Genomic DNA, 69,535 nt, shown 5'->3' on the forward strand with positions numbered 1-69,535 from the left:
TAGCAACAGGACTGAGGAGCAAGAGTGGAAACAGTTTGTACTCTCCATTCCCATCTTCTGAGAGGAGAGGTGCATCGCCCATTCCCAGAGCATCCAGAGGCTCAGCCTGGCTTGCCGGAGCTGCTAGGGGCAAGACAGCTGCACTCCCTGATGGAGGATGCAGAGCAGGTTTCTCCTCCAAGGAGGGCAGCAGAAGGTCTTGTGGATCCTCTGTCTTCCCTGCAGCTTCACTCAAAGGTGGTTCTTCAAATAATGAAAGCAGAGGATTGGCCCTGTACTGTATCAGCTGCATATCTGAGGGAAAACAAACAGTTTAAACTCCAGGCCCCTGTGTCCCATGAGCAAAGGTTCTTATTAAAGACAAGGAACACTGGGGAGGCTGCTTCAAACTCAGTTTGCTAGAGAGAGCCATCCATCTGTGCTCAGATGCTGATCCCACAGCTCTGGAGGGAGCAAGGGCTCCCCTCTCTGTTGGCATCAGCATCCAAACCCACTGCCAGCCCCTCAGGTACACGGCATGCAAGGGCAGTATGGAAGCAGTGAAAGGAGTAGCACTGTGTTTGCAGGGTGCAGCCCCCCCTAGGAGATACTTCCAGAAGGGCATCTGCAGTCTGGCTCCTACCATGACAACCCAGCACGAGAAGGAAACAGTTAACACCAGCACAGGACACAGGGTGGGAAGACTGAGGCACAGCTTCATGGGATGAGTGAAACAACCCAGTCTTCACAGAAGTTTTAAGCCCAGACCAAAGGAGGAGATAAGCCACGATACAGGCTACACAAATTCCACCTCAGTACGGAGTTTTGGAAGAGTTTGGAGCTGCCACAGCTCCCAGTGCTCCTTCCTGCCCACCTTTGCTTCCTGCTGTTTCTCTCTCACTCACTCCCAGATCTTCAGTGCTCGGTGCCAAGTTTGCAATCTGAAGCGAAACAGAGAGTAAGACAGGGACAACATCTAGGACTCCAGGACTGCTCAGCGAGGTTAAAGGCCAGAGGAGGAGGGAGGAGGAATGACTCAGTGGACTGACCAGAGCTCTGCTGCACATGAGGGAGCTCTGGGGAGCAGCCACGGTGAAATGCAGACAAGCTTCTGGCTAGAAAATGTTTATTTTACTGTCCAAACCAGAAGGTTCCTTATAGCCTGTCATGTTGGAGTAACACTGTTACACATGATGCCATCAACATAATGACATTTTGCAAGCACTGCCTGAGGACAGCTGCATTTTCCCTCAGTTGGGATCTGAGCTGGGAAGTCCCAGCTTAAATATTATTTCAGAACTACAGAATCGATGACACTTGCAAGGGATTTTTAACATGAGTGACTTTTAGGAACTGGACCAAGAGAAGTAAGTTTGCACTGAACTTCTGTCTGTCCTCTCAGGAAATTCCAAACAGCCACGTCCAGAATAAAGACAGTATATTGCATTATATTCTCATTTAGCACCTTTCCTTCCATCTTCAGACTGAAGGCACAATCCCATCTGGTAACCCCACACCTGGTTACTTCTTGGCTAAAAGGCATCAGGGGAATCCCCAAGGCTAGGAGAAACCAGCCAGAAACTGTTCCCACACAAAAGACATTCCAGGCTTCCCATTCCAAACAGAAGGCACACCAGTAACAGGCAGGAATACAAAGATGCCTCTATCCAGACAGCTGATTCAACAGGCACCAGTTTGTCTCCCTCTTCTCAGGTGCATTCAGAAAGCAAGGCACATGCTGTTCAAAGCACAAGGGCAGCTGAGATCAGCCCACCGAGTGCCTTACCACAGGCATGAACACCAGCCAGATCACCTTGAGAACCCTCTTAAATTCACACATGGCACCAGTGATAACCAAAGACATGAGGTCAGCAGCACTGGGCAAAATGGCACTTTCTATGCCATGCCAGGAATCCAGTCCCCACCCTGATCTGCATCAGTCAGAACTCAGCCCTGCCCATCGTGCCAACCCTCCCATCCCAGAAGCAAATCTCTCTCTTACATTTTCCACACCAGGCGGAGTTTCCATCAAACTCATATCCAGGGCTGGCAGCTCAGGATTCAGTGTCTGAAAATACAAACAGGCCATGTGTCATGTAACAAGGTTCCTGAAACTTCAGTGAGCTCCTGAGAGGACAGAGGGGTCCAGCACACCGCCCCATACATTGGAGCACAGGGAAGGTGCAATACCCTTCCAACCCGCAAACTGAGGTCACAGAAGGACATTGCATTCCCCAGTGATTATATGGCCAGGTTCCATTCCATATCATAATGCATCATAGCAGGCTGAAGTTGTGTCAGGGGAAGTTTAGGTTGGATATGAGGAAGAATTTCTGTACTGAAAGGGTTGTCAGGTACTGGCACAGGCTGCCCAGGGAGGTGGCTGAGTCCCTATCCCTGGATGTTGCACTTGGTGACACGGTCTAGAGTTGGACCTAGCAGGGCTGGATAGATGGTTGGACACGATGATCTTGAAGGTCTTTTCAACAGGAACCATCCTATGATTCCATGATTCCATAGTGCAACCCAACCAGTATTTTTCAGATAGGAGAAGTGAGGAGACACTCACATCACTGAAGGCCTCGGAGCCGAAGCTGTACGGCTTCCCCGCGAGCATTGCCTGCAGCTCCTCCAGGCTGGCGTCGATGCAGTTGAGGAAATCCTGGATTTCTTCTCTAGAAAGAGAGAGCAGTACAGCACGTAAGGAACAGCCAGCAGCCAGGGCTGCCCTGGCACTGCGAGGTGGGCTGCTCACAAGCCACATGAATCAAACCCCACTCTGCATCACCCTCCACAGCCCCACTCTTTGAAGGACTAGGAACACCATCCCAACAGCAAGTGTGCAGGTATCCAAAAGCAGTTCCTCCTCCTGCACCTACTTCCCCCTTCATTTTAGTATCTCTTAAGTGTTCTCACATCCCAGCCTATATCCCAGTATATCTTCAAAGTAAGGTCTGATGCTTTCACCATGGGACAATAAACAAAGGGGTGGAAGAAAGCTGGACCTGAAGGAACGCTACACACCAGGTCATTGCCACACTGTACACGTTTCCAAGAACAGTGGGAGGGACACAAGGGACAGTGAATGAAGCAGAAAGGGAGCTGCATGCACAGTACCAGTATGGGGCTTCCCAGCATGCTGCAAGCTCCCCCCACACTGGAATACTTCGCTACCTGCAAGAGACACCCCACACTGCTAATGCTTCCCTCACCCAAGGCCTGCTAACAAAGGGGCAGAAAATGCCACTCATCAATGCCACCTGAACAGCTCCTCACCCCGTTCCACACCGCCTCTAAAGCTCTGACAAGACTCCACAAGGTGACAGCAGTGCGACAGTTCCCCAAACCCAGTGAATACCTGTCCAGTAAAGGATCGCTTTGGCTTCCAGAGCTGTTCTCGTTCAAAATGGAGTCTATCACCGAGGCAGGGTCTTCTGGAGCACTAGGCTGTGCTGTATGGAGTTCCACAGCCGCATTTCCTATTTCACTGGGTTTGCTGGCATCGTTCAGAACTGGTGGGGTAGGTTCTGCATATTGTAACTCATTTGGCTGCAACACTTGACAAAGAGGTAACCCAGGATCCAGAGCCGCCTGTGCCTCTCTAAAACATGTCCCAAAGAGAAACACACACAGGAGAATTTATCAACTGCACCACCACCCATTGCAAGTTCAGTATCTCAAACCCTGATACCTACTAAGGTCGTGCCAACCAAGGGTTCAAATAACCACCTGGCCTTTAGAAAGAGAAGGGAAGTGCCTTCCTAAAGGCAGATGAAAAGTCTCTCCTTCCAGCTGACACAGAGAGCTTCTATCAGAGCAGGACACCCTGTTTCACCAGGCCAAAGGTGACGTAACAGCATGAGGACATTAGGCAGGAGGGAAACGGTGTCGCAGGAAGTAAGAGATTCCCAACCAGTCCCTAATCTACACCACCTGTTACCCCATCAATGGGTTTGTGCAAGAGTGTGAGGCTGCAGAAGAGGCGGCCTTCCCTTCAGTCGTGCTCAGCGCAGTACCAGGGAGAACGGCCCTGGACCCAAGATAAAACTACACACCCTGGCTTCACTAGTAAGCTGTGTGTGATACATGTCCCTGCTCAGTCTAGTGCATACACAACTTTGTGTTTGCTAATCAGACAGAAAAGCCTCCACAAATGAAAGCTGCCAGCCAGCTTGGGAGGCCTCCAGGCGCTGCCGAAGGGACACGAGCTCCTGAAAGACTGACCATGAAGTGACCACTGCTACGTGCTGTAGAGAGTCAGACAGGCCTGTCACACTGAAACAGGGTAGGAGCTCAGAACCCAGAGGCACAGCAGCTGCCTGGTTAACAACCGAAGCAGAAACACCTGCGCATCATCTGACTGTACCTGGCTCTGCCGCTTGTGTGTGCCACAGCCAGCAGACCGTCGGTGGCGTTCTCCAGGGTATCAGTGATGTCTCGGATGATGAGACCTGTCCCGTTTCCATCCTCATCCTCTGCATTGTGTTCAGAAAAAGCCACCTGCGGGATACAGCACAGTGAAAGAGTAAACCAGAGGGTCTGGCTTTGTTTGATGCTGAAGCTCTGTTCTTCTTGCAGTTTCTACTTCCTGTTCAGATTTGATCTACGACTGGATGTGCATGGATGTGAGTCACCTTCCCTGGATGTATTCCAAAAAAGGTAGATGAGGTACTTAAGGATATGGTTTAGCTTAGGATGGGAATAGTTGGACTTGATGATCTTCAAAGGTCTTTTCCAACCTTGTGATTCTGTGACTTCATACAGCAGTGCTTTAAAGCTGCCCATTTCAAAATGGAATGCATATGTTTACAAGACTAGGGCATTACAAGACTAGGGCATTAACAGTCCTAAGGAAGCCTTCGAGATCACTGTGTATCAGCCTGTCCACCCCACGGTCTCTCTCCCCAGAAGGACTTACTGCTTGGCCACTCTCCACGGGTATGCGAACATACTGGCGACTGTACTTGGAGGGTGAGGCACCTGCAGCATCGGTGAGAGACCTGAGACAAGAACACAGTGTCAAAGTACAGTTCCACAGTGAAACGCTGTGCGATGCCCAGCACACAGCAAGGGGTAAGAACCACCGTTCTTCAGCTTCAGGGAGAACGGGCTTTGGAAGTGCTTTGTGAAGTGTCCTGCAGACATGCTGCCTTCTGAACATGCCTTCTGTCTGCAAGCAGTCAGTCACCTTGTGTGTCTGAAGGAGTTAAGTCTGATAACCATGCCCTTGGAAACTCAAAGGGCGTGTTTACTCTTACCGTCCAGTTTTTTAGCAGCAGAGAAGCAGAAATCTTTGTTTCATGCTTTATTCAACTTCTATCAGCCTTCTCAAGTTTGATTAAAAAACACAAGTGATAAAATACACTCTTTATGCACTTCAAGAAACTTATCTTGCTTCTTGAAGCTGATTTATCCCTGCAATTCCCATCGGACACCAATGTGTGATCTATCCAGTAATTACCGTTTCCTTTTGACCCCAACAATATAATTTCCTCTCATCAAGCTCAGGATAAACTGAAGAATCTATGAAGGAAAAAACAAAAAGCCAAACCCAAGTGGTTAGCATATCATCTCCAACATAAAATTATTCATTCAGACTTTACTACAACACTATGCAGTTATGTGACTGAAAATAATAGGTAAATTCATATCCATTTGTGTTCACATCTTGAAAAACAAAATTATAGTTACAAATGGCACTGTGAAATTATCCTGCTTGGACAGATTTAGGTTTTTTTGGTTGGTTTTGTTACACCACAAGTTGTTAGAGGATTCCAGACCAGGAACAGCCAAGAGAGAAACCAGAGAAAACGTATTCCAGTGCAGAAACTCCTATAGTTTGCGGGTTCGAAGTTGACTTCTTGAGTAGTCTAAGTCTGTCTCGGTCCAAGATCCTTCCCAGACTCCATTCCATATGCCTGCAAACTCTTGGTTTAGGCTCCTCTTACCATGCACTGCCTCCAGCCCCACAAATACCCAGGTCAGCTTGATTTACTGACTTCTCTCCAAACCAGATTCACTGAGACTTCAAGCACACTGAAATCCTTTTTGCTAAGACTTTTCCTTATCATTTTCCTCACGGTTCTTTGCTGTGCTACTTCTGGGACGCTCAGGGACTGTATTTTCTTTCTGCTGTATTAATACAGCCTGTTCAGCTCTGTGTCATTTGTCATTCTACATAAGCAAAGAATGCCGTCAGGTATCACAGAGGCAGGAATAAGGATGGTAGCACTGAAGATGCTGCAATGGTACCTTAGACAGCAGCTTCTGTTGTTGACTGTGCTTCTGCCTTAGAACTGCCACTTCTTTCCACAGGGCCTTATTTTCTCTGCAATGCAGAATAAATCAGAAGACAGAGGATGAACAGAGTTTAATTTATACGCTTTAGTTTTACAGCTTTCAAACTTTCACAGCACCTTGCAGGACCAATGGCAACATTCCTTCTGTGGATAACTAACAATTGGTTAATCTAATCCACTAGTATAAACCCTGGGCTATATTAACTCCATTTTCCACCAGGCAGGACCAAACCAATAAGGACATTCTCACACTCCCTTGCTCCACCAATACTCTTGATCCGAGGTATTCCTTCAAAGCCCCAAAGCCTTAGAACAAAGGCTTGATGTTTGGAAACAGGCTGAGCACAACACAGACCCCTCAGAGCAACACAGACCCCCTCAGTGAGGGCTCACAGTTTGTGCCTGAGGTGCCTTGCTTTGCTTGGGGGGTTTTAAAGGAACACAGGGAGCGGAGCAAAGGCATCTCCTGAACTTGGGTTCATACCTGCTTGCACACCACTGACCCGAATGAACTGCCAGCACCTACACAAAAGGATCTGAGGGAACAGAGTTGGGGACCTGCAAAGTCCACTTCCAGTCACAGAGGAAACCAAACACTAACTCTGTCTCCCTGCATCTAACCCTGCTTTGTGTTTAGAAAAGGAAACGCTTTGATCGCCCTAAAAAACTGCTACAGGTGATGGCAACCAAAGTTACATCTCAAGACAGTCAACAATCTTCCAGCCTTAATCTCTGGTCTGCTACTGAATGATGAAAACAAGCAAGGTTTAGGATGTTATGAGGGGCAGAATAGGGATTTGGGGGGATGGGGTACATGGGACCAAGCCAAGTACAGCATCACCTGTTTGCAGGTCAAAGGAAACCCCATTTAGAGCCAAGCTCCATTAGACACAAGCAACACTCAGAGCCCAAGTGCCTTTGGAACAGAGGGAGTCTACCTCTTCATGTTAGCCAGCCTGACGTCCATGTTGTTCTGCTGCTCTCTCATTTCCTGGACTTCGGAGAGGACTTTGTGCAGATCCTCTGCACAGACCTTGAGATCCTCTGTTCTTACTGCAGACACCTGAAACAGGACCAGGTTACACATGCTTTACTACAAAGAGTGCGTTGCATACCCCTTTCTACAGGCACAGCGTAGCTGGTCTGTGGAAGGACAGGTAAAATCAGGTAATACTTCAATTGCTCTTACGGATCACAAAACACTGGGGCTGCTGTAGAGGGCAGCCCTCAGGACAGTCTCACTGCACAAAAACCCACTTGATGCCAAGGGGAACAGGAGATTAGGCCCTGTGCATGTCTGCAGTAGCTTCACCACTGTAACTTGGGCCAGGAACCTGGGCTGGTTGGAAATGGCCTTCCCAGGGGTTCTCTGGCAGGGCTGGCAGCAGCTTGCCCTCTAGTGTCAGCCAGTCACAAACGCGACTCGACTGAGCCGAGTAAGAACAGACATGACATTCCTGGAGGGGTGGGTAAACCTGCCAGCACAGCAGAAACACACATTGCAAGGCTGGTACTGGGGGAGGAGGAGTCTCATTAGCGCATCCCACTCGGTTTGAAAATCTGTCCCACACCACCCAAACGGCAGATTCACAACGTGGAGTTTCCTCTGTTACTTCTCTGCTCAGTGACATCCCACAATGAGACATGTCTCCAGAAAGCCCAGACTGCTTTGCTGCCCACAGAGGAGTCCACAAATGCCACTTGTTGGAACAGTGGTGGGAGTCTCATCAGCAAGCAAGAAGCTCTTCCTCCTCCCCACACACAATTTCCCAGTCCCTTCACCACCCCTCTCTGTGGTGGCGGCACTGATGGACAATATACAATTCAGGGGGTTGAGAATGACAGGTCTGGTGTGCCACAGGTCCGAATGACACGTCCAGGTTTTGTGGGTGCAATTGGAGCAGTCACTTAGCCAATACTGATCATAACTGGACCAGGTGGAGTTGCACTGGACAGGTACCAGATGTCCCTTCCAACCCACCGCACGATATGGTTTCTCTCAGCACTCTACTAGATTCCAAGAGAAGGGAGGTGAACGTGTCTGCAATGTGCTAGATAACTTCCACACAGGTTGGCTCACAGATCCCCTTTTCCCCAAAAGAGACTGGGATGGTCAGAAATGGACCCACAGTGTTACAGAATGACATCCCATCACTTCACGATGAAGCACAACACGAGAGTCAGGTAATGGCTCCACAGAAACACCTAACCACTCTCCAACATAACCCAGGTTACAGAGGATGAACAGATCTTTGCATGCTTCGCTGTTCTTTGTGGGCAGTGCCTTAGGCCAAGGGACACGAGCTGCATCCCAAATTAAATCCACAGCAGTCTGATTTCTCGCCAGCATACCCCATGTCTGTGGGGAGGACACCCGAAACATGCAGACAGCAGATGGGAATTTCCCAGGCAGCCAGCCCACCTCTAGAAAAAGGGACAAACTGAAACGTTCTGCCTGAGCACAAACAATTGCTCTTTGGCTTCTCCAACTGGGTAACAGGGTGTTGAGACTGACACACACCAGCAGACCCAGCAGTAGAGGGGAGTGACTAAAGGAAGTCCTGTCTTCAAACCCACATTCCTTGGAGGCTGGAAATGCAGCTCCTGAAGCACGACTCCATCCCAGGCAGCAGAGGAACTACATTTCCTGCACAACACAGAATGTGCCTCACCAACTATTCAACAGCTTCTGACGAGCGTCCTTGGCACCCACTGGAGCTTTTGTCTTCTAGAACACTCCACCCAGCGCCACAGGCCTGTGATGCAGGGTGCCACACATCACGTCACCGGCTGACCGCCCCAGCATCCCAGCAACCAAGGTGTGCAAGCCAAGACAGGAGAGGGATTACAGCAGCCGGGAGGAGCCCTGGCCCGAGGCAGAGCAGCACCAGCACAGCCACATTTAATCAGCTGTGGCCCTGAGCTGGGGCGGCAAAGAATCGATCCAAACACGATTGTGAGTCCCCAGCCCACCCTGTGCTTTCATTAACTCAGGCAATGCAGCCACCACATTATAACATCCTAAGGAAAGATTCCACAGTTCAGATGTCAGCCTGATCTATCACAACACTCTAGCTCTCTGGCAGCCAGGATATTATGGGCTGTAATGTGCCAATAGAGGATAAATATCAGTGCAGAAACAGGTCAGACAAGGCCTGAATGAACAACAGAAAAATGGAAAGTGCCAATAAAAATGTAGCTCAGTGGGGACACAGTTTTGGAGGAACAATGCAATCTCTGCAAAGCCGATCAGCGATTGCTGATCTCCAGTCAGCACCGAATGGGAACACACTCTCTCCTCTAACTTCTCCTGCTCTGTGTCTCTCTTCTTCTCTGTTGCACTGGTGGAGCTGAGGACCACAGCAATCTGTAATTGTGTTTGTGAACTCTGTGGGAAAAGGGCTCACATTGATGGCTACCAAGGCTGTGATCCTCCTGCAGCGCATCGCTAAACAACAGCTTGGTGTGTTTTGCCCAGGAGCCAGCAAGAGGAGACCATGCCAAACGCCAGCCTGGCATTCGGGAGGGAGTCACAAAGGCCTTGCTGATGCACAGCCTTGGTTCACATGGAACGTGCAGTGTTTGAAGCCCACAGACGTGCTCCCTAACAAAGCAAGCAAAGTAAATACATGCTTAGACTGTACCTTGCGCTTGATGTTTTCCAGCAAGTGTGCCTTCCCCTGCTTGAAGAAGGTGTGCTGGAACTCAATGACTGAGCTCTTCTCTGCTGTAATCATACCATTCTCCAGAGCAATCACCTTCCTGAAACCATCTGCAGAGAGGGATCAACAAAGTCATTTCTTTCAGTGCGAAGCTGACTGCCACTACACACAGCTAAAGAAAACCCCAGGGCTGCTGAATTACCTATAGCACTACAGTTATTGTGTGCAAAAACTATGCAAAACAGCAAAGCAGCTTCTCTTTGGTGCTCAATGATTTGACTGTTCTGATCTTCACAGCCAGAGAACGGGCCCACAACACCAAACAGCCTCACAGGCTCTACCAAACAGCACACATGGCACAGGCCAGCTACTGCCCGGAGGCAAGACAGTCATGTCCAAATGACCACACAAGTGAGTGAGACATGGGATTCATCAGGACATCTCAAATAAAGTCCTGTCCCAGTGGAAGCAGCAGCTCAACGCCCCTTCCCTTTCACACCTATAAACCCAGACAATGCCAGATCAAAGCAAACACTACCATGTACCAGTGGGGTCTGCAGAACAAAGGAAGATTCAGCCTAGGCAATCTGTCTCCAAACCAGATTGCCTGCATGAAATAGGACGTGGCCAACTCTGTTTCCATCGCTGCTTCAGGCACCACAGGGTAGATGCAAAATACATCTGACAGACCAATCTATATCTACCCTTGTTCAACTCCTTAACATAGTTCATGCATTCCAGTTTCACTGTGCCTCAGTGGTGCTGTCATCAGAAAACTTTTGGTACCAGCTCATGAAATTTTTCTAGTCCCTGAAACACAGGGCTCAGAGCTGAAACACTGAAAACAAAGTCTAAACCAAGCTCCACTGTTATTCTTTCCTCCTGCTAAGTAAACTCAAGACCAGGATTCAGGTGGGAGGTGTTCTACTGCTGAAAAAGTCACTGTTTTGCTTAAGGAAATTCAAACAGCAGTGAACTTGGCAGAAAGAATACATTAGGACAGCTGTTGCTTACACATGTTAAGCTGTCGTACGAAGCTGGAGATATTGTTGTGTTTGAAGTACTTGGGGAGGAGCTCCTTGGCAAACCTCTGCTCATCCAGAATGCAGAAGTTCTCGCCATTCTGGGAGAAAAGCAAAAGCAACAGTTAGAGAACAAGCACGATGTATCTAAGGTGCTGCTCAGAGACAGTTCCTACAACAGGGAAGGACAGAGCTCCTGGCACAGGGAACTGTCCTTGTGAGCACTTCGGGGCACTTGGGGCTGTGCTAGAAGGTTTGACACGGAAAGAGAGTCACACGAACGCTCCTCCTGAATGGGTTTGGTTTTTTTAAGCCCCGAGGTTTTGATCCGACTCCAAAGCGAGACGGTTCAACACCCCCCACCCTGCGCCGGCTGCTCGGGCGGTCCCGAGGATCCAGGCTGATGCCGCTAGATGGCTGCGACGGCTGCACAGCCCCGGGGAGGCTCCTCCGTGGCACGTCCCGTGTCACCACTAAAAATAACCACGTACCATGGCCGAGTGACACAAAGTTCCGACACCGGAACCCCGCAGCGGGGCACCAGCGGCCTCGCGTTCCCCCGGCGCCGGGCAGGCCTGCCGGCCACGCTGCACGGGGAGAGCGAACGCTTTAGGTGTGTTTCTGCTCGTCTCCGCAAGGCCAGGCCCCGGGGCAGGGGGGGGCAAAAGCCAAACCCGAGCGGGGCCGCGGCACGGGCCGGAGCGATGAGCCCGCAGTTCGCGCCGGGAGCCGGGCAGCGTGCGCGGCCCGCATGGCTCCTGCGGGGGGGGGGGGGGGGGGGGGGGCAACGAAAGCCCGCTGCGCCCTCGGACGGGCCGCTGGCGGCTGCCGGCATCGAGCGCGGCCGGACCGCTCCGCGCCGCCGCGGGGAGAGGGCACCGGGGTCGGCGGGCACGGCCGGGCAGCGCCGCCGCCCCCGCTCCCGGGCGTGCCTGGCCCGCCGGCCGCCCTCACAGCGGCGCCCGCTCCGCCGCTGAGGCCGGGCCGCGGCCCCCCCGCGAACCGCGCACCCGCCCCGGGCGCGGCCGCTGGCCGGGACGACGGGCCCGCCGGCTCCCGGGGAAGGGCACCCCCAGCCGCCGGGCTGCCGCCGCCGCTCCCTCTCCCCGGCCCGACCGAGGGGTCCCGCGGCCCCGGCCTCCCCCGGGACACCCGGCGCGCTCCCCGCGGGCGCCCCCGGCCCCCCCGCGGGCCGCACTCACCCCGCTCCAGCAGATGACGTCGTCGCTCTGCGGGTCCTCCACCAGCGCCCAGAGCTTGGCCAGGAAGCCGGGCACCGGGGCGGCGCCGGGGGCGCCGGGCAGCGCCGACCCTTCCCGCATCCTCGGACCGGGCCGCAGCTCCGTGCGGCGGGGAGGGGTGGAGGGGGGGGGCAGCGGAGGGGCCGTGACGCTGCGCGAGGCGGAGCCCCCGCGCGAGCGGCCCGCCCATTCGCGCGCGCGCGGCCCAGCCCCGCCTCTCGAGCGTGACTCTTGTTGTGCTCCCGAGGGAGCGCGGCGCGCGGTTTCGTGACGTCACTGGGCGCCCTGAAAGGTCCCGCCCGCCGCGTCCCCGGGGAGGGCGCGCTGCCAGCGCCGGGCCGCGTCCTGCCCTGCCCGGCCCCGCCCGGCAGGTAGGTGCCGGCGCCCACGTGCCGCAGCACGGTCCTGCCTCGCGTTCCCGGGGCTCGCCGCACCGGGCGTGAGCCAAGCCGGGGTGCTGGGTCCCGGGGCGGGCAGGTGCGCGCTGTCCTGGGACCCCGGGTTCGCGGCCGTGTGCGCGGCCGTAGCGTGGCGGGGCGCGGCCGGGCGCAGGTGCGGGGCGGCTTCGGGGCAGCGCCCCGTTTTACAGCCGGACTTCGTCCCCGCCGGCGCCCGCGCATCTTCCCCCGCGGGCTCCCGCCGCCGGAGATGTCTCCCTGCTGACGGCCGCCTCCGCCAGAGCCCGCGTCCCGCGCTGCTCCGCACGTAAGGCCGGGACGGCTCCCTGTGCGTGGTCCCCTTTCCCGGGCGGGAGTGTCGGTGCCGGGCGCGGGGACCGGCGGCCGCCCCGGCCGGTCGGCTGACGACCCGCTCCCGGCCCGGCTGCTCGCTCGCAGCGCTGCGGGCAGGGGGAGGTTGGGGAGCAGGGGCTTGGGGTGAGCACAGGGTAGCGCTGGGGTTCCTGTGCCTTAGGGCTTGTGTGTCAGGGGAAAGCTCTCTGCTCTGGAGGGAGTTTGCGGCTGTGGGTTTCCGTCACCGTGTGTGGTGGAGTCACCGGGGACCATCAGTCTCCGTGAGGGGTCCCCGAGAGCAGAACCAGTCCAGCCAGCCGCCTCGGTGACCGTGTTTTGCTGTCTGTGAAAATTGCCGTAGAGGGATGAGCGATGCCACGGCCGAGCTGCAGCCTGGGACCCGGCAGGACTTTGCATAGCCCTGGTAGGGCTGTCCCAAGGGCCTTGGCCACAGCTGTGTCAGTAGCAGCACACACTAACTTGCTGTGACTCTGATTGACTCTGATTTATTCTGCTGATTTGCTGATGCCGTAGCACAGAGCTCTGGTGAGGGAACAGGGACTGGCCCATAGCAGCAGTGGGCTGATGCAGCGGGGGCTTGTCTCCACAGGCAGCTCTCCCAAACAGCTTTGAGAGCTGCTGTTCGCCCTTGGTGTAAAGTTTCAGCTTTGCCCTTTCCTGGGATTCACAAAGACAACTGGCGCAAGATGCCATGGAAATCAGCCCACGCTGACTGCTTGGGATCAGCAGCTCCCGGCCCTCCAGGGCAGCCACCCCATCTCTGGGCAGGCCTTCCGGGAAAGCTGCTTCTATGCACTTTGACCCGCCTCGACAGAAAGGCCACTGCTCAGCTGAGTCAGGCGCATCCCCTTGCCCTTCCCTGCAGGGTGTGTGCCAGCAGGATGGGAGGATTTGGGCTCAGGGTGCTGCTGGCTTTCTCCTTCCCCGGTGCTGCCACCGCTGCCTTTGGGGAGATCCCACTGGAGACAGGAGGGAGGGAAGGTTTTTCCACGTAGAGAGCTGCTTTCTCAGTTTAATGACCACTTGGAAGCAGTCGTACCTGATTGTCGGTAGCTTCTGAGGACAGCACAGCATGACTGGAACTTGGAAGTGAAGGTCGGGAAGGTCTGGAGTCTGTTGTGTGCCGGGGTTGGATCCTGTTTGTTGGGTAAGAGATCGCACAGCTTCCCTGGGACAGCTGCTCAGGGTGACGCCACGCGAGCTGAACACGCACAGAACGTCCAGCTTGGCTGCAGATAAGCCCTGTGTGTTCCTGTTGCTGCGTACCAAAGATGGGGGAGTGAATAATGATGTCTTTATACAAAAGCCTTTCTGTCCTTGAAGTGGTGCTGTGCACCAGCCCCTGCTCTTTGAAGTTCAAAAAGACCAATGTGTTGAAGCTTTCTTGCTTGGCTGCGTTTTTCCAATTCTCTGGCTTTCTGTTTTGATCTGCTGACCTCTTCCTAAGCCGCTGTTCTGTGTCTTTTATTGATTTTCATTTAGTTTGCTGTCCAATTTAACCCTCAGCCATTTCCTTACCCTTCAGTGCAGTTCTGCTGGCCCCTGCCACATCAGCTCTTCTAACTCGTATTTGCAAAATTGTGTTCTGATGGTTTCAGAGACTCTCTGCAGGTCACATGGGAAAAGTGTTTGGTGGGAGCGGAGTAGCAAAAAGCTTTGTGCGGGCTGTGGGAGACGCACTCCCTGGGTTAGAGAATCACTCTTTAAGAGCAATCTTTAAAGAAGTTAAAGTTTAAAATTGCTTCACAGCAGCTGAATCGTACTTCCTCAGATGGCTCAGTAGAACAGAGAGATCTTGGCAAAGGCTTAAAATACAAAGACAGTGACCGGGGATTATTCCCCTGAGCTTAGTACGTGGTCCCGTAAGGTGATTTGGGATGTCGGGGGTGATGAAAAGCCAGTCACTTGTAATCCCAGGGCACACAGTGATCTCTGCTCAGGACCCTGCTGCCTGGGGGAGGCAGATACACAGCACATAGTATTTGCAGCTGCCTTTGCTGGGGTAGTGCTCGCTGTGATCTGCCTGTCTCCCACTGCCTGAAAGCACACTGAGTGAGCAGTGCTTTCTCAGCACAATGGGACAGAGCATTTGGAAAAGAAGCTACAGGCACAGAAGAGAAAAAGGTTGATCAAACTGCCAGCAGCAGGTTTGGTATCAGAGGTTGATTAGCAAGGCATAATCTCCATCTACCTCGTGCACTCCTTTTGTTATGGGAGTGATTTCCTCCTTTGATATTTGAATGATGACCCCAACAGGACCCCTACCCGACTTCTCCAGAGCCTCTCAAACCCGGTCCAGTACCTTCAGACTGTGTGGTTGTGTCCACCTCTGCTCACTACCTTTGTTTTCCTTTTCTCCCAAATAGGTGTCACCTCCAAAGGAGCCTTCACTCCAGGCTATGATGGGATTGTTTTGGTTGCTGCTGCTTTACGTCCATGTGCTGTCGCCCGTGTTTGCTGGAGGTGTCACCCGTGTGTACTACCTGGGGATCCGTGAGGTGGACTGGAACTATGCTCCATCAGGGAAGAACATACTTGCTAACCAAAACATCACAGATAACCTGTAAGTTTAGTGCTGTGAGAACTGAGCCCAGTACTGGCTTAAAATAGTCATTTTATGAAGAATGAAATGCAAGTATTTTGGGGCATCTAAGCAAGCAAGAAGCATGAGCTGATAGATGCCTGAGCTTTATGAGCTTAATGGTTAATGCCTTTATCTTAGGAACGTAGGAACTACCAGTGGGAGAGCGACCGGCCAGTTCAGTGAGCATCTGGTGCCTGTGCTGGGGGAAGGACAAACACGCTGTCACAGAGGTTGGGCAATGCTCAGCCCCGGGGTTTCATTTTCTTTTGTTCCAGCTGGTGATCAGCATGTGTATCCTGAGGCATGATGACTTTTCACCCTGGTGTAAATGACTTCTCAGGGCAGCCTGGTTTTGTTCAAATGCAGTTTTAAGCCTTAGATTTAATGGAACTTCCTGCATGAAATTTTAGGGGTTGATTGAAAATTGGTTTTGTTGCAAAAGTAAATCTTGAAGCTGCAATAATTACCTTGAGTCACTGCAAAGAGACTTTTGTTCTAGTTTTCAAAACACCAAACTTTTTTTTTTTTCATAGCTTTCCACACCTTTTTAAGTAACTTTTGGGTTTTGTTTTTCCTCACTCATTTTCTATGGCAAATAACCTGTGTTTCTTGACCTGCTCCTGTTTACCCCTCCATAATAAGTAACATTTGGATTTGTATGTAACTTTCAGAAGCAGCACAGCAGGAATAGGAGGGTTTGCAGAAGTCTTCGAGGTCTGTCAGTTTAGCATAGAAAAGTCCCTATTCTCTGTGGATGCTGAACAGACTTGAATTAGTTCACAGAAAAGGAAACCCCTGGAAATTCAGGCTTAATAGAGATGTTATCACTGAGTCATGCAGAGATAACAAGCACTGTGTGTTTGGTTTGCTTTCTCTCTCATAATACATGAAGAGAAGGAAATTGAATTTATTGTCATTAAACTTAAAGCAACTTAAAAGCTTAAACTGTTCTGTCCCTGCAAGCAATCTGCTAACAGGACCTACTGACACAGTGAGTGCACAAACCAAAGAGTTGAGCTCTAGGTTGTACAGCTAGACCCAGCCCTTTGCAGCTTGGAATGACAAGGGCAATGCTTAATGTTTCAGACTCAACTGTTCATCTTCTGGAGGTACATGTTAGCCTGCCTGTGTTTCAGGGCTGCTTCTGTTACTGCAGGGTAACTGATGCTGTGGGGTGGTGTAACCTCAGCTGGGCTGGTCCCAGTAATAACTGGACCATGATTCATTTCTTATCTTCGAAGAAATGGCCCTAAAGAGCGAACACACTCAGGAGCTGAACTTTAGTACCTGTGTGAGGCTTTAACTCTGGATGCTGGTTACATGCTGGGAACACGCCTGCCTGACTTGTCCACCTTGTTCTGATTTGTAATTCAGAATCAGCTGCTCAGTAGAAATTAATCTTTTAGACTGAAGTTTGGCCGGAGAGCTCAGGAGACTCCCCTGCCCTTGTGACTTAGCTGCTGTGAAGGCACTGAAGGGACTTTCTACAAGTCTGGTGAAGTTGAGGCAGGCATGAGAAGGGCTTCGGTCTTCCCTGTGTCGCCAGGCGTGGCTGCCAGAGAAGCACCACCCTTCCTGTTCCTTGTTTGCACAGCTTGGGTGCACCATGTCTGTCTGTGAGGAGATGGGGCCAAGGCTGTGGCCCTGTGTGGCCGGAGGTGGTGGGCTGTACCCAGGAGCCTGTGGCGGTAGGTGTTGGGCCGTGCTGGTGGCCCTGGTCCCAGGCATACCGAGCTGGCAGTGTGCTGATGTTCCCTGTTGTTTTGCAGGCTCAGAAAGCCAGCCAGTCTGCTGGCCAGTGCTGCCTGTTTCTCAGGCTGGCTGTGATCATGTCACCGCAGTCAGAGGTGTGGGAGGAGGAAGGCCACAGATGGTGTGGAGCATGCTAGGGTGGGGTGCGGGTGTCCTCTGACATGCCAAAGGTTTTGGGGTTTCCTAGGAAGGCTGCATGTTGCTGTCACCCTGCTGTGCTGTGGCCTAACTGTTTGATACCATGCATGACTCACAGTGTCCCTCCTTTTCCTGGGTTTGCAGCAAGGCCTCAACGTTTCTCCAGCCTGGCAAGGACAGGGTGGGAAGCACGTACAAGAAGTGTGTCTATAAGCAGTACACAGACTCCACGTACACCGTTGAGATCCCCAAGCCTGGCTGGCTGGGGTTCCTTGGGCCTGTCATCCGAGCAGAAGTGGGGGACACCATTAAAGTGCACCTAAAAAACTTTGCTAATCGACCATACACGATCCATCCTCACGGCGTTTTCTATGAGAAGAACTCTGAAGGTAAATGAGCCATAAAGGGCACAGGTTTTTCCCATGGGAACTCTGGGGAAGGCACTGAGGAGAGATGTCTGTAAAGCCACAGGCTGGGCTACCCAGCGCCACTTTGCCAGCACGCAGCTGCTCAGGGATCACCTCGTGCTGGGTTAGCAGGTTCCTGGGCCTGAGAGTGTTTTCCTGACATGGGTGTTACACTATGCAGCCTTCACTTCCCGATCTTAGCAGCAGCCTCTGAGCTTTGCTAGTGGGAGGGTGATACTGAAGAAGAGTTACAGTCTCTCTGTGAAGTGCTGTGAATGTGACAGCTTTGGGGAGCTCAGGAGAATGGGGAGGTACAGGACCAAAGGGCTGCACTTGGAAGCCACGCTAGAGGGTGTGGAGAGGCTGACTGTGGCGTGCTGCACAGCTGCGGGCAGAGTAGCTACAGGCAGAATGGGAATCACCCTTTGACTCTGTGCTGACCTGTTTACTGGGCGAGTTGTCTTACACTGGCCTCGTGCCTCAGTTTCTCTTTGAGAGAATGATAAGTAAGCACTGTTTTGGCTTTGGGATGGAGAGGCTCATGGCAAAATCTGCTACCCAAGTGTATATGTGCAAGTCCCTCCTGAGTGTGAGAGCAGCTCAGTGTAAGATTACATGTATGGACGTCTCTGCTGTTCTTGAACGGATGCTGTGATTGCTCAATTGTTCCAGGATCCCTGTATCCCGATATGTCCCCCCAGGATCAGAAGAAGGATGATGCTGTCTTACCAGGAGGGAATTACACCTATACTTGGACTGTCCCTGAAGATCACAGCCCAACTGATGATGACCCAAACTGTTTGACCTGGATCTACCACTCTCATGTTGATGCTCCAAAGGACATTGCGTCTGGATTAATTGGGCCATTACTTACATGCAAAAAAGGTAAAATCTCCAGGAGAAAGCAGCTGAGGGCTGCAGTTCCATACCATGAGGATTTTTTGCTGACTTGAACAAGGGTGGGATGAGAAGATGCTCCAGTGGGCAGCTCCCAGCTTCATGGAAAAAGCAGCATGACTGGAGAAGATGATGTCTGTGTTCTAGCAGGGATCTGTTCGTTAGGCTGTCTGTATCTCTTCATGGCTGGGCAGCTGAACTTGTAGGCTTCCTGACGTGAGAGCACTGTTTGAATACATGTTAAAAGCAGGAATCTTGTCCAGGACACTGAAGGTGGTGTGGTTCAGTTGTGCAGCGGCAGAGCTACAAGGGCCTGAGAAAGGTGTTAGCAGGGATGCCCTCACAGGGTGAGATTGCCAGGACTCTGTGATGAGCGGTGCTGGGGTGGTGGGGAAAGCACCTGCCATTTGTGTGATACAGAGTCACTCTTCTGTTGTTTTAATGCCTCGACTGATGTCTGCTCTCCTGCATGGGTGGGTGTTCATTCACCTTTCCTTCACCCTAGGAATACTGACTGGCAACTCTCAAAGACGCCAGGATGTGGATATTGACTACTTTGTGATGTTCAGTGTGGTGGATGAGAACCTAAGCTGGTACCTGGAGGAGAACATAGCGTTGTTCTGCACAGATCCAGGCTCCGTGGACAAAGACGATGAGGAATTTCAAGAGAGCAACAAAATGCATGGTCAGTGTCACCTTTGTGAAGCCACTGCCCTTGCCCAGACACTGGGGTGCCAGTGCTCTGGTATCTGGAAATGCACTTTCTGCTGTTGTATGGCAGGGTGTGGGCAGAGGGAGAAGGGAGACAGGAAGCTCTGAGCTCAGGTGCTGAGCACACAATGTCACAGGGACAGTGCAGCAACTCCAGAGAAGAATCACAGAATCACAACATTGGAAAAGACCTTTGAGATCATCAAGTCCAACCGTTCCTTTCCTGTGCTAAACCATATCCCTAAGTACCTCATCTACCCTTTTTTTAAACACATCAGGGAAGGTGACTCAACCACCTCAGAGAAGTGTTGTTTTGATTTGATATTTGGCTAGAGTGAGCTGTTGTTTGGATATGGGAATGACTTCTGGCTCTGTGCTTCCCAGAATGAGAGGAGGAGGATGAGTTCCAATTAGGTCCATCCTCCAGACACGTCTGCACTGTGGTCTGTGGGCAGATGCTCTCCAGACCCCTGTTCTGACCTCTGGTCTTTGACTTGTTTGGTTTTGCAGCTATTAACGGCTACGTGTTTGGGAACCTCCCTGAGCTGACGATGTGCGCTGGGGATTATGTTTCGTGGCACCTCTTTGGGATGGGCAACGAAATTGATGTTCACACAGCCTTCTTCCATGGAGAAACGCTCACTGTGCGGGGCCACAGGACAGATGTGGCCAGCCTCTTCCCAGCCACTTTCGTTACAGCAGACATGACCCCCAGTAACCCTGGGAAATGGCTGCTGAGCTGCCAGGTCAATGATCACGTACAAGGTAAGGCAGAGGCTGGAGTGCACCCTGTGCCTCCTGTTGTCTCCCAGCATGGTTCTGTGGTGTGTAGACAGTGCCTGCCTTGAGCTGCATTCCCTAAAGGAACATCCTGAGATGAGTGGGGCGATTCCTTGTCTTGTGTAAACTGGGGTGGGTTGGTTGGTAATGGGCAGGCCAGGCACACTGGGGTGGTTTGTGCCACCAGCTGATGGTCCATGTTGATCACAGTGAAGACAAGTTTGGCATAGCCGGGTGCTGAGATAAGGCAGAGCCTCCAGAGGTCCAGGCAATGCATGGTACAGCTGGGCATGGCAGGAGGCTCTACCAGCTCTTACTGTGCTTCCATAGCATCCAGTGGCTCAGGCAGGAAGCTCTGCTCACTAACACAAAACCCTTGCCACGGGAACCACCTCATCTGTCACCCTCTCCCAGCCATGAGCCGTGTGGGGCTGCAGAGGAGGAATGGTCGGTGGGTGCGGGGGGTGGGACTGTGCTCACTGGTGAGAGGGGCTGAGGGGCTGAGATTTGTGTCCTCTGCCATCTCTTGGACAGCTGGGATGGCAGCTGTCTATGAAGTCAGGCACTGCTCTCAGCAAGCTCCAGCGCCCACCCTGGAAGGGAGAGTTCGGAAGTACTACATAGCTGCAAAGGAGGTGCAGTGGGACTACGGACCCTCAGGGCTCGACCAGAGCAGCGGGAAGAAGCTGAGTGAGGCAGGCAGGTAAGCGAGGGGCTGGGGCAGTGTGGGGGGCACTGGTCTGTGCTGGGACGGCTGCAAAGGAAACTGTGGCACTCCTTTCTTACCAAAATACACCCCTGCAATTCACATGGAGGACATTTCCTGGGAAGGCAGATGACCCTGTCTGGAAATGCAGGCTGCTGCAGCGAGGCTGGACCCTGAGCAGCACTGGTACCTCGGGGATTTCCCCCAGACCCTGCCCTGTTCCGTAGCCTTGCCCATGGGTGTCAGGAGTCCCTGCTTATGTGGGGCATGAGCTGCCCCATCAGTCTCTGGGCTCATTGCTGCTGCTCTGCCTGATCCATGTACTTATCCAAGTGTGGAGTCAGCGTGTCTGGCAGCAGACACAGGGAGGCAGAGCTCTCCTGCAGATCTGCTGCAGTGTAGCTGTGCTGCAGGGAGTGATTTCTAGGAAATAGATAGAGTGACCTTGGTGACAGCCTTCTGTCCCATGTGTTGGGGGGCTGTGATGGCAGTTGGCGACTGGTTTCCCATTCAGACCTGGTGTATTTGAAGCAGAGACATCCTGCCCCCTCTGCTCCCATCCCTGGGAGGCTGATGGAGAGGATGTACGTCTCTGCTGGAGAAATAGGCATATGGAGTGGTTAATGATTCACCTGGAGCCACGCAGCAACCCTCCTGGAGACCTTGGGACCAAAAGCTCCTTAGACCTGTGAGCTGGCCTTGTAACCAAGCTGCCTGTCTTGCAAGGGGTGCTGCCTGTCCCTGTTTGAGAGGGTGGTGGTGAGGGGAATAAATCTCTACAACTGCTGTGTCAGTTTTCAGCTGGGATTGCAGCAGTCCCCTGCGCTGTCCCCTGGCTGCTGAAGGGCTCTGTTTTGGTACTACCTTTCCTCTTACTGCCCTGCAGCTTTGCTCACTGCTGCCTTCTGCATGGCTGGTGTAGAGATGCTGTTCAGAGCTGTGCCATGGAGCCTGGCTGTGGAGCTGGGAGAGGGCTGTGTGCCAGGGGTGCTGCCTGACTGCGGGTAGATGAGTCTGTCCCAGGGAGAAGCTGTTCCTGTGGTGTGTGGGAGGATCTGTGGGTGCTGCAGGCACTGCCAGAGCGTGTGGGGAGGGAGCAGCAGCGCAGGACTGGCTCTCTCAGAAATGCGACCTGACGTTGGCTTTTTGCATTCAGCCCCGCAGAGCAGTTTTTCAGGCGTAGCCCCAAGCAAATTGGGGGAGTCTACTGGAAGGCCAAGTACGTGGAGTACATGGACGAGAGCTTCCGTGAGGAGAAGAAGCTGTCGGAAGAAGAGAAACACCTCGGGATCCTGGGTAGGAACCACCGAGCAGCACAAATCCCCTTTCAGGGCCGGTGAGAAGGATGCTGATGTTGGGAGTGCCAGCTGGCTGTAACTGCCATCACTGCGTGGTGCAGCCAGTGGCACAGGGGAGGTGGTTCTGCAGTGGTTACATCTCAGAGCAGGGGCTGAGGGATGTGGTGCAGTGCTTGTAACGAGAGCTGAGCAGGTCACAGTCACAGCCTCTGGCGGCGTGACTTTGAGCATCTTCAAGGCATGCCACACTACCCCACTGTCCCAGTGGGTGTGGGCACTCTGCTCTCACTGGGTAGCAGCAAGGGTGGTGGAGGTGGGAGAAGAAAACAGGGTGTCTGCAGAGGCAGGCAGATGGTGCATGAAGGCTGAGGTGTGCGTGGTGAAGTGTTGAGGTGTGGCCCATTGCCTGCATCCGCAGTGACTGGTAATCTCATGGCACCAAAAACTAGCAACAGCACGTGGAGTGAAGCACAGGCTGGGAGCAGGGGGAGATGAGTGGAGAGAGGCAAAACAGATGTGTAAGCAGAGGAATAGAAGGGAAATGGTGCAGTTATGCATAGGAGAGATGCAGCGCAGCCATTGGGAGCTGGCAGTCTTGCTGGGCCTTGGGAACCAGGGCAGAAAAGGGCTAGCAGTCCCAGAAATGGCCTGTGGAAAGCCAAGGGATTGGGGAAAACTCAGGTGTGACTTTGTACAAAGAAATCACAGGCATTTTCTACAGGCAAACTACAACTGCTGCAGGATTAATTGATGAAAATCCCTGGTCAGGCAAACAAGTGACATCTGCAGGGCAGTTACATGAACTCACTTGAACCAGCTGGTTAAGGCAGACTGGATAAAGTGCTTGGGATGTCTGGAAGAGAGACAGGGCTATGAGGGACCAAGCTCTGGATACAGGGAGCTACTGGATGTGTTGTGGTGCAGTGTGGACAGCCCACGGTGCACCAGCATGCACCGGTGCCTTATGCTGCCTGGTTTTGCTGTACAATGCTGGCAGCTGTGCTGTGGGAAGGGCTGGGTGGCTGGCTGGTGGTGGTATTTTCATCTGCCCTTCTTCTGCTCCCCTTGGCCCCGGTGAAGGGTGGCCCTGGCTGCTTCAGTTTGCATGGTTGTCTGTGGCATTGCTCTGTTGCTGACGAGGTCTCTCTGCTGTTTGTGTAGGTCCAGTGATCAAAGCTGAAGTTGGAGACACCATCCTGGTGAAGTTCCTTAACAAAGCCTCCTGGCCTTTCAGCATCCAGCCTCACGGAGTGTCCTATGGGAAGGCCTGGGAAGGGATGCACTACCATGATGGTGTGTGGCTGCTTTTTCTCAAGTAATTCAATGCTCTGCAGCTCCTCACCTCTGTGTCAGCAAGTGTCTGCAGCAGGGAAGGACTGGATTTCCCCCTGGGTGGAAGCCCACCTGGTTCTCTGAGCGTGCCTGGGGCCTTGCTGGAGGACACTGTCTGCAGAGCTGGTACCCAGGGAGGGCACTGGAGGGAGTATGGTTCCAGAGGTGCTGTTTTTCAAATGAAAATGGCAAACTGCAGCTCAGACCCTTTCTAGCTGCCTGAAACCCTGTAATCAGAGGAGCGTGCCCAGTGCACTCCATGTGCTTCCAATCCACCTCCCTGATGGAGCAGATTGAGCTGGGTTACTTCCTGTCATCATGCCTGTTTCTGCCATGGCACCAGGGTAGTTTGTGTGGTGCTGGGAGCAGCTCCCTGCGTGCCTATTAAACTCTCCCTCACCACGCCTGGGAGATGCTGGGTGTTTTAGTGACAGGCCTGAAGTGAAGCCTGGGTGGATGTGGTTGGTGAGGAGCTGTCCAGGACCGTGCCAGGCCCTTGGAGTAACCATGCCAATCTCTTTGTAAAGGCTGGTCCCAGAACGGGGTGTCTGTGATGCCGCTGCAGAACTTCACGTACCGCTGGACGGTGCCGAAGCACGTTGGGCCCACAGCCAGCGACCCTCCCTGCCTGACCTGGCTGTACAGCTCGGCTGTCAACCCCGTCAAAGACCCCAGCTCAGGCTTAGTAGGGCCTCTGCTCATCTGCAAGCCGGGCACTTTGGATGAGAACAACAGACAGGTAAAAGGGGTTCTCCCTGCTGTGCTCCCATCAGCCTCCTTCCTTGTAGGGAAAGGAATCCCAGCAACACACTAGGGAACACGCACGCACAGGAGAGTCCAGGAGAGTCTAATGAGCCAGGTTAACATCGGGATGGCGGGTCCCTGGTCTTGCCTAAGAGTTGGTACCATTCAGGGTTCCCAAGGGCTGCCCTTGGAATGATTTCTGGGCTCTGCTTTAACACAGACCTGGCTGAGCAGCTGTACTGCAGATGTGACTGCAGGTAACTTCTGTCCTGGGTCTTGCAGAGCAGCCGCTTTGAGGTGTGTGGAGTATTGGCCACGGTCTCAGAGACTCTGACAAGACATTTCCAGCTGCTCAGGGAGTTTGGCTCAGTGATACAATACTTTGAGGTTCAGGTGAGCCTTACTCCTTCTGCAGGATTAGTTCATTTTCAAGCAGACCTGACTACAAAAAAGCATGTGAAAATTCAGGTCATCCTTCCTGCTTTTGATAAAAGAGCTGAAATCTGAGGGGTGGCCAGAATTTCCTCTTGGGGTTTCTCTCAGGGAGAGTCTGCTCATGGCAGTAAGCCTGGGGAAGGCAATAAACTAATATACCAGGGAAGTGCAAGATGGATTAGCAGAGCCTTACTGTGAAAAACAGTAGGTGGTAGGAAAACAGCCCAGTGCCATCCTATGTACCCTGGGGCATGGATGAGGGAGTGCCTTACCAGCCTGGGAGCAGCTGCTGGGAGAGCTGAGCTGCTTCCAGCGAGGGGTTGGGTTGGTGCTTTCAGCTGGGGCAGGATGGGCCCAGCCTGAGAGCGCAGCAGAAATAGGCTGTTACCTGGGCTGGGTGGGTGTGAACCCCCTGAGCTGAGAGGATGGTGGATGGGTACAGCCGTGGGGGAGCAGAGAGGATGGTGGATGGGTACAGCCAGAGGAGCCATGGTGGTGATAAAACATTTGCAAGTGTGGAAACAAAAGGGAGACAAACTTGTTTTGGAAGGTAGGACAGAGAAAAATCAGCTGGGGCAGCAATTCTGGCTCCATGGTCTTAGGCAGCCCTAATGAAGGCTTAATTAGGAATGGTTCAGGCCACTGCTCATGCGTGGGTCTGGAATCGCTTGGCTATCTCTGCAGGGAGAATCTGGACAACACAATGATGTTCTTTTAGTGCAGAAACACAGTGCTCTGGAATGTGCTGCTTAGGAGAATGAGCACTTCCAAGGATTTAGTGTAATAAATCTCTAGTGCAGGCCCATAGTAGGAGAAAGGAGGGGTGGAACCGACGTCAGCCTGCTGCGTGGGCTGGGCTCTGATCTCAGCTCTGGCTCGGGCAGGAGGTGAAGCCTATGCCTGGACGTAGGGATGGTGGGGGAAGGTGCTGGTGGCTTCATTTCCTCAGCTGAATGTTGATCCCTTTGCTCATGGAATTACCATGGCAAATCCCTGAGCAGGACCTCTTGTGGAACAAAGGCAGAACATTCAGCATGAGTGAAGGGATGGAGCACTGGTCCTTGGTGAGCCAAGGTTAAAGATAACAGGGAACATGAGGTGCAAGGAAAACAACTCTAACTGTAAGGACAGTTAATTGGTGTGCTTTAAAAATTAACAGCTGTTGTTATGATTCTGCCTTAGAAAGGGATCGACAAAGAATTTTACCTTCTCTTCAGCGTGTTTGATGAGAACCTCAGCTGGTATTTAAATGCAAACATAAAGTACTACTTGAGGACAGAAGACACTTCTGTGAAAGAGGATGAAGACTTCAAGGAATCAAACAAGATGCATGGTATGGCCTGATGATGTTCTGCATGCACCACGAAACTAATCTCTTGGCTGATATTTACCTGCAGACAGTTAATTGTTTTCCCCTTTGCAGCTATTAATGGACTTATGTTTGGTAACCTGCCTGGGCTGAGTGTTTGTGAAGGAGACAATGTGTCCTGGCACCTCCTGGGCTTGGGCAGTGAAGCAGATGTCCATGGAGCTGTGTTTCAAGGAAACACCCTGCAGATTAACGGGATGCGGAGAGATTCAGCCAGCCTGTTCCCCCACACATTTGCCACTGCCTTCATGCAGCCAGATAATGCTGGTAAGTGCTGCGTGTCTGACTGGGCAGCAGAGAACGTCCCCTATTGTAGTATTTGCTCATGTGCTGTGCTGGAGAATCAGGCACAAACTCTTTGATGTTACAGGGAGATCTGTGCTTTAGGTCCTGTCTGGTCCCATTTACGAGGCCACAGCTCCTCTCTCTGCATCTGATTGTGGAGGGGAACAGGAAATAGAGGACCTTGTCCCATATTGTCCCAGATGATTCTCTAGGCTGAGGCTGCCTGTTAAATACTTGGGGCAGCTGCCCTGGTGGACGTCGCTGCCTGGCACCCATGCGAACATGTGTGAACATGTCTTCCAGAATAAAGCAGCAGAGAATTGTCAGAACTTGTCTCCCCTGGCTGTGTCTTGTGGAGATTCATATTCAGTGAACCCCAGTCTCCCCAGTTTGCAGGACAGGCACACAATACCATGTCTCACTCACACGATGTGATGGCCACAGCTGCCAGTTGTCTTCCCTCCTTTGGCATTGGCAGGCTAGATCTTCTACTTGACTGGTCTGTCAGCAGCAGATTCATTGCTGTATTGGTTTCTTCACATCTGATGAGCTGGTTGTTGTGCAAGAAATCCCTCTGAGATTATTTTTGTGTAGGACTTTGTGCTGTGCCTGCTTGGTTTCTCTAACAACCCCCTTTTAATCTTGGCCTGTGGTAACCAAGGTCCTAAACAAACACTGGGATCCAACACCCACACACCCATGTCAGCCCTGCCACAGACAGTGTGTGGGAGCAGCTGTTCCCTGGGAGCTCTAAAGTACCTGATTCCCTTGTTTGTGCTGCCTTCCTCAGGGGTTTTTGAGATCTACTGCCAGACCAGCAATCACTACCAGGCTGGGATGAAAGAACACTACTCTGTCTCCAAGTGTGGAAAGAGGGGTCCTGCTCCCCCCCATCAGTACACAGGGGTGCGGACGTACTACATCATGGCAGAGGAGGTGGTGTGGGACTACGTGCCTGACCGGAGCTGGGAGAGGGAGCGGCACGCCTATGCTGCGGAGAGGTAGAGCCCTTCTGCTGGGGAAGCCTTTGGCAGAGCTTCTCAGTAGACCTTGGTGAAAGCTGTTTGTGTGTCTTGGCCATCATGTGACACGGTGTCTCTGCCAGTGCTGGTGGGAGCTGCAGCGCCCTGCGTCACTGCGCCCACCTCTGCAGCCAGAGCGGGTCTCTGGGACACCCACTCGCTTATCAACCCCCCTGCCCAAGTGGGCTGCTTATTCCCCATGTGTCTCAGTCCTCCTTCTGCATCCCTCAGCTACGCTGATGTGTTTCTGAGCAACGAAGATGGACTGCTGGGCTCCAAGTACAAGAAAGCGGTGTACAGGGAGTACACGGACGGGATGTTCCAGACCCCGAAGCCCAGGATGAACGGTGATGAGCACCTAGGGGTACTGGGTAAGGAAGCATGCAGAGGGTATGTCTTCCACACACACAGCAATGAGAGTGGGACTCTAGAGCTAAGGGCTGTGATCTGAAGGCCTCTTTAGGCATCTGCTGTTCAGCCTGTCTTGCCTTCAGGTCTGCCACCCTTGGAAACAGCAGCAGAGAGTCCCGAGTGCAGCCTGCAGTAGCAGACTGGGATCTCCTGCCTGCCTTTGCACCAGCATTCCCTTGTGTCTCGGGCGAACACCTGCATTTCTCTGACTGTAGAGCAGGAATAGCTTCTGGAGACCAGTCTGAGAGGTGTTGGTGAAAATGTGTAGCTGTGAGAAGTGGCTTTGGGGCGAAGGCAGCCGGGCCTTGGGAAGCACAGAGCACCTCACAACCCAGCCAAAGCCTGGAAGCACAGCTCAGTTGTGAGCTTGGGACTCCCAGTGCCAGAGCAGCGAGGATGAGGCAGGATGTGCCGTTCAGATAGGCTGCAGCTCTGATTTGAGGCACTGTCAGGCCAAACTGAGCGTTTCCACATGTTGTCAGGATGTGAATTTAGCAAAGCAGAAATTGAGCTGTACTGGGCACGATTGAAATGCATTAACAGCCTCATTGCCCTCACTGTGAGCCTTTCGGTCTGCTTTCCTGAGAGGTACTTGAATTGGGACTGCCCTCCAGTTCTCTTGTGAGGTAGAAAAGAGAGAGAAGAACATCATAAATATTACAAGGGAATATCTCTGGGGAGAAGGTGGCAAGAGAGCGGTATGAATATCCTCAGGAGATAGGCTGACAGCTCTTGCTAGTCTCAGAGTACGCTTTTTCCTTCTCAAGGTCCGTTTCTGTGGGCAGAAGTGGGAGAGATCCTCAACATCGTGTTTAAGAACAACGCCACGCGGCCCTACTCCATCCACGCGCACGGGGTGCTGGAGAGGGGGACGGCACAGCCGCAAGCAGCCAACCCCGGTAAGTCATCGCGGGCTGTGTGGGCTCCAGAGCCAGGCCAGCTTCCCTGGGCAGGCTTGGCCTGGGTGTCTGGCAGAATGGGAGCTGCACGTGCACTTCAGAGACAGGATCTTTGGGTTTTGATTCGCTCTGGATGCTGCTGCCCAGGGGTGGGTCACGCTGATGTGAACGGTGCTGCTCTGTCACTCAGGCGACATCGTGACCTACCGATGGGAAGTTCCTGAGAGGTCTGGCCCAGGCCCAAATGATTCAGCCTGTGTTCCTTGGATCTACTACTCCACCGTGGACCCTGTGAAGGTAAAATGGAAGGTAGAGCCAGAAGAGCCCAGACAGACCAGTTCTTTACCCCCTGTAGAAAACAGTGTGAGCTGGATACAACTTAGAGATTGGCCCAGCTCAGGGGTAGAGGGAACACCTGGGGACATGTCTAGCATTCTTCTGGGAGAGAAAATCCTTTGAGTTTGTCCTGATGTTGGTCCTTACTTTATTCCTAACACAAACCTTCATAAAACAAATCTGCTGTTTCCTTGGTGCTCACATTCCTTCAGTTATTTGCAGGATATGAGAACACTTCCCAGTCAGTCATGATTCCAGTTGGTGAGAGCCACAGGACTCATCTGGAAAGGCAGGAATTGCCCATAATTAGGTCCCACAGATAAAGCAGGAAGATTTGAGCATTGCTAGGATTAATTCTCACAGCACAGGTTTCACAGGGAAACAACCTGGAGGATCCTGCAATAAACCATCACATTCAACCCAGAGATCACTGCCTCTTTATCTCAAATTGCAGATGCTCTTGTAGTCACAGCGTGGAGAATATTTTGATGCCATTCATATTCATGGCTTCTGGATTTGCATTTGTAAGAGCAAATAGTCTCTGTTCTTGTGCCTGGGTAGCTGATGGTTACCAGTGAGAGCACTTAGCATCAGCACCGTTTAAGTGGGGTGATGGAAGGAACAGAAAATACAGTTGCTGAAAGGCAGAGAGCTGTGTGCAAAGGAGAGGGTGAGGAGATTCTTGCCTCAGGTTTTCTCTGTTCTGATCAGGATATGTACAGTGGTCTGATCGGACCCCTGAAGATCTGCCGGCGAGGGGCTCTGCGCTCTGATGGCATCAGGAAGGATGTCAAGAGGGAGTTTGCTCTGCTTTTCCTGGTTTTTGATGAAAATCAGTCCTGGTACTTGGAGGAGAATGTGGAACGTTACAGCAAGAGAAAGCCTGAGGAGATCAACCTGCTGGATGCCAGATTTCTGGAAAGCAACAAGATGCATGGTAATGCCTGGGAGGCACCCGAGCTCCCGTCACGCTCTATGGGGTCAGTGCTGACTCTGCCATCTCTCCTCAGCCACCCAAACACCAAGAGCCTGACCCCCAGTGAATGTCCTGATGCTTTTCCGTTGTCAGGCACAAGCAGAATCAAGCTGCCTGTTGTTCTCAGTGGTGCAGCACGTACACAGCACACATCCTTGATCTGTGGTAGCCAGTCGTTGCAGCTGTCCCTGTCAGGAGGAGTGACAAGACATGGGCCAGAGAGGGGAACTGCTGCTGGCTTTGTGCTGGTGGCGTAAGGAATCTCCAAATACACACCTCTGTTACAATTATTAACCTGTTATTACAGCCAGCAGAGCCAATGTCCTGCAGTTGAATGCTTGTTGGAGCTACAGGGAATGCCCAAGGCAGATCTGGGAGTGAACCACCAGTGTTCCCAGCCATGGATCATGCCCCTTCCTGTTTTATGTCCCTGTCACAACCTGAGCCTGAAAGTTTCCACGTGTGCCCTGGCATTCAGCTCACTGTTGCTGTCCCGGGGCTGCATTTGCAGTCACAGAGTATTCCTCCTTGCTGTGCTAATTATGAAGTAAAGTCCTGCTATGAAGCAGTTTAACAAACGATCAGCATGTAATGTGTGCAGCCAGCGTGAGACACAGAATGACAGGGTTGCCTGTTGGCAGGACTTATGTTTTCATTGTTTGGCAAGTAAATTGTCCAGAGATTGATGTGTATGCAGTTCTACAGCTATTTCCCTAGCATTGGTCTCAGAAGGCCGTTTCTACACCTCTTGACTCCTAGAAACAACTGCCTCTGCTGGGTGTCTGCAGGTTTTCATCAAGAGGTACTTTGAGCTTTATTTGCTGAGCTACAGCATGGCCTTGGCTGCAAGTCACTGATCCTGTCTGTTAGCAGAGGGGATAAGTAGTGTTGAGCTGGAGAAAGGCTGCCAGACTTGGGGCTCTGGAAGACACTAACTGCTGATGTGCTGGTTGCTCTGTGAGCTTTGTAGTGTCTAAGTTGCCCTGCATGTTCATCCTCTGAGACAGTTCAGCATCTTTACCATTTCAGTAACAACCTCCTCTACTCTCTGTTATTCACTGCACAGCTGTCAATGGGAGGCTTTATGCAACCTTGCCGGGGCTCACCATGTTCCAGGGCGAGTGGGTGAACTGGTACCTGCTGGGAATGGGTCAGGAGATTGATGTCCACACCGTCCACTTCCATGCTGAGACCTTCATATACAAGGTAACAACATCCTGCTGATGAGAAAGCAGAGACTGACCGCTGACATCATGGCTTTTGCGTGACTCTGATGGGCTTGAGCTTCCTGAATGACTTCACCTAACTAGGAAAGGGATGAGGTTGTACAAATCTGACTCACTGAGCCTCTGTATTGTGCAGATGCACCTATCCAGCCCTTCTCAGGGTCAGACAAGATCAGGTTGTCCTTGCTTCCCCAGCTGTGGCCCCAGAGCTGCTCTTTCAAAGCTGCTTTTGAAAACTAGTGTCGCTGAAATCTGTATGGAGCACGATGCTAACAGCTTTCCTTCCCTTTGGCAGAATGGCAAGAGCTACAGGGCAGATGTTGTGGATCTGTTCCCTGGGACCTTTGAAATGGTGGAGATGAAGGTTGGGAACCCTGGGACATGGCTGCTTCACTGTCACGTGTCTGACCATATTCATGCTGGTATGGAGATCCTCTTCCAAGTCCTGCCAGGACCAGGTAGGGAGTTACCACAATTGCCACCCTAAAAAAATCTGCTGCTGCTGCTAATTCTGAGTGTTTGCATCACACTTAAACCCTTCCACATACCATGAGCAGCCAGTCAATAGAGCAGATAATTACTTAAAGTGCTATTAATTTAACATGTTCTCTTTGAATATAGTAATACCTGCAGTGGGAATTAATAACAGAACGGTTCCTGGGGTTTACACTGCCTACGCTGCCATTATGAGTTTCATTACAGCTTGTGCCTGAGCAGCAATGTTCAGCCATCAGCTCGTAGGTGCTCTTACTAAGAATATTACCTCTGATCAGTGCCCACCCTAAAGCTGCTCACTTCACCAGGAAACACTGGAAAATGAGTGATGCTCTGCACTGGGTTTGGCTGTGGTGTGGTTAGTTTTCCTCACAGTAGCCCATTCAGTGTGATGCTTTATACCTGTTACCCCACAGAGCTGCTGCCACATGATGCAGCGGTTGCTGAACGGCGCTTGCGCAGTGTTGAGGTCTGTTTGTCACTCAGCAGGTCAGGGTGGGCAGGGCAGGGACACTGGGACAGCTGACCCGACCTGTCAACTTGCCATCGAGCTCAGCTATGAGAACAGGGAGGGTCCTTCCAAAGGGGCTGTTGCTCAGGGCCTGGCTGAGCATCAGTCTGCTGGTGGAGAGTGATTGCTTTTGCATAGCTTGGTTTTGATGTTTGGGTCTTTTTCCTTTTTTCCCCTTCACTTATTAAATTGTCTTTATCTCAATCCACAAGTTTGGGTTTTTTTCTCCTTAGCCCCTCTGATTCGCTCTCCCATCCTGCTGTGGGGTCAGTGAGTGGCCCTGCCAGCCAGGCTCAGCCCACACTTTGTCTTTCTTCTGAAGGCCATAAAGGGCTGTGCAGCAGGACCAGGTGATACAGAAACTCCTGTGAGCTGAGGGAAAACAGTGGCAGGAGAAAAGAAAACCTGCAAGCCCTGGAAAACCATGCTGCCTCTGGATCTGACCCTCACCAAGTGTGTTCTGCACCCCTGTCTATTCAGCCCAATGCCTCCTCACCCTCTCTTTGTTTCTTTTCAGAGCCAGCGCTTGCAGTCGTGAACTACAGTGCAGGTACAGTGTGTGTTGTGCTGCTCACTGCCCTGTGTGAGCTGGGGCAGGAGGGGACATCCCTTGTCAGTGCAGACTGGGGTCTGGAGGAGAAGGGAGGAGCACCAGCTCCCTTGTGGCCTCTCCTCTGTCAGGGCTGGCTGCGAGGGATAGCAGAGAGGGTTCCTCCTTGGGCTGCTTATCTCTCCTCAGCAGGTCTCTGCTCTCTTGGTAAAATGAAGCACTTGGGCTCGTTAGGCTTGTTTGACCACGCTGGGTGAACAAGTGTGGTGGCCTCACACCTCCTGTTGTACTTGCTATGTATGGATTTGTCAGCTCTTGTTGGAACTCTCTCTTTCTTTGCCTCTCAGTGTTGCCGGCTGAGGATAAGGATGATTCCCAGAAGATCAGGATTTTTGGATCTAAGTTGGCTCAAGGGCAGATAGAGGCCACAGTCATCGGTCTAGCTGTTGCAGCATCGTTGCTCCTCCTGGTCGCCTGCTTCCTCCTAGGAGTAGTCATCTACCTGGAGAGACAAAAGAAGATGCGACGCAACCGGAGGTCCATCCTGGATGATGGATTCAAACTGGTGTCTCAAAAGACCTCGGGGCTGTAAAAGCCACCTATGAATTCTGGCTGTGTGCTTGGAGCAGAGGCTGGGTCACTGTCCACAGCCAAGATTTTGGGGGATCATTTCAACCGTACACCAGACCTGTAAAGGCCAAGGAGGGACAGCTGGAGCTCTGACCTCTCCATATACCCTCCTTGGTACTCTGTAAAGAAAAAGTCTGTCCAGGAGAGATCTGAGGACTGACTGAAGATGAGTAATGAGGACTTTATAAAATACTCATTTTCCCCAAGAGGAGACACTGTCCCTCTTTTCTCTCAAGAGCAACTCTGCTTGATCTTTCCCAGCAGACAGTCTAAGGCCAGATTCCAGTCTTGCTCCATTGCCAGAGCTGAGTTGGGAATTCTCCCCCAGGAAACTGTGTGCCTTTACAGTAATTAATCCGAAGGAGAAAGGTGATCTTTGCATTTTTGTGAATCAAAGAAGAATACAGAAGAAAAACCCGTTAATTTTAATTTGGATTGCTGTTTTTGATGAGTAATTGGACAGATGCAGATTCATGGCAGTACATGTCATGGTGTCTGAGTGCTGCTCCAAGGCCCATGGTAACAGCTGTGCCTCGCCTCAGCCTTCGCGTGACGCATCCTCCTGCTCTCAGCACCCCAGGCAATGTGTGTGGATCTCAGGCACCTCATGTCTTGTGCTGGCAGAAGCTTTTCCCGGTGCTGCAGGGTGTCCCAGCGCTGTGCCTGAGCAGCTCTTTGTGCTGCAGGGACAAGGATGCTCCTCTCCTCCATGCCATGCTGTGCTCTTCCAAACCTGGGGCACTGAAGTTACCACCAGAGTTGAACTGTTGCCACTTACTGCTGTGAGCTAAGCCAAGGCTCAGTCCTGTGTGAGCTGGAGTTGATGCTTGGGGCAGGACGAGCCGGGCAGCGCTTCCCCATCATTGTGCAGTGGCTGTTCTGTCCAGGACATGGGGCAATGGTGAAGGAGAAAGCAAAAAGTGCTGCTGGGCTTCAGGAGTGTGAAACCAAGAAGCTGCAGCGAAGGACAAGGGCACGCTGCTGGAAGGAGGGACCTCTTCCTTTCAGGCCACACAGAATGGTGGGAGCTAGAGCCAAAGAGGCCTGTCCTGATGAATAAATGCTGGTGGGGCATTGCTGTCTCTGAACTCTCAGCTGCTTATGCCAGAGCCCATGGGGTGAGGAGCCGGGAGGGGACAGGGACACAGAGCCTCCCCTCTGCCCCTGGGGCTGGGACCCCAGCCCTCCTGCTCCCTGCGCTCTCTGCTGCAGCTGAGTGCCAGGAACCAGGCTGGGGCCGTGCTAACCCCGAGCTCTGCAGACCTCCCCTGGGCTGAGGCAGCCACCCTCCAGTGTAGCATCCTGCACACAGTGCAGTCACATTACCCTGCGTGTCAAGGACCAAGTGGTTCCCTATGAACTACCTGTGGTCCTGGCTCACCCACCCAGTCCCCATTATCTAAATGGATGTGGGTTCATGCTTACATGTTTCTGTCCCTGGTTTTAAATAGGAAAGGGCATAAAAGTAATCCTTTCTGGGTGGCTTTCAGAGGCAATTAAAGCCAAGCCAGCTAAATGGCTGTAATGACAAGGGACTGCTGCAGGCTACTTAGGTGTAACAGCACCATTTTATTCAGAACAGCAGTTACAACACACTTAATCATGCTCAATTCATATTGGGTCCCCGCATATTTTCAGCTGCCCTTTCCTTTGGCAGTGGGGACAAAGCTCATTAATTTCCTTTCATTACACTTCATTAAGCCTGGTGAGGAGCTGGAGGGCTGTTGAATGCTCTGAACACAGGCGTTCTGCTCGTTGCCAGCTCTGGTTCGGCTGCTGTTGCAAACTGGAGGTCTGCAAGTCCTGGGTAAATCATAGAAACTAAGTCATCAGAAGTAAGGACTGAGCAGGAACCTGCCTGGTTATGGTTCCCCCTGTCTGGCTTGTGGAAAAAGTAGATCAAATGATGTGAAAAGGGAAACCTGTGGACAAAACAGATCATTTCACAGAAACTTCCTGGGGCTTTAAGGGTTTAGCAGCAGCTTCACACCCAGCTCTGAGTGGGGTCCCAGGGCTGCTGCTCTGCGGGGCCATGTGGGATGGCAGCAGCTCTCAGGGTGGGATGCAGGATGGCAGCAGCTCCCATGGTGGGATGCAGGATGGCAGCAGCTCCTGTGTTGGGCTGAGGGAACAGGTGCATAGTGATACACACTTTAGATAGGTAAATGCTGTAGGGAACTTAACCTCCTGACACTGCACCCCCTTTAATCCGAGCTGCCAGAGAGAGCACAGACCAGGTTTATCTCTGTGGAAGAGCTGGTCTCTTGGGGTTTGATGGGATAAACACAAGTGGCAGCTAATGTTTCCCATTGCCTGTGCCTTCAGTAGTGTGCCTTGCCTCTGGTTCTACTGTGATCCTTCCTCAGCCCCAACTGGGCCTGATAAACGTTTTGGGAGTTTCCTAGATGGTCGCTTCCCTGTCCCCAGTTACCTGGGCTCTGCCAGGCTGCCTGCAGCTCACCCACGGGGCCGCAGCTGGGGGTGTGCAGCAGGGCTGAGATGAAATCCCCTTTCTTAGTGCTGTCACCTCGCTTGGTAACAGGCACAGTCACTGCGGGGGCACTTCAGCAGGCAGATGGTTGTGTCCTTGCTCCTCCTTGGGGCTGGGCCTGTGTTAGAGGGCCTTACACTCGTGCTGTGGGTGCAAGGTGGGTGACCCAGAAGCAGGGTGCCTTCTGGATGTGTACCTAAAACTGCAGAGCCCTGGCTTGATTTGGTTTTTTCCTTCTCAAAACACAAAAGTCAATGTTCAGTTAACCCGAGCAAAAGCTTTGGTTGTGTCTCAGGTGTAACACAGTCTCTGGCTCTGAAATAAATAACATGTGGCTCAACACGCAGCTTTGTAACGTGTCTTCACCCCGTGGATGTGTGCAGGGCTGTAACGGTGTCTCAGCAGGTCATAGTGAGCGTGAGTCCAGCGCTGTGTCTGTCTGTGCTGCCTGGGAAAGGAGCTGAAGCACGGCAGAGCAGGGTGACCGGCAAGTCACAGGGATGGGGCTGAGCAGAGGTTAGATCTGGCCTCCAGCTTATTCCTCTGTGGAACAGGGGCCAGGGCAGCCCGATACACCGGCACCAGGCTTGCCAAAGCATCAGTCTCGGATGCAGCTGATGACTTGAGTCAGACTCTTCTGGAGCTGTGAGACCAACAGGACTGGGCATGTGATTGATGAAGCAGTCATTACTGGAAATTAGCATTTATGGTGTTAAAACTCAGACAGACTGTCTTGGAAAACAGTTTTCTTGTTAGTTTGCTCCTATTTTGGGGAAAGTAAATCTATTGCTCAGCAGGTGCTCTTTACAAACCTTGCTGCCCTTGTTATTACTGACAGACAGGTTTTGCTCTGCATTCTGAAACCAGGGGAAGGACAGGGGAGAGGAGACGGGACCCCATCCCTGATGCACCCTGGAGCAGAGGGGCAGACAGGGTGCTGGGGTGTGAGGGATGGCTGAGCTGGTGGGATGCTGCCAGCAGTGGGTGGGATGAGCACAGGAGAGGAATGTGCTCTCTTACTGTCATCAAAGTAACAAATGATGTTTTACCTGTGTGCACAATACTCACACCGGTCAGCAGGCTGCAGCTGACACCTGGCCTCCTCCCCCTCTGCCAGCCCAGCCGTGGGCCATCTGTCCTGCACAGAGGTCTTGCCCCGCTCGCACACGGGCAGCTCCGTGCAGAGCTGAGCAGGGATGAGCGTTCTCCACCTTTCCAGGCATCTCATGCTTTTAAGATGCAATCTCCTTTTCTCTCACAAAGAAAAGCCAGCGCATGTTCCCTGACTGCAATAGAACTGAAACAGGCATTCCACTCTGGCTTCTGAAAATCAGGGGAGGTGTGTGTCCAACCTGTGAATTCTCTCAGAAGGTGCTCACAATGGAAAATGGGAATTACTCCTTCAGTTTGCAAGGATGTTCTGATGCTACAGGAATGTCTCATTTCATGTTTACAAGGTAAGAGTGAAACTGGAACTATTCCAAAAATAGGTACCAGTGAAGCCCCAACACAGATCCTTCCCCATCTTGTACTCTTGCTGCATCTCGGGAGATGTCCCTGATCCCTCCTGCCACCTGAAGCTTGGAGAGAAAGCATGTCTCATTAAAAATGTTAGCCAGGAGAATAAGCTGTAAGGCAGGAGAAATGCAGTTGTCTCTCATGGTATCTGGAAATGACTCAAGGTGGAGGAGGTAGCAAACTGGCTGGGTGAGGAATGGAGCCTGCAGCAACCACGTGTGGAGTTTGTGCCTTCTGCAGCCGCCGGCACCAAACCAAGGCAGCTCTGGGAGGTACCAGGGCTGTCCTCTGAGCAAAACTGTCCTGAGCACCAGAGCTGCCTCTGTGCCCGCCCAAGACCACCCTGCCCATCTATGCTCTGCCTGAAGACCCAGTTACAGGTCTCATGTTGGAAGAGCTCATGGTTCTTGGTTTTCTCTCAACAGTCTTCAGAGATCCCCAGCTTGGAGGGGTCTCAGGAGCTAGGCTGGAAGAACAGTCAGGACCCCTTGGCGTTGCCAACCCGAGCAGTCCAGTGCGAGATAAGCCACCTCTGGGTGCTGCAGTCACAGTTCCCACATCTCTGTTGATATTCCAGATGATAGCTCCATGACAGCATCCCCAGGATGCTGTTCTCTGTCCAAAGTAAGTGGGACCCACAGGCTGGAAGTTTCACTATGAAACTGCAAATTGCAGATGATTAAATACCAGGTTTCTTCATTGCTTTGAAGGGAAGTTGCTGCTGGTGTCACAACTGAGTGATGTGATTTCCCCTGGGTGAAGCTGCACAAAGGTTTGATAACACTGATTGGAGTGTTTCATTAGCCAGCAGATCACCTAAAGGCTGATCATCCATCATAGCATCCCATTGCTGTCAGCAACGGCTCAGAATGGGAATCGGGGCCACAGCTTTTACCTCGGTGAGAAACTTGGGATAAATCCCTGTCAAGGCAAGTTGTGGTGTTCAGTCATGTTAAGAGGACAGATGGCAAGGCTCAAACAGAAGCAGAGGGGTGTTGGGGAAGGGGTCCAGTGTGTCAGCTCAGCTATGATCCTGCAATGAGTGGAAACACCCAGGGCCACCAGTTTAGTTAAAATGATGGTTAGCAACCTAAGGGGCTATAAGGATCTTGAGAGTTTACAGGAGGCTTCAGGAATAAACCTGGTTAGATCTAATCCCAAATGGGTTTGGGGGGGAAGGGACCTCTCCTAACAGCTCAGAAATGACTGCTGATAGGGATTAGTTTGTTGCCTGTTGATGGTGAAGCTCTCAGCCCCTGCCTAGCTACTACTGAAATGGAAAGTTGTACATCCAGGTTGGGTCAATGAAGCCCCCATTCATTCACCCGCCCCTGTTTTGTCTGTCCCAGCACAGGCTGGGTCACTGGGCGTTTTTCTCGCATGTTCCTTGCTGCTTTGGAGAGTTCCTGGAGCCGCACACATTCACTCTGGCTCCTGCTTTCAGCTGACTTGCAGTTAACACGCTGCCATTCCTAAGCATCCAGAGGTGCTGGGAGCTGCACTTCACTCTCTGCCAGCCCAGCCCACAGGGACTGCAAAGGAGTCAGAGTAATTCCTCGTTCCTTATAGCCCTTTAGGAGCTGGAGGATGTCTGTGCTGTTGTGAAGTCTTTCAGAGGTCCAGAAGGCACCAGCCCGGGGCTCCCTCACCTCCGTCTGCAGGTCTGTCCAGACCTTTCCAATGCACCATCGGAACGCCCAGGCTTGTGCTGACAGTCCTCAGGTGTTTGTCACTGCCATCAAAGCGTTCAGCTCAGGCACCAGCACGCCTCCTGAGCCCCCTGTCCCAGCTCAGAGCAGGTGACTGCATCCAAAACAGAGAAAATAAATCCTTGCTGCCCGAGATGCTCGTTAGTAACAGGCTGATCAAGGGCAAGACTGGAAACTCAGGGCTGGTGGTGTCTTCTCTTGGCCTGCTTGTTCTGTAGCAAAAAGGTACTAAACCAAATAAAAAACTCTTAACCAAATGTTTATGCAGAAGTACTCTCGTTGAGAATCTTTTTCCCCCACACAGAGGGACCTTTTCAGTGTTTTGAAACTGTGGCCAGCTGCTCATGCCTGTTCCTGCCTTACCTTCCAGCATCTCTAGCTGCTCAGCGTTGGCTCCAGAAGTGTGCTGCCCAACACATGTCAAGGCACAACCACGGATCATGGGATAAAAAGGCATCCTTTGTTTGCAGGGCTTGTTGTTTTGCTTCATGTTGACTCACAGCAAATGTTCCAATATGACTCAGAAAGAGCCAATGTTTAATTATGGAGACATTCTGTACCAGCATCTGAGGCTCAGCAACTTAAGATGCTGCTGCTGATAATAATAACAACTTCGCACTAATAGCCACTTCCATTCAGGACTCTCAAGGCTGTTGGAGCATTATCCTGTTATGTTGGCTGAAGGGGTTTCAAAAACTGCCAGGCAGAACCCTCTGCCCAGTTTGGGAGGCATTTGGATGCAACCCAGGGCTACTTTGCTTCAGATTGGCTACAATTAAAAATTCATAATTCCCTTCTGGAGGGAAGAGCTCCGTGCAGATCAGACATGTGCTGGTGGCCAGGCACACAAAGCCCTTCAGCCAGGGCTGGAGCTGCTGCTGCTTTGAGCATGTGACATGAGACATCCTGTTCCCAAACTGATTATTATTTTTGTTCTTAAATGGGACTAAATTCATGAAGGTTTAGGCAAACACAGACAGTAATCCCAATCCCTTTGAAATGAATGGCATTCTTAAAGACAGGAATAACATTTTTTGTCTCTGAGCTGCTTCTGTGAAATTAGGTGCATCTCTGTATTTTGGCTTGGTCTTTGGTCAGCACCTTTGGAGCTGCTGGGATACTGTTTAAACAAGACTCATGCTCCAATTTGATGCCTGAGCTAAAGGAAAGGGATACAGGAGGCAAGTAGATAAACCCCCTTCCTCCAGGTGATCCCCCTTTTCACCATCTCCACGGTGCCAGCAGCAGCAGAGCATTAAAGCAGCACACTCAGGTACCAGCAGCATCCCCGTGGTGCCCAGGTCCCAACAGCATCCCCGTGGTGCCCAGGTCCTGGGCAGCATCCCTGTGGTGCCCAGCTCCTGGCAGTGCCCAGCTCTGCAGATCCCCTTCAAGCAGTGCTGAGGGCACAGTGCTCTGTATTTCCAAATCCTCCTTCCTGTTGCCAGGACTGCTGTGTGTGCTGTCTCAGCGCAGTCCCAGCTGCTCTGGGTCTAAGACATTAAACAGAGTCCCAGGTGCTTGTTAGTGAAGATGAATAATTAACTGGCAATTTTATCTAAGAAGCCTTGCTAGATGGCAAGTGGTTCCTCAAGTGCTTGGGCTGCAGGGCTTGTTTTGGAGTGAAATCACGTGGATTTTGTTTGTTTGAAAGCGAATTCTTCTCTCTTCCACGAGCTTGGAGAAACCTGGAGCCTGGGAGCTTCTCTGGAAGGTGAGTGCTCATGGCTCAGCCAGCTCTGCTCTCATTCCTCCCCTGACCCCCTTGTGTGCCAATTCCAAAGTCTTCACAGACCTGCAAACTGAATGATTAAATAATGACTGGGAAGAAACCTCTGCAGGGGGGACTGTGTGACTCCCCCAAACCTCACCCCGCTGACTGCGACTGCTGTTTGATCTGCGGGTGAGCAAAGGGAAATGAACCCTCAAAGAAGCTGCAGATGTGTGGTTAGTGCTGGAGTTGCCCAGCCTGAGGAGGAGTTGCTTAAGTAACCAGAAGCAGGAAAAAGAATGTAGGAAGCTGTAGTGTGTTGGAAACCTCCCGCTGAGGAACTCTCATGCAGATTGTCTGTGATTCTCTTTAAGTTCTGGCTCTTAGGAAGGATGTAACACAACCTCAAGCTTTGTATCTCTCCTCTGCAGTTCCCTCCTCTCCAGCGTGTCTTCCAAGCAGGAGCCTCATCAATTCCTAGACACAATTGTATCTTTGTGGGAAGCTGGTTATGATGATGGCTGAGATGATGGCTGCAGCTCCAGCAGCATCACTCCTGTTTGAACCTGGCTGCTCTTAGAGAAACGAATGACACCATCTTAACAGATGCTTCCTGGGTCTTGTCAGGCTGCATCACAAAGCAAAGCCTGGGGGTGGTTTGACTCAGGTCACTTTTCTCTTCCCCTAACATGAGCTTCTCTGCACCGTGGGCTCCTCTTTTCACTGACTCAATGCTCAGCCTTTTAAAGCAGCCTGATGAAGAAGAGGAATGGCTTATCTGCTGTTCAGAACGCTTTCACCTTTGTGGTTACATTAGTTACTTCCAGGACAGTGAATAGTTGGGAGCCTGCTAATGGGACTTGCTGAGCTGTCTTCCTTCTGATTCACAGGGAACACAACATGAAGATCTTCTTGTCCCTTCCTTATTTTAGCTGGATGAGGTACAAGGGAGTCTGTGATAGTTCTTTCTCTTATTTTTCCCCCAGTCTCTATTGCAGATCACATCGCAGGGAAGCAGATGAGCACAGATGCTTGCCTGTTCCTCTCTCACTCAGTTCCAAGTAACTATTCCTGCGTTCATGGGTGCTGGGGAGAAAAACAAGACAATCATTTCTACTCTGGTGATCACCAGTAATTTACAGTATCACCTAGGACTTTAAAATACCAGTCATTCAGAATTAAAAAAGAAAGGCTTTGAGGGGGAAAGTGGTGAGCTGGGGAAAGGTGTGAGGTGGATAGAGGTGATGGAGAGGCTGCAGAAGTGCCTGGTGCTGTGGCTGGCCCAAGGGTCAGTAACCACAGGATGAGCAGCACTGGGGCAGGTGCTGAGGCTCAGGGGCACTGCCACGGGGGCAGGGCACTGATTTTGTGGTCTGCACCCCCGTCCCGTCCCGTGTTATGGGCTGGGCTGGGTGAGCCCCTTTCCCTGTGAGCATTTTGGTACCCACAGCTTACTGAATGTGCTGCATGGTGGGTGAAGGATTCATCCTGGGGTGTTCTGTGGTGCCCCGAGCTCCTGTGGGTGCTCAGAGCCGGTCTGGTGCATTACAGCCCTACCACCCAGAGCCAAGTAAAAGCATCCTGGGCTCTGGGGTTTGTCTTTCACTGGCTCTGGGGCTGCTTGGGACTCCCTGTGAGCACGACCCAGCTGCTTTCCCCTGAGCAGGGCAGCAGGCTCCCAGGAGCAAAGCTGAGATGTTGTGGAGGGAAGACAGCAGCTGTGTCATTTTACATAACAAAGCAATTTTGGGAGCTTTCAGCTCATTCTTGTACCATATTAACATCTTTTTCCTTTTATGTGCAGCTGATGCAGCTGTGGTTGGGCTGCACTGGGATGGATCAGTGGGAGAAAACAGGCTGTTAAACCCACAAACCTCTGATCAGGTGCAGAAGTGAAGCCGGGGGTCTTATTTTGACTCCTGCAGCTGGTTTACATGTCTGTAGGGAGATGCCCAGGCACAGGGCAGCAGGTGGTAGAACTTACCTGGGAGATGCTCAACAGCCCCTTACAGTGGCTGCCCCCGGGGGCCGGGCAGAAGGGCACTCCCAGAGCCAGACATCCTGGCAAGTTCTGTCCTGCTCACAGCGCCTCAAACACTGAGCACCACAGGAAGAGCCGCGGGTGTAAAGCCGGTGGGCTGTTCAGAGCACAGAGGGTGGGAGGCAGCTGCCAACGGTGACCTCATCTCCAGCGTGGGTGCTGAGCCATGGTGACCCTCAGGAGCTGTGCTGGCTCTGCCCTGAGGCCCTGGATGCTGGAGAAATGCGGAGGCTCTTGGGTCATTCAGGAATGTGAGCGCAGCATCCAGCCTTTGAAGGAAAGGGTCGATGCAGAATGTCTATATTTTTTTCTTGAAAGGCAGGAATTCTGGTGAGTGCAGCTGGGGACGTGGCAGTCATGCTAAGGAGAGGAAAGAAAGCATTAGCTAATCCTGCTTTTCTTGGAGTGGGGTTGAATGGAGTGCAGCTGAAAAGAGAAGGGTATGAATGCAAAAAATGTTTTTCATCCTATGAAAAACATCCATGGATGCTTCAGAGCCTAAAGCCCTGCAGTGCCAAACTATCTGCAGGAAGAGAAAGAGCTTAAAATCCCAGAATGAGCAAGAGCCTTTGAGGGATGCTATGAGTAGTAGAGAGACAAAAGGATCCAGCGTGAGATGCCTGGGCTAGAAGAGACAAAAGGATGCTGCGGAGCAGACGAGGCTGGCCAGGCTGGCCAGGCGAAGGTCGGGGATGCTGTGCAGGCTGAGCTTCTCTCCAAGCTGAATTCCACGTGCTGGTCACGAGGTCATTTCCCTTGTTTCCCACTCTGCGTGGCTGTTTTCTGCTCCGTGCTGTTATCCTGCTGCCACTTTCCTGCCTGCACAGGGCTGTGTCCCCTGAAGCCATCGTGTCCTCCTGGTCTGTAGCAAGACCAAGCGAGCCAGCAGTGGAGAAACTCAGTCAGGCTTGAGAGACTGAAGCTAAAAACTCTGGTTGTGTAGAGAAATATTGGCTTCCTGTGGGGGAAAAAAAGAGAAGATCTTTTAAAAAAATTACTTTTATAATTCATTGGGGTGAAATCTATTGTCTGTAGCTAAAACTTCAGACCGGTGTTGATGATGGTTGAGTCCTGGCTTTCATTCAGGTTTTAGGTGTAATGACTGCAGAGCTTTAGTTCGGTGTCCACGTCATTAAGCATGGCATCAACTGGACCCTGGGACACTTTGGCAGGTGTGTGCAATCACTTGTGGGTTGTGGCTGTGGGGATGCTGTTTGGGTCTGGATTTACCCACCCTGACAAGAGACAGGGGGCTGCCCTTGGCAGAAGGGGCTTCCACTCTCGGGCTGCACCGTGGCATTTATGGGTTCACAGTGTGAAGATCAACCTGCAGACTTATGAGACTCCCCAAGTAAACCTGATCTGCACCAAACTCATCCTCTGATCTTGCTGCTGTCAGGCAGACTGGGAAGGAGCTTGTCAGGGAATGTGTCTAATTTAAATGTTAGCAGCTGTTGTTATTTCAGAGCTGCAAACTTCATGATTTTGCCTAAATGTCTGTGCTCAGGCATGGAAACACTTTGTAAAAGCTGGATTATATCTGCAAGGGCCCTGGGGTATCAGGGGGACACAGGAACAAGCCTGTGGGGAGCAAGGCTCACGGGGTGGAAGGGGGATGCAGATGGAACTGGCGTTGCCAGGTGCTGCAGGCTGAGCATCCCTCTTCCTCCCCAGGAGCCAAACCTGCCCTTGCCCGTCCCAGACGCTTTTCTATCGCTGTGACACTGAGCTGGTCTGTGCAGAACACACCCTGGTTAAACGTGCTTCTGATTGTTTGTTGCCAGCATCTGTCTGAGTGACGGAGCCGCTTTATTTAACCCCCCGCCGGAGCCTTCGCTCCAGTATCACTGAGCCTGGTTTATTTACCAAGTGTCTCGTGGAGTCCATGAAGTGTCCTGCAAGGTTCCTGTGCCTGTTCATCCCACGTTTCCTGTGTCACTACACCTGTGTTCACTGTTGCTGGTGAAGAGGGATGCAGTGTCCTTGGCGTGCTACAGCCAACCGAAAAACCACAGCTCCCAGTCATGGTTTCCAAGGGCTGCCTGAGCTCTTATTTATAACACAGCTTTTGAGGGGGAGAAAAAAAACCTGGGGTGGATATATAACCCTTGCTGCTTCTGTTCTTTATCAAAACTGCATCTAAACAGCCAAGTGCCAACTGTTAGCTGCTCTGGGGAGCAGGAATCATTCAGATAGCCACCTGATGTGGGAGGCAGAGGGAGCTTTATTTTAAGCCAGAAACCTCATTTATTGCACCAGAGGACTTTGGTTCAGGCTTTGCCATAATCTGTGTGCTCCCTCTGGCAGCACGGTCCCCTGCAGACCTCAGCCTGGGAGGATAGAGGATGATGCTCCAGGAGGCATGTCTGGACTCTGTGGGGTGCTGCCCCATCTCCTTCACATGTCTGGAAGCAGGAATGGCTCTGGAGCAGCACTCTTCTCAAGCAGCTCTCACAACCTCTTCCCCCCTGGTGTTTGGCACCAGGGCCTTGTATTTTCTCTCTTATGAGGTCCTTCTGTGCCTCATAAATATGAAATACAATAACCTGCAGGGACAGTTCTGTTCAGCTTCACAAGCCTGATGCTCTGGTAATGAAAGTGTTTCCTGAGCAGACCGTGAGAAGCGTTTTAACACGTACAGCTCCTGAGACGGCGGCAACACCGCCGGGGGAGAGCATCTCCATTACTGCCATGACTTGGCTCATCGTTAAGTACCGTTCAGTGATGAAGATGAATCACTAGAAGCCATTAATTTAAAATGAGATTAATGTGCAGGATGGGCACCCTGACCCCGGGCGCTTCTCTGCACGGTACAAGGGGACTGGCTGCTGAACTGTGGGACTTTGCTTTGCCAGGTGGGAAGGAGAAGCTCCTGGAAGCTCCCATGAGCCCAAGGAATCCAGCTGCTTATCTCTAACCACTGGCTTGGCCTCCCAGAGCAGTGGCAGCACTGTCCGTGCTCCTGTCCAGCAGTTCTGCTGTCTGTGTTTCCAGCCGTGGAGGACTCTGTGGAGCGAGACAGGTGAGGAGGAGCGGATCACCATCTCGAAAGGAGCTGGAGTGATGACCTGTGAAATGCTCAAACCTGGCGTTGTCACGTCCCCGGGTGGGAGAGGTCCCTGTGAGGCTACAGATCCACACCGGCTGCTCTGCCAATTGGTGAGGTGGGGGGTTAAGTTCAGCAAAGGCACAGGCTGGTTCCCAGGCAGGCTTGCAAAGCCAGGGACAGGTTCTGTATGCTGATGGTGTGACGCATGCGGCTGGTGCCTGGTGACAGTGTGGGAAAACTTTAACTGAGAAATCCCAACTTTTCCTCACTTTATCCAACAAGCTCCAATCAAGTGTACACCTTTCCTTTTACTTGGGTGGGTGGGTTTGTTTTTAAAGTGCTTTGATTCTTTGGTATTCAGATTTGCCAGACCACTGACCAAGCCCGGATCTGAATTCTCACAGTACAGTGCTGATTTGTCCAGTCTGATCAGCACCTGGTCTACATTAGATACATTCAGAACATGAATCTTCTCCTCAATTGAAACTCCAGCAATTTGATGTTTCTTTTGACACAATGAAAACCACCAAGAAAGAAAATGCTGAATGATCTCACGAAAATGGAAAGTTCTCAGGTAGCATCAGAGGGAGCCAAAAATCCTCTATCGAAACAAGGGCTGACAATGTGCAGTCCAAACAGACGTGTCTGGAACAGGACACTTCTCCCCTGCATCCTGGGCTCGACTTAGAGGAGCCAGCACATGCCCTGAGTTATGTGTGACCAACACTAAGTCAGCTGGGAGCAGCTCGGAGTGTTTGTGAGTGGGTAACAGCTGCAGCAGAGCCGTGTGTGATTGCTGAAGTGCCTGAACCTCTGACAGGGTAAATCAGTCCTGCACGGAGCCTGTCACAGGAGGGGAGCACACCTTCAGCACGTGGGGCCTTTCCCAGCCACCAGCTGATGCCTGCGCCTCGGGTTGCTGCTTGGAGAAGCAATGGGGGGGGTGCTGGCAAATGAGCACCTGTAACCAGGCAGCAGAGGAGCTTGAGGATGGAGCCCTCTGTGTGTCCAAGCCTCTGCAACGGGGATGCTGGTGGGTGCTCACCATCCCCAGAGCTGGTCAGACAGGGCATGTGTGTGTGAGTGTGTGCACACACATACATACACACTTGTACTCAGTGGCATCCCCACCAAGCCCTTGGCACCCTGGCTGACAGCCTGTGGCTCCAGGAGATGTGTGCAGGGAAGGGGATGTCATTTCCTCCCCTGATCCTATTTGCACCTTCGCGGCTGTACATGATGCGATCTCATGTCCCCATCGAGCGCATTAGTCCCTCACACCACAGAGACTATGAAGACAGCGGTGAAACAGTCTGTACCCTGACCCAGCCGGTGCCTGGCTCAGCCCCCGGTACGGGTGGGCTGTAGGCAGCAGCAAAGAGGGGTCTGGGGTGCTGAGGAAGGTGTGGGGGGCCTGTGACATCCCTGAAGATGTGCATGACAAACACATTCACTTTTGTCTCTGGTCTGTGTGACCCCCAGCCCCTTCTGCCCACCCAGCACTGGGTGCCACCAGACACCCCCAGCCCAGGGCGGGGGCCACAGTGGGACAGCAGCACAGAAGGGCTCCTGCCTCTGAGTTTCTGAGCTTGGAGCCTGAAGCTGCTCCGCAGGCACCTGAGTCTGTGAAGGAAGCGAAGGAGAAGGGATTTCCACCCCTGCTGCTGCTTGCTCCTGCTCCCCTCCCCCAGCACACAGAGGGTGAGCTGCCGCAGGATTTTCCTTGGACATCCAGCAGCACCCTGAGACTTTCCTTCTCAGGCTGCATTTCACTTTGTACATGGTCTTCCATGGTGTAGGACAGTGAGAAAGGGGAATGTGCCAGGAGCAAAGCTCGGGGCTCTCCAGAGGCAGAAATCCTGGGGCACTCACCATCTGCTACAACAGAAGGATGCTGCAAATCAGTCAAGATGCTTCACCCCAGGCGGCTGTCGAGGTGCACAAAGGAGGAGGAGACAGGGAAGATCAGGGCTCATCATCTCTCTCTCTGTGTTTTGCTGCTCTGCTAGATCTGCACATCAGACTCACCCATCGCCTATGTGTGGGGTTGCAATACACCTCAGGAGAAACTAGGTAGAGATACACTATTGGCTATTTCAGATGCGGTGTGTCATCTAGCAGGCTGTATATATCACAGGGAACACAGGGACCGCTCAGTCTCTGAGCAAAGCTGCTGCGGTGCACAGCTCAGAGATACTTTGAGGATGGAGGGGAAAGGGAACAGCAGCCCTTGCTTTTCTGATGCTGACAGGCTCTGAAAACGTCTGGGAAACAGAGACTTGACGGATGAAGGACTATATGGCAAACCAGTAAGGCAGATTTCCAAGGAGGAAATTGTGGGAGAGAAGCAGAACAGTGCCAGAAATGGAATATTCGCTAGGATTTCTTCCTGGGCATAGAGAGAATGTGTTTGGGGATTTCTGAGACTCCAGCATCTGAATCAGCTCCTGTACGTAGGACCTATGGGACTGAAAAAGGACAGCAGCTGGAGAGTCCCCAGGGCAAAGATCTCATGTAACCAGCACAAGAAGGATCCTTTTATTGATTCTTTGATGTCATTTGCAACCATGGGGCTGCAAGTGAGTGTGTCCCCTCCTGCAACCACCACCTTCAGCACCTGAGCTGCCGGAACGGAGGGCAAAGCCTGCCCAGGTGCAGAGTGCAGGTCCTTTGCTTCCCGAGCCATGAGCAGGCACACGTGGTTTCCTTTGCAGTACATCTCCAAGCCCTTCTGGAGACCAGAGACTCACAACGCCACCAACTTCTTCTCTGCGCTGTACAGCTTCCCCAACCAGTCCTTCTTCCACAGTGATTTGGACCTGGAGGACCTGGGGGACTTTGACAGTGGGACCAAGTACGAGGGTGAGTCACAGAGCCGGACGGTGAAGGCACTGCTGATAGTCGCCTACTCCGTGATCATCTGCATCTCGCTCTTTGGCAACACCCTGGTGTGCCACGTGGTGATCAAGAACAAGAGGATGCACTCTGCCACCAGCCTCTTCATCGTCAATCTGGCCGTGGCTGACATGATGATCACAGTCCTGAACACCCCCTTCACGCTGGTGAGTGTCCGCCTGGGCTGTGTGCGTGGCTGTGCGTGGCTGTGTGGCAGCTGTGTACAGCCAGGGGGGTACCAGCTGTGTACCAGCTGGCAGCAGGGCAACAGGGGAGCTTCCATTTGGATCCCACCCCTCTCCTTTTGCCTCTGGGACAAGCTGCAGCCATGCCCTCTTCCCCCCCCCCCCCCCCCCCCCTTTCCCCAACACCCCTCGCATGCAGGCAGGGCTGGGTGAGCAGAGGGCCAGGCGTGCCCCCACCCCGCGGTCCCCTCGGAAGGCATTGCTCCCCACATCTTTCCTCCTTGCCCCGGGACAGCGGCAAGCTGCAGACAGCAAAGCCATCAGCCTTGTGGGGAGGGAAGCAGGGACAAGTTTGGTGATGAACTGCTGATTTCCTGCAGCAGTGATGGGAGCCGGGCAGCCCCATGACGGTGACCTGGGGAAAGCTGCTGAGCCCTGTCCGCTGGCACGCTGCTAACTCGGGCTGCAAACAGGGGCTGCTGCCCCTTAAATAACATAAGGTGCAAAGAAACATTGAAGGAATGAGCTGGGAAGAATGAAAGGGATTAATTTCTTGCCCCCCATCACAGTCTGTGAAGAACACAGGGGTAGGACTCTGAAGCTGGGACGGCCGATCCCGACATGGCCCAGTCCCGCTGCCCCATCCTTGCCCCGCGCTGTTCCGCCTGCCAGCGCCCGTTCCCGAGTTGTCCGTTTAATTCACCCTTTCTGAAGTGGATCCTGTTTCTTCCGTGGGATGTCTTCTGTGCCTTGCTCCGGTGAGGTTTGCATCCTGGAACCAGTTCGGGGGAAGGATAATGCCCTCTTGTGTGCTCGGCAGCAACAGCAGCAGTGATGAAACCCCCGCGCTGGCTCTTCAGAAGGAGCTTCGCATCTCTCCAGAGACACAGCGCTCGCTGCACGTTCAGGGACGGGCTCATTGCTACCAGAGCGGTCTCTGTATGGAAATTAATTAGTTTCATTGGAAACAGATTGGCTGGTCTTGACTAATGATGCTGTGCGGACAGATGTTTTGTAGTAAATGTGCTTTAGTTCCAATTAGCTTAATCTGCTTCTAGAGTGAGTTACATTAATTTGGAATAAATATTGTGCAGTTAGGAATAATGAGAGAGGGAGGCAACCGCTGTGGTTCGGAATAATCTCCTCCGTGGAGAAGCCACAATAAGCAACAGCTCTGTGGGAATGTGTAAGGAATGCTGGGCTGCCCTGCACAGCCCCCTTGGAGGGGCTTTAACCCCCCTCCCACCCAGCTTGGCAGGGATGCTCCACAGACACAGTCCCCAGCTCAGAGGGGTTATCTTGTACTTCTGTAGTCGTGTCTTTCATTAACTGATGTCAGTAAGTTTTGAACCCGGGCAGCTGTCAGCATCCACAGACCCCAACGTCCAGCTGCTCCAAAGGAGGGGAGCTGCCTGATCTCCCTGAGGAGCCTCGTCAGGGAGCCAGGCTGGGACCCCTCTGCCTTTCCCAGCAGGCTCAGGTACTTCTGTTTCCTCAGCAGGATAAGTCTCACCTCTCCACAGTCACCGTCTCCCCAGTAAACCCAGTCTAATGCACCCACAAAACAAAGGGAAGCCGTATGGGCACATTCTTCCCACCATGCCACTCTTCAGGTAATGTTTTAACCCTGTTCTCCCTGTCCTTCAGGTGCGGTTTGTGAGCAGTACCTGGGTTTTTGGGAAGCTGATGTGCCACGTGAGCCGGTTCGTGCAGTACTGCTCCGTGCACGTGTCTGTGCTGACCCTTGCTGCCATCGCTCTGGATCGCCATCAGGTACAGGACACGCATCACCCCTGGGTTGGCTGGAGCACAACAGGCTGAGCACACAGCTGCTTCTCTCTCGACTCTTGGTACTGGGAAACCAGCATTGTCCTGGGAATCAGGGGAGGAGGGAGGGTTCAGGCTTGCATGGTGGCAGACAGGAACCTGTGGTGCTTTTCTTCGCAGCAAAGGTGGTAAGAGGCTGAGGCAGACTGGAGCAGGCTGCCCAGGGAGGCTGCAGAGTCTCTGCCCTGGGAGAAACTCAAAGCCCAACCAGGAGTAGTCCTGAGCATCCCGCTCCAGCCCTGCTCTGCACAGGGACAGGACCAGACCATCTCTGGGGGTCCCAGCCCAGCTCAGCCTCCCCGGGCTGTGCAGTCCTGGCAGCGTTGTGGGGACAGATCCCAAAGCATGAATGTCAGTGACAGTATCTCAGTGTTAGTGCAGGAAGAGTCTCACAGTTTCCAGGCTTGCCCTGGTACCACATACAGACTGGTGCTGGACTGGAGGTAGTGAGACCATCCAGATCCCGGTGAGAAATTCTCCCCCTGCTGCTCCAGTACCTTTTTGGCCAATACCAACCAGGAGAACCTCTCTGGTCAGGTAGCAGGTGCAAACCCAAGGGCTTCCCTGGGGTGTAATGCAGGGTGCAGTTTTAGCTGGAGCTGACAGATGCTGAGCACTGGTGTGCTGGACCCTTGGACCCCGCAAGGTGTGTGCTGGGGCAGACTGTGTTTGAGTCGTGGTGCTGGAGTCACAGAAATGGCTGGTGCAGCTCCGGGTGCTAAATGACAGGCTAGGTGAAGTTCCAAACTAGAAGAGGTTCCACCCTGACCATCTGGGACATGCTCCATCGGGTGTCATAGTGACAGCCAGAGCATCCACCAGCCTTTCCTGTTGTTTTTCCCCCAGAGAGCCTGGGGGTCTGTCACTCCATGTGCAACCCTGCAGCTCCTGAAATAGAAGTGTTTTGGCAATGATTCATTTTAATCAGTGGACTTGGGGATGGTTGCAAGACATAGTTATGTATCAATAAGTGTTGGTTTAATTGGGGGTATAATACCTGCCATTAAATCCTGCAGAGCAGGGATTAGCTGGTGTGGCCCAAGGAGGTAAAAATAGAAGTACGGAGATGTCACCGAGCATGGAAGGAATCAGCACTCACCTGTAAAAGTATCATTAGTGCTGAGAGGTACTGGAGCAGAGAGCTGCTCCAGGGTGGTTGTAGAAGCTTGATTAAGTAGATATTTATAACAAGACTAGAAAAGACATGCATAAAATACCAGAGACTTCATCAGCCAAGAGATTGTTTGGGTGACGTAATAGATTTTTAATTGTTCTTTCATTGCCTCATATAATCATCCGTGGTGCGTGTGGCTCAGCGGACACCAAACCACCACGATCCCCAAAGTGAAGCCGATGGTGAGGCTGGTTCTTTGCTCGGGGCCAGCAGCACCACTTCGTACTCACAGGACCCCCTGCCCTTCCCTTGGGCCCCTCAGCCCTGCAGCCCAGGACTCTGCCTTTCACACCAGAGGGATGGAGAGCTGCTGCAGCTCTTCCAGCGGCAGCGTGAGGCTGAGTGACCAAGATGTGGTTGGATGGCACAGCTGCCCTCAGCAGCACACACACGCGCAGCACACAGTGCCGTAGCCAGCACGGAGCAGGGTAAACCGTGAGCACAAAGGAGACTGTGCCTCAAGGCTCCTTCACCAGGGGTCTCCAGCACCCTGTGAATCCAGCTGGCATGTCCACTGAATGCCCAGCACGGACGTGGGTAACGCCAGATGTGCTCGTTTCTGATGCCTGCAGCTTGTGTCTGTCAGACGAAGGGGCTGTACATCCTCAGGGTGGGTTCTTCTCCGCAGGTCATCATGCATCCTCTGAAGCCACGAATGTCCATGGTGAAAGGAGGGATCTGCATCGTTGTCATCTGGGTTATGGCCAGCTGCTTCTCACTGCCTCATGCCATTTACCAGACCCTGACGAGATTTTACATTGGGTAAGACAATTGCACTGTATTTATTTATTTAATATTGCATTTATTTAATATTATTTAATAGTACACAGCTTAACCAAAGCCCCGCAGGCTCTAAGGCATCTCCCCATCTGTGCTGCTGACAAAGAAAGGATGGTGACAGGAGGAAGTCTTCCTCTTTTGTGGCCAGGCGGTGTGTCTCTCTCAGAAGGGCAGTGAGAATCACCAGCGTGGCTTTTGGGCCTGTTTGTTAGTTGATTTTGGCTCAGGGGTTCAGCCCTGAGTTTCCACCAGGCACAGAAGAGAGGTGCTCCTCTTCATTAGGGAGCACGGATGTCAATAAAGATTGTTCTCGTCTTTTCCTGGAGATGTGTTTAATATCTTTGCCAAAGGTCAAAGGTAAAGCAAGCTTCTTGATCGAAAGCAGCACTGGCCTGTATTGTGGAATGAGTTCTGCTGTCTGCACCTCTGCTGAAACTGGGACCCTCAGATGCCGGTTCTCCAGGCACGGCGTGCCGCTGGCAGTGCCACTGACAGCTGTTTCTCTCTTTGATCTTCAGGAACAGAATGATACGAATGGTCTGTCTCCCCAGCTTCCCTCCTCCTGCTGATCTTTTCTGGAAGTATCTGGACTTGACTACTTTTGTTCTCTTGTATGTCCTGCCCTTGCTGGTGATCTCTATCACATACACCATGGTGGCCAAGAAGCTCTGGCTGAGAAACGCCATCGGGGACCTCACCATGGAGCAGTACTATGCCCATCAGCGGAAGAAGAAGATGACGCTGAAGATGCTGATGGTGGTGGTGATCGTGTTCGCAGTGTGCTGGTTCCCCCTGAACTGCTACGTGGTGTTGATCTCCTGCAGAGCCATCCACAGCAGCAACGCCCTCTACTTTGCTTTCCACTGGTTCGCCATGAGCAGCACCTGCTACAACCCCTTCATCTACTGCTGGCTCAACGAGAGCTTCAGGTCCGAGCTGAAGTCCTTGCTGTGTGTGTGCCGGCGACGGAGCACAGCCCCGGGACACGCTCTGCAGGCCATCTCCCCCCCTTTCAGGCACGCCTGGGTTGAGAACTGCCATTACACAAGGGGCAGCACCTGCCAGAAGACAAGGGCATCATCCCAGGGCAACTCTACCAAGACTGACATCTCCAGCGTGCAGCCAATTGTGGCAGAGAGCTGAACGCTGTGTCTGACGGCCCGGCAGTGCTGTGTCAGACTGCAAAACCATGGGATAAAGGCTTGTAGGTACCTGTTCTGTTGATGCATTCCAGGCTTCCCTAAAGTCTCTGACCTCTCCCTCCACAATGTCTCACGTCATTTCCTAAGAAAACTGTAACTTGCCCTGTTTTGATGTGGTTGACCGATGTTTCTTTACAGTTTAAGTTATTTTCAGTTTCAATAACATTTTCTTTTTTACTGGTGTAAAAATGAGTTCTGTCCTTCATGGTGTGTCAGCCTGTCTGTCTGTCCTGGAGGCCAGCAGTGGTGGCTGCTCGGCAGCCACAGAGCAGGACCCAGTGCTCTGTCTGATGTGGAACTCATGGTGTAACTCTGAGAGTCAGGAATGGAGATGTGGCTTTTAAAACCAGAAGGCAGGAGATCGAAAAAGTTCCACTAGCAAGAGAGCCCCTTCGTAGACCTTTATGCACCTCCCTGCTCAATAAAACTGAGCAACTGATAATGTGCCACAACAGTTCCCTCAGATACTGATACCTGTGTTCCTGCTTGGCGCTGCTGGGGTGCTTTGGGCGGTGTTTATCCTGCTTCAGGGAGCAGCCCCACATGTGTCAGGGAACAGCTGGGATTCCTCGGCGCCGCGGGGCACGCGTGGGCGCGTGGTGCCTGCACAGGCAGCTGCCCGTCTGATGGGGGGGTTGGCCCATCATCTCACAGTGGGGGATCAGCCCCCGGCATCTCAGAGCTGGATTTGGATGGGCAATCGGAGGTATCCCGTGGGAGCGTGGGGCCAACTCCGGACTAAGGGCTGTGAAAACCCACCAAAGCTGCACTTTTCTCTTCCTCCCAAAGAATAACCAGTTTCCTTTGCAATGTGCATTCAGTGCCAGCACGGCCTTCCCCGTGGCGAAGGGTTTATCCTCAAAAGGCAGCGAAAGGAAATGATTTTCACCTTCCTATGCAAGATAACACAGACCGTACTTCCACAGCTCGGCGCTGCTGCTGGGGACCGGCTGCTTGCTACGGCGCAGGGCTGTGTGATGGTGTTTACATTTGGAAATCGAGATGCTTGGATGGGCACAAAACTGTTGGTGTGTGACCCGAGGACGTGTTTGCATCTCAAAAAAGGTGTACCACAGACCTTGCTTCTTCCTGAGATAACTGGGGGTGGAGGGGCAGAACAGCAGCCGTGAGGAGCTGAGACCTCGCATGGCTCGAGACACTGCAGGACATGCAGGCACTTCCAACACGGATGCTCCAGCACAGGCCCCCCTCTTACAAACACAGGGGCTCACCCCCCCCCATGCCCCTTGGGAATTGCTCTGCAGAGGGATGCACTCGGGCAGGAAGTGGAATTGGGGAAGCCCTTGAGACTCAGGTGACTCCTCTGATTCACCTGTAGGAACTGTGTTCAGCAGACCTGCTCCAGTGGGGTTACTGTGCCAGTGCTTGTTGCCCTCAGCGTGACTGAGGGGATAAGAGCAGATCCTATGGGAGCCAGCACGGCAGAGGCAGAAGTCGGAGTCTCTTGGTTTAGGTTACCCGTAAATAGCACCATCAGCCTGACAGCATTACCAAGGTGGGGGTTTCCATCTGGAAAACTCGGAATTCACACCACTGGGAATGGCGTTTCCATATGGAAACTCTCTGGAGGGGTTCTGTAAAACAAGGTGTCTCTTGGTAAAAAACCAAGCCAGCTGCAAAACCAGGTACAAGTGTTGAGTGAGCTGGTGAAACGTCCCCTCCTTCGGATGCTGTTCTTGTAGCACTGGGACAGTTTGGTGTCCACAGTTTCCACAGGTATCCCAGTGCCCTCACAGAGACCTGCTGCAACTCGTTACTCTGAACAAATAAAGTGAACAGAGTCTGTCCATGAAGCTCATCATTTTCATGGGATGGCAAGCTGGGTCTGGCTGCCTTTGCAGGGAGGGGTGTGTGGTGCACACCAAGGTCAGATGCCCAGCTGGCCTGGGTGACGGCGACAGGCGTGCAGGGGTGTCCCTGCCCTGGCACCTTTTCTCTAAGGAGCAGTTTGCTCGCAGGCTCTGGCTCCCAATCTGATCCTCAGAAGGGGTCTGCAAGCTGCCTTCACCAGAAACAGTGCTTCCCTGGGGTTCTGCAGGAGTGCTTGTTGCTATAAAAGCATAGTAGACTTCGCCCTCACCGCACGCAGCCTTGGGCTGGATGCTCTTGCTCTAACACAGGCTCTGTCAAAATCTCTGTGCAGTTATACTATAAGAAGATTTGATTCACCAATGTTTTCTGGGGGCTGATAACAGCCAAACAACGTTTGGCTCAGGACCCTCTCTCCCCTGTGGGTTCTGCATAGCCTTTTAAGTTCTGAAAGAGCTGTTCCCTCCTACAAGAGGATTAACAAGAAAGCACAGACTGCTGGGCCTGGCAGTCTCAAAAACATGACCAAAACTTACGCCTGCACGTGTTTTGACATCCTTCAGCATGAAAAGCCCTTTGTAGGAAGCAGAGCTATGATTACCCAGATGAGGAGTCAGCCGTGGATGTGTGCCGACTATAAACGCTGCTCCCTCCGTGCGATTCGGTAAACAGCCGGCCCCGGCAGCGCTGCTCTTTGCCTGGACAGCAGCGTGGGCGCATGTGACTTGGATTTGATCCTCACACCTCAACAGGGAAGCCCTTACTGATTGCAGGCAGGTCTGGTAGAGAGGAGCGGTGTTTGCTCCGTGAGTCGCCCCTGCCGTGGGGGGGAAAGGGGATGCAGGTGTCCCCCATCCTGCTGCCACGGGACGCGGTGCCCCAGGCTGCTGGGGGGTCGATCGCATCCTGAGCTGTTCGAACCACGCTAGTTAATTGTGTCCCACTGAAGCACAAAGCATGGTGGCTCTCTCTTGACCAGGAGCACATGCCTCTATTTTGAAAGTCTGGGAGGGGCAGGAAGAGGTGTATGTGAGCAAGAGGGGTGGGGAAGTGGGCCTGTCACTCAGGGACTCCTGCGTTTTGCCCCTGGGGAGGCTTTCTGCCTCCCAAACATGTCAGGCCGCCCATGCAAATTTAGACTCAGTTTAGGATCGTTGCTATTACGAAATAATTCAGCCCAAATTGCGCAGGAGATAAACTTGCCATGGGGTAATTATTAGCTAATTGCGTAACTCTCAAGCTGGGAGAGCCAATAGCAATGTAACTTCCCTTGTGGACTTTGTCCATTTCTTGAATTTCTGAACAATGACTCAGAGTCAAGAATTGCGTCTTGTGGAGGATTTTTTTCTGTACAAGAAAGGCGCCGATGCTCAGGGGGCCATTACTTGCACAGCGATCGGAGCCCAGCGAGGTGAGAAAGAGTGGGCCCGATAAAACAACAACATGAGAAGTCGTTGGGTTTTGCCTAGGAGAACAAAACTCTGGCTGGAAAATCCTCATCTGAGGCATCCGCGCCGGCATTTAAACTGACCCTAATTCATTCCCGTTTTTAGAGTTCTCCTGACAATAAGTGGGGAAGGGTAAATGGGGTTTGTATTGACATTCATCTCTCAGATCGGGCATAAAGCTGTCCCATTAATCACTTAAAATCCCACAGGCTGTTTATTGGCACAGTGCTGCTTGCTCCTGCCACCACGGAGAGATGTGGGAGCGTGTCTCCAAAGAGATGCTGCGATGAGGAGCCGGGCAGGGCCCCACACGTGCTGCACCACGGCCCGTCTCGCCCGCTGCAGGCCCCGTGAGCGTGTCCCGCTGCTGCCCCGGCATTGCTGGAGGTCTTGCAATTCCTCTTAAGATTAGCACGACACTCCTCATTTGTTTTACCAGTGCACTCTGCTGCTGCAGCTGGCACCTCTGTGCCCCTGCTGGAACACGCCGTGGTTTGCTTTGCTTTACTCCAGAACATTCAATGGGACACGGAGAGCTCTCCGGTGGGAAGAGCTGACCGCCCCGACCCCGCCAGCTCAGACCTTCAACCGACCCACTGGGACCTGGAAGTATCTTCTGTAGGCTTTGCCTTGCTGATCCAAAGCTTGCTCAGCAGCTTAAGGCAAGTTCTGCATTAAAAAATGACAGAAATACAGCAGGACTCCTCTGTGCAAAGGCTTCCCTGAGCCCCGGAGCTGAGAGGCTTGTAATTAATGACCAGTTCCGAATGAGAGCCAGGGAGGAGCACAACAGCCGGTGCCTGTGAACAGAAGGAGGAGCTCAGGGTGTTGCCAGCAGCTCTCCTGTCCGGCTCCTAACAAACCATGCTATGGTTTTCGTCTGGCACGATGACAGCCACTGCCACGTCCTGTTCCATTATCCCAGCCCCAGACAAAGGTTTGCGTTTCAGTTTAACTCTGCAGCTTGAGCCAAACGTCTCATTTGTTGTTCGGGTGGTGAGAAACCGCCGGAGCGTCCCGGGGCTGGGAATGACCCGGTGGGGAAGAGCGGGGATGACCCGGTGGGGAAGAGCAGGGGGTCCCTCCCGGGTGCCGGCTCCGCACTGCGTGTGCTGGGGCCAGGAGAACAGTCCGCGGAGCCGGGTGCGGACACGTCGCTCAGTGAAACCCTGTTTGCGTTTTGGGGCCGAGGGGCGCTTGCCCGGGAGAAGGACAGGCACGCCCGCGGGGACAGGCGCGTTTCGGCAGCGCCGGGGGCTGGGGGCGGCTCCGGCCAGCAGCGACCCGACGCAGGAGCAGCGGCTGCGGGCCGGCTCCAGCGCGGCGCCTCGGGTGCGGCTGCCGTGTGCTCGCCAGCGGTACAGGCCGAGCCGAGCCGTGCCGTGCCGTGCCGTGCCGTGCCGTGCCGAGCCGAGCCGAGCCGAGCCGTGCCGAGCCGTGCCGAGCCGAGCCGAGCCGAGCCGAGCCGAGCCGTGCCTTGCCGTGCCGTGCCGAGCCGACCCGAGCCGAGCCGTGCCGAGCCGTGCCGTGCCGAGCCGTGCCGAGCCGAGCCGAGCCGAGCCGAGCCGTGCCGAGCCGTGCTGAGCCGTGCCGTGCCGAGTCGTGCCGAGCCGAGCCGAGCCGAGCCGAGCCGTGCCGAGCCGTGCCGTGCCGAGCCGTGCCGAGCCGAGCCGAGCCGAGCCGAGCCGAGCCAGGCCGGACTGGACCGGGCCGAGCCGTGCCGGACAGGACCGGGCCGCGGCTGCTTTTCGAGGGGCAGGCGGAGCCGGCTCAGCGCAAACCTGCTGCCGGCGCTGGGAACGGCCTCGGGGCGGCCCCCCCGCCCCTGCTCCTCCGACCCCTCCCAAGCCCCCAATTCCCCCCAACCCTGCTGGTCCCGTCCTGCCGCCGCCTCGCGGAAGCCGCCAGGGGTCGCTGTGGCACCGGCCCCGCCGCGGGGGCCGCGGGAGCGCGTGCCCGGCGCGCGGCGCTGGCGGGCCGGTGCGGGGCCCGCCCTTCCCGCAGCGAACCGGCCCGGGGGAGGAGGGGGGGGGTTGTCCGGCTTGGGCTTCGCAGCGCCAGGCGGGCAGCGAGCTCCCCGAAAGGGTCCGGGCGCGGGAGGGGAGGAGCCCTTTCGCCTTGAGGAGAGGGGGAGTCTGGGGCTGGAGCCTGGAGGAGACCGAGGGGTGACCTCATCAACGGGTGACCTCATCAATGGGTATCAATGTGCAGAGGGCGAGGGGCAGGGGGACAGAGCCAGGCTCTGCTCAGAGATGGCAGTGACAGGACACGGGGCAGTGGGCACAAGATGGAGCAGAGGAGGTTCCATTGGAATGTCAGGAGACGCTTTGTCCCTGTGAGGGTGATGGAGCCCTGGGAGCCCAGAGAGGCTGGGGACTCTCCTGCTCTGGAGACATTCAAACCCACCCGGATGTGGGATTTACTTTGGGTGATCCTGCTCTGGCAGGGGGTGGGACTGGATGATCTCTCCAGGTCCCGTCTGACTCCTGACGTCCTGTGATTCCATGAACCTCAGCCAGACCGCGCTCGGGAGGATGTTCAGCGGGACCAGGTGGTGTTGGACAGGGTGAGACCGAGAGGTCAGAGCACACGCAGAGCGTTAGCATCTTCCACGGACAGCAGGATGCAGAACTGGGATGGGCAAAGAGATGACCTGGTGCAACCCCCTCCCTGGTGCAGGGGCTGACTGCGTCCTTCCCCCGAGGGCCCACATGAGAGCAGCTCCCCCCTCCACAGCCAGGTGCATCATTCACTGCAAACACCCCTGTCCCCCAAACCGTGACCCGAGAGGCTGCTTGGGCAGCAGAAAGCAGGATGGAGGCTTTTGTACGTGCAGCCCTCACTGAGCGGCTGTTTTCCAGTGGTACTGCAGCGGGATGAGTGACGAGGGATCTCTGGGGGAACTTGAGAAGTCATACTGAAATAACTCGAGATTGAGAACCCAACACAAACTTGGGCACCAACTGGGACCACTTCAGCCACCCGCTACAGAGATGAGATTATTGGTATATGACTCTCAGAGCGTGTGCGTGTCCCTGGAAGCCCATCTGCATGTCAAGAAACCCGAGGGACACACCAGACACCCATCCTTTTCCAGGGATGTGCCTCAGCTCCAATCACCCGTTGCTAAGGCCAGTGCTGCAATTCTGGAGCTCTGCCTGCTGCCTTGGCAGTGCTCTCCTGGGCCTCAGGCACAGCACACATCTGAGGAGTGCTGTATCTCAGCCCAGAGAACACATTACAATAAACATGATAAGGTAGCCCAGCATCCAGCCCCTAATGCAGCCCAGCTGGATAACGGCACCGAGTCCTGAGTTCCCAGAAGTGACAGCACAGATCGGCAAAGGAAGCGGAGCAATTATGTTCAGAACACTTCGCTGACAGATCTTAACCAGCCAGCCTGGCAGAGAGGACCTTGGCAGAGGCTTTTGTACTCACAGCCATAAAGGACAATCAATAGAAATGCTTAACTTCCTGGACCTGTGCTGAATACCAAGTTAGAGAAAGAGCACCTCATTATTATCCTGCTTTTCACAGGGAAGCCGTGGGCAGAGGAAATGTGACTCACTGCAAACACTGGGCTGAAAAGGCTCTGTGCACATGAACAAGCCCAGCACTTGCACGTAAGCTCCGCTGAGTGCCACTGTCCCATTCTGCATGAGCCTCAGGACAGTTCAGGATCCACTCCAAAAGTTTGTCACTGTGCAAACCACTAAAAATAGGTCTTGACAGCTGAATTGCAATGGGCAGCCACAGCACAGCGTGGCCAGGTACTGACAGACTGAGCTGAGAACTTGGGGCTCTTTGAAAGAGACAAGGTAGGTGACTAACTTCCAGTGAAGTTGAACCAAATGTTTCCTTTCTCTGATACAGTGTCTCCAGCTCATGATTTGTTAGTAATAACATTGCACCTAAATGTACACAAGAGCCCAGGGTTGGTAAACACTTGCCCTGGGGAACTCAAAACAGAGAGATGCATCCCACAGGTCTTCTCCCCTGTCATTTACATGTCTTCCAGAGCTTCACCACCTCTCTGAAGGCTCTTCCCAACAACCTGCCAACATTTTTCTTCATGTCTGCTCACGAGTCAGCATCCTACCTTTTCTCCTCTCTTCTCCTGACCGCTGCATTTGTCCCAAAATCACGGGACTGGGTAATTTTTATATGGAAAAGGGGGTCTGTTTCCATGGGCTGTCGGGGGAGAGGATGCCAACTTCAGGGTGCTATGGGGAAAGTGTCCCAAAAGGAGGTGTTGGCTTAGTCTAGGGAAAACAATTTAAAAGGTGACAACTTCAAAAAGTCTGTGGAGGAATAAAAAGGTACTGTCCCTCTTTGTCATAGGAGCGAATGGACAGTGCTGAGATACGGAGGTTGGACTAATCTGGGAGGGCCAGAATGAAGAGCAAGGGCATGAGGGTGTACGGGATGTGGGGGAAAGAGGCACGTGCCTCACTCCAGCCTTCCTGCCTGCTCTGGGTCACACCAGTAAAGCCCTGGAGAGATGGAGGAGTGAAGGCAGTGGGACTTGCCCATGGTGGCAGCGAGACCACTGTCAAGGTGGGGGTTCAGCCTGCTCTGACCCCACGGGCCCGCAGCAGCTCCGTCCAGGCACCCCACACTCACAGAGGTGCTGGTTGAAAGAGTAACAACTCCACAAGAGACTTGTCAGAACCAGGGGAGTCACAGATCCTTTCTGCCTGTTGTGTGTGGCAGGTCCTGGGCTGCAGTCCAGCAACCTCCTGCCAGGCTGCAGCCAGCATCACTCCACCTCCAAGGAGCTGGCTCCTTGGGTGTGCTGATGGCTGCTGCCTCCGGGCTGGTTTTCTGAGTTTCCAGCTGTGGGATCAGGTCTTTCTGTTCATCCTTTGGGGAGTGCTTCCTTCTTGTTACATGGACACAAGTGGGAAGAAGGTTTCCTTTTGCATAAAAAGCAGCAAGACTTTAAACTAAAGCGTGCTGAAGAGCAAACCACACAGTTCCCATTATGTATTTCTTCTTTTCTCCCCCTTCCTTTTTTTTTTTCTTTTAGATAGAAATAACAATCAGAAGCATTATTAAAATTGATTTGAATCTGCCATCATCTGGAGCTGGAGTGACACTCCTGACAGCCCTTTACCGCTCACTGCCAGCTCCTGCTCTCAAGAGTTGTATGATTTGCAGTGTTTGTGCTTCCTCAAGGAGGTCATCAGAAAGTTGAAAGTTGGTAAATTCAGGAAAATATCAGCCAAACAAGATTACTCACAGGCACTTCCCCAGGCTGCGCTCCTTGTGTTTGGAGAGATGCTTCAGGGCTTAGAACCTGAGGCCGAAGCTCTGCAGGAAGGAATGACTTTTCCCAAATCACAGTTGTTCCTCCTCCCTTTCTAGCCCACTCCAGAGTTAAAGTGGACTCATGGGGAGAGAGACATCACCACTGAAGATTTTTTCCCTGCATGAGATGGAGCTGATGACTGCCCTACACCTTGCCTGAACACGTAGAAACCCTCCCTGGGGCTTGGCCCGAGTACCTGTGTGTACAGCCAGGAGAAAGCACAGTGTCCTTACTGTCAGTCGGGTGACAATGCATGAGGTGCCTAATTAGGGCTCACTGCTTGAAAAAAATCAGACTGTTTTTCAAAGGACATGTGTGCTTTTAGGTTCTGAAGTGCTGGGAGCTGTCGGGATGTCAGAGGAGATTAAGGATACTATTGAGTGATGTGAGAAGAGGCATCGGGGTTTGTTCAAGACAGTGACCCTGCCAGGTGTGGTGGTGCCTGTCAGGTGTGATGGTGGTAGTGCCTGCCAGGTGTGATGGTGGTGGTGCCTGCCAGGTGTCGACGTGTCCCTGAGCAAGCTGCAGCTCGTCACCTCATCACCCAGGGCTTATTTCTAGGAGCCTGCTCGTCTCAGTGCCTTTGGCTCCTCAGCATCCTGCTCCTCTCACGTGGCTCCCAGCAAATGTCTGGATCCATTGGGATCCATCACATCCAGGTCTTGGAGAAGGGTGAGCTTGTTGCATCCTGCTCCCCTCACGTGGCTCCCAGCAAATGTCTGGATCCATTGGGATCCATCACATCCAGGTCTTGGAGAAGGGTGAGCTTGTTGCCACAATATGTCTTGTTCTGGGGAGGGGGTTTTCTGCCTCTTCCTGAGTTTCTGAAGTTGGTCTCTTGTGCTGTGGGACATGTGATAATGAGCTTCCTTAAGATGTTAAAAAGAACAGGTGGTGAGGTATTAGCTGTGTTCTTCTGTCTCTTGTTGTTGTGATCTGTTCCAAAAGGTGTTTTGGGGACTCACCCTTGATTTAGGGAGAGCTAGGCACTGAGGTGGCAGTCCAGGCGCAACCAGGTAACAGAAATTCAAGGACTGCTTCCCTTCCCCTGTGCCTCTGAGAGCTGATCTCAGATGTGTTCTGGGGAACCTCTCCTTGAGATTTGAGGTGTGTTTCAGTTTCTTGCTCCCTCTGCTCAGAGGAGCTGGCTTCCACCCTGGGGCTCACTGCTAGGGCTGGAAGCTGGCACATCATATTGATTCATCTCTTGAACAGATTCCCTGCCCCAAATCTTCCCCTGGAAGACTTTTTCAGTCTGTGTTTTAGCCTTGGCTGCTTTGGATCCTGACTGTGAGCTTGGTCACCGTTGGGATTAAGTATGATTTTGCTTCCCCTGTGTGTGCTGGAGCGACTGGGCTTCCAGGCAGCAGCTCTCAGAACAGGCACCCAGCAATGTGTGGTGTGTGGTACTTCCAGCCCAGGAAGCCTATGTGATGCACTAATGTTCCTGGTAATTAGCGTGTGTGTCTAGAAATGTCAGCTCAATTTTCTTTGTGGTCTGAGACTTTTAAGTGAACTAAGTCATCCTGTTCTCTCCTGTGGTAACCAATGCCTGTCTATTGACACGTGTTTTGCCCTCGTTGCTGTGGCACCTTGTGTCTCCTGCAAGAGAGTCACACAAGACTCTCAAAATATTTTATGGAGATTAGTTTCTATTAGATTAGAGATCTATCCAGCAAAAGGAGTGGCCACTTGTCATAGAAAAAGCTATTGTTTTTAAAGCTTAAAATACAAACCAGCACCATCAATCTCAAACTGGGAAAAAAGGGGTGAAAAATATTTTCCAGCAGCATCTCAAAAAAAAAATAATATCCTATTTTGTAATGTTTTCCTACTGCAGACCAGTGACTTTCTGCTTAAAAGCTCTTTGTACAGCGATCTGCTGCTGCTCTTGGCAGAGAGCTCACTGGTGTGTCTCTTTGATCAGGACACAGACACCGAAGCGGGTGAACCAAACCGAGCTGTTCCTTTCCTCCTTGTCCCTGCTCTGGCTGCCTGGGCTGCCTTCCAGCTCCGGGTTGAACCCCCCTGTATCCTCACACCACTGAGCCCATCAGCCTTGGCTCTAAGCCTTCCTCATTAGCTTGGTCAGCCCGTGATGACTGCACTGCAAGGTGGCTTTGTTGATTTTAAAGCAGTCAAACTTTATCTTAATGCCACTGCTAACGAGCATGTCGGCCTCATGAGAGTGTGATCTCCATTTGCTCCTTCCCAGCACATGCCACAGAGAATAGACAGGCCTGGAAGGTGAAGTGTGGATGCGGTGGGGCAGAGGAACTGTACAATGGGGGTGAAGGTTTGCCAGCCCTGTGAAGTTGGGGGGGATTCCCTTGGGCTTTTATTACTGACTTCAAAGACTATTAAAAAAAACTAAAAATCTCTGAGCTCTGATCAGGGCCTTAAAAACACCTACAAAGCTTTTCCTGGGGCTCTGGGATCAGGGAGGAGGATTCACCTTCCTGCGAGTGTCACCAGGCATTGGATGCTCTGCTCTGCCTGGGGCCTTTCTGGAGAGGTGCTACAGCAGTATCCAGCCACCATTTGAGGCTTACAGCTGAAATGCTGTCTCTGTCAGTGGTGGAACATAGGCCAAGAGAAGATTTACTTTGCCTTGTCAGTGTATTGTACTGATTTTCCAGTGATTAAGTTCTACTATGAAGTAGTTAATGGTTTGAAGCAACAAGCGGCAGTGATGGGGCTGTGCTGCCTTCAAACCCCTGGGCAGATGGGCGAGTCTGTGGCCAGCACTGTGAGCCTCTCAAATCTTGCCTAGCTCCTCAAATGATTGATCCCTAACCAAGACTCCAGCACAGGAAGGGGGTCTTATTAGAGGAGAACGGGTTAAAGAAGCTTGGAGAGACTCCTGGGAAGGCAGAAAAAGGGTTTCTGGGAAGATGGGTTTTACCTGGAAGAGTTTAAAAAAGGCTGTTCCAAAGAAGTGTGTGCTTCAGCTTGTCTGAGCTGAGCCAGCATGAGGGTGGCATGAAGCCTGGGAGGAATAAATAGCAATGATGCTGTGAGGAGGCAATCAGTTACAAGCCATCAGCATTCCTCTGCTACTGTGTCATAAGGGGAGCAGAGCATCTGGGCAGCATCATTCCTGAAAAGGCCTAGCATCTGCCAGGGTGGGCAGAAAGCATGGCTTTGGGAGCCTCTGAGACTGGGGGTGAACACGTCCCTGTACTCTGGATCAACTGTGAAGCTGTGTCAGTGTCTCATTCCACAAAGGCAGGGAGCGAGGTTCCCCCTTCTCCTGGGAATATGTGTGTGTGCAGACATGAATAGACAGGTCTTGCTTGAAATGTAACCCACACCCCCCCATGGATACTGAATGTGGAGGGCAGAGCACTTCTGTCTCCTCACACGGGTGGGATTAGCCCAGAAATGCATTTGGTCTGAGCTCTGAGGGGGTGTGATCACATCTTGGCGGCTGTTGCGGTCACCACCCTTCCACCCATGCCTTGTAGCTGGAACTAATGTTCACTGAGCTGACACTTGTGGGACTTCTTGTGCAGCCAGAGCCAGAGGCTCGCTTGGGCTGGGGATAACCAGGGTCTCTGTTCCTAGAAACTGAGATATGAAACCCAAACCATGTGCAGGGAGCGTGTTTCTCAGCAGCTCAGCTGCCGCTACAGTTTACTGGTGCTTCTCATCAGGAAATCAGTGCTTGCAGGGAACACCAGTGATAGAGGCTCCTGGCTGAACCCAGGATGTGTTTAAGTAGTGGAGGAGTTAAATCCTGGTGGGACAGCAGGGGTCAGTGGGATATAGCTCATGCACAGGCTTGGAGGTTGTGTGGTAACGGGTAAGATGCCGTCACATGAGGCAACTGGAGCCCTACTCCACCCCAGCTCTGAACTGCTCACGTTCTGGCACAGGACCCTTCCCACTCCCTTCTCCTTCAGCCAGGAAAAGCTCTGGCAGGCACAGGCTTAGTTGGCTTTGCATATTTTTAGGTCTGGAAGCCTTGCGAGCTTTGAGGTGGCTTCCCCACCATGGCACCCGCTTCTCCCCATGGCTGGTGGGACCATCTCTGCTGCTTCCTTCTCCTTCCTATTCTCCTCTGGAGATGCTGAACGAGCTGTCTGGGGCAGGAGGGTGCAGTGTTCCCTTGCTGTGATTAATGGGCAGTGTGCTCAGAGCTAATAAGTGAGATGAGTCTTTAAAATAACACTCATCAAAGGGGATAGCTGCTTGGTTGCTAATTTATGAGGGAGAGTCGCTCCCCTCCCACTGTGGGCTGATAATCCGGAACTGACTCACTGACTAAAATTGTTTAAACCATCGTATTCCTGAAGTATTACATTTCAGGTCGGGTCTTAAAGGGCCAGTAGCACAACCGGCTGACACCCTCACCCATGTGCCACCACCCGTCTTGAGGGAATATTGCAGCAGCAGGAGCCACCTCAAAAAGCTCTAGCCCTCGAAGGTGCCTCTGGTTGCTCCTAATCATCCCCATTTCCTCTGTTCTCCCTGGGAAGCCACGTGCTTTGAAAGAGGCAGCGTGTAGGAAGCTGGCAATTTGGATGGGACACAGAGGAGATTCCTCCCAGCAGCCTTCTGAAGGGATTGATCAGACAAGCTCTGACAAGGCATGTCAGGTACCCCTGGGCAGAGCTGGAGTGATCCTCACAGCTACACTTGTACTGGGGCTGTGCAGTCGAATTGCTTGCCCAGCAAGGGGGAGAAAGCTTTTCCCCTCAGTGGGAAAATCTCCTGAGCCCAAGGGGACCTTGGCTTGCACACCTGCCTCCCTGAAGAACACCCTTGCCTCTGGCAGGTGCCCACACTGAAAGACTGAAACAGGCCTTCTTCTGGGAAGCTCTTTCACTTCATCTCTATGTGGAAATGAAAGATCATCTAAGAAAGGATTAGCAACTCGGCAATCTAGAGAACTAATCAACTTGGGTTCCAGCAGGATTGCCAAAATAGGAAGGTGTATTGGCTGCCAGCAGTGGGGCTGAGCAGATGTTCATGGCCCCTTGAGCATCCCTGCCAGAGGCAGAGCCTTGCTGTTGCTCCCTGAGGGACATGGGGAGAATAGGAAATACAGGATCTTGTGCAGGAGCATGCATGGTACTGGAGCTTGACTGCTTTTCTGAACCCAGACCTAGAGTTCTCATTGTCCTAGTTTGGTGCCTGAGCACCTATCCAGGGAGAGAGGCTGGGCAAGTTCAGCAGTGATAAGAAGCATCCCTGTTTGATCAAGCGGGACTTTGAACTCTGCTGAGCATCCAGCTCTCAGTCTCTGATGTCTTTGGGCACAACCAACAGTGGGAAAGACAGAAGGAAAGCATGGGGCTTCCAGGTAGGGCAAGGCTTGTTGGTCTGGGCAGCCCCATGCTGGCATGTGGGCCATGTGTCCCTGCAGCACTGCTGGCCATGTCCCTGGACCACTGTGGCAGCAGGGCTGGGCTGGTGGCACTGCTGTTCCAATGTGAGCAAATCCTGTTGAAGCAGTCAAAGAATGCTCAGAAAAGTCAGGGTTTTGGTTTTTCACCTTGGTCTTACTCAGCTTTCTGCAAATTGCTTAACAAAGCTGAAGTGGCACCTGTGAATGATGTTTGGGTTTCTCCATAGCCTGGGAAGGGAGACTTGCTGCAACCCCGTCCTGCTGTTATTAATGCTATTTAAACTTTCACCCTCCATGTGGAAAAAGCATTTCATGTCTTAAATGCTTCCCCTTGTCATGGTCCTAGTCATGCATGAGTCCTCGATGGTGGAGAAGTGTCATGAGTTGTGCTCAGCCTTCAGCAATCAGTTACACTTGTTACAGCAGAGGTTTGGCATCAGACCTCAGGCTACAGGAAAACTCCTCTAATGGACGTGCTCCTTGGGCAGTGAACACACACCCCAAGGAACAAGACACTGTGGAGAAATAAAGTGCCCTCCACAATAAAATGAGAGAAACAGAAAAGGGACATTCAGTGTCCTGGTTACCAGTGAGGAAACTCCCCCCTCCCAAGCCTCAGTAAATATCTGAGGCATCGGTGACCTCAGTGTCCCCTGCTCTGGCTTTCGGCTGTTCTTGAGGAGCACAGCAGAATCAGGGTGTCTCACAGTGATTGTACCTCACTGACAGCTTGTCCAGAGCTCCACAAATATCCTTCCCAGCAGAGATGTGTGTTCTGGCAGTGCAGGCGCCTGCCAGCCCAGAGAGGAGCTCCTGGTACATGTAGCATGGAAAAGGCTGCCCAGCGGTTGCTGGGGAGAGGGGTTGATCGTTCAAGTGTCAAGAGCTGTCGGCACTCCGTGCAGCTTGGCCTGAGGGCTGGGAAGGAGCTAAGGGTTCCGAGCATCATGGCAAAGATAAAGCAGCTGAGAGCACCCTGCCTTCTGGGAAGGCAGAGAGATACAGCCTGCCTGGGTCAGGCTGGGGCTCTGGGGGTGATGTTACCACTTCACCCTGGCATGGTGCAGCGGGCTGCCGTGCTCCCACGGGCACAGCCAGCCCTTGCTGCAGGGCAGACGGCTGCAGAGACCAGCTGCCAGCCCCAGGGCATGGATGGGCACGCTCTTGCCATCTCTGGGGGCACAGAGCAGACCCTTTGAGGGCACACTGCTGCCAGTCTGCTGGGCAGCAGTACCGGGAGGCAGCAGCTCCAGGTTCTAGTGCTTGATAAAATGGTTGTGTGGAATAAACCAGAAGAGAGGGTGTAAGCAAAGTGTGCTGCAGGTCTCTGCTGGCTCCCCAGAAAGGATGCCTGGCACCTGGGCTGTGGAGGAGAGGGGTGGTTGGAGGCAGGACCTTGGCGTGCTCACTCCTGCCTTCATATGGATTCTCCCTCTTTGCCCTCAGCAAATCACTTAATTTCTCCACTCTCTCCTGTCCATGAAATGAGGTTAATGATGGCAATTTCTCTGCTTCACAGGAGGGCTGGGTATGAATTAACATTTGCCAAATAACCTGAGACA

At 52.8% G+C, this 69,535-nt stretch overlaps 3 protein-coding genes across 3 annotated transcripts in view; 2 read left to right on the top strand and 1 right to left on the bottom strand.

Annotated features, from left to right (window-relative positions):
* LOC311195632 (heat shock factor protein 3-like) overlaps nt 1-12,284 on the bottom strand; it is a gene marked incomplete at its 5' end in the record, with an annotated part of 12,464 nt that extends 180 nt beyond the window's left edge. The window contains 13 exons of the mRNA XM_084269047.1: nt 1-294; nt 854-920; nt 1,982-2,047; nt 2,549-2,654; nt 3,338-3,580; nt 4,346-4,479; nt 4,898-4,979; nt 5,441-5,502; nt 6,232-6,307; nt 7,217-7,341; nt 9,923-10,050; nt 10,955-11,063; nt 12,165-12,284. The exon at nt 1-294 is cut by the window's left edge and continues 180 nt beyond it. Of these exons, the coding sequence (XP_084125173.1) occupies nt 1-294; nt 854-920; nt 1,982-2,047; nt 2,549-2,654; nt 3,338-3,580; nt 4,346-4,479; nt 4,898-4,979; nt 5,441-5,502; nt 6,232-6,307; nt 7,217-7,341; nt 9,923-10,050; nt 10,955-11,063; nt 12,165-12,284 (1,612 nt within the window). The remainder of the gene's footprint in view (nt 295-853; nt 921-1,981; nt 2,048-2,548; nt 2,655-3,337; nt 3,581-4,345; nt 4,480-4,897; nt 4,980-5,440; nt 5,503-6,231; nt 6,308-7,216; nt 7,342-9,922; nt 10,051-10,954; nt 11,064-12,164) is intronic.
* A 3,043-nt stretch (nt 12,285-15,327) lies between these two features.
* On the top strand, nt 15,328-33,411 carry HEPH (hephaestin; the record flags this gene model as incomplete). Its single annotated transcript, XM_084269322.1, has 20 exons — nt 15,328-15,518; nt 17,574-17,818; nt 18,509-18,721; nt 19,239-19,418; nt 19,955-20,209; nt 20,759-20,927; nt 22,087-22,226; nt 23,390-23,521; nt 24,088-24,299; nt 25,922-26,072; nt 26,163-26,375; nt 27,184-27,394; nt 27,647-27,786; nt 28,594-28,725; nt 28,916-29,022; nt 29,773-29,998; nt 31,104-31,243; nt 31,559-31,721; nt 32,787-32,819; nt 33,167-33,411. Exons 1-20 carry the CDS (start codon nt 15,355-15,357, stop codon nt 33,409-33,411), a joined length of 3,471 nt encoding a protein of 1,156 aa, XP_084125448.1. The 5' UTR covers nt 15,328-15,354.
* Nucleotides 33,412-48,652: 15,241 nt separating this feature from the next.
* Nucleotides 48,653-53,972, top strand: LOC311195622 (G-protein coupled receptor 83-like; the record flags this gene model as incomplete). The annotated part of the gene is made up of 4 exons (XM_084269035.1): nt 48,653-49,030; nt 50,696-50,821; nt 52,678-52,811; nt 53,348-53,972. The coding sequence occupies 4 exons, from the start codon at nt 48,653-48,655 to the stop codon at nt 53,970-53,972; spliced, it is 1,263 nt and encodes a 420-aa protein (XP_084125161.1).
* Nucleotides 53,973-69,535: the final 15,563 nt, after the last annotated feature.

The sequence above is a fragment of the Gallinula chloropus genome, assembly GCF_964237585.1.
Source record: "Gallinula chloropus genome assembly, chromosome: 11".
In the NCBI taxonomy this organism is placed as follows: domain Eukaryota; kingdom Metazoa; phylum Chordata; class Aves; order Gruiformes; family Rallidae; genus Gallinula; species Gallinula chloropus.